General features: G+C 46.6%; 1 pseudogene; it reads right to left on the reverse strand.

Moving 5' to 3' along the window:
* Positions 1-39104: 39104 nt before the first annotated feature.
* LOC133085100 (golgin subfamily A member 7-like) lies at positions 39105-39839 on the reverse strand (annotated as a pseudogene).
* Between the last annotated feature and the right edge of the window lie 32250 nt (positions 39840-72089).

Here is a 72089-nt window from a genome sequence, read left to right on the forward strand (position 1 = left end):
CACAGCCAGAACTGTGGATTTTCCGAGACCAATTCACGGCATAGTTGACAAACATGGACTTTGGAGCCACACAGATGGATGTCTGAATCCCAGTTCAGCCCCTACTATCTGTGTGACCTTGAGTAAGTAGCTTAACATCTCTGAGCCTACACTGCTTATCTGTCAGATGGGGTTACAACAGAGGCTCCAAAGGTTGCTCTGAGGTATGTGCTACCACATAGTTAATGCTAGGTGTCAGTTTCCATTCTCCACTTCCCTACACCCACTGGGCCCTGCTTTGGGTCACAGGGTCAGATATCCCCTGCCTCTGCCCATGGTCACTCAGTAGTTCCAGAAACAAACCCTCACTGCGTTCACCTCTGACCATGCGTTGCCAGAGCGACTACACTTCACTCCAGCACTCGGGCAGTTGCAGTCTTGCCATGGATCTAGGCTGAGGACACGGCTAATGCCAGAGGAGAGAACTCAGTCCTTAGAGGGGGCAGGCAATGGGCTGGGAGAGGTCCCAGGAGGTAAAGCTCACTTTGGCAGTGGTGCTAGGGTTGGTTTCCAGGACGAGGTGACCCTTGAGTGAGCACTATAAGACTTAGACTCAGGACGGTGCTTCACGGGCACAGGGGCCACTCAGACAAAGACTCTTCGACCATCACCACCCTGATGACCTGCCTCCCCTGCTGCACTGTGAACTGCATGAGGAGAAGCGCTGTAAAGAATGCACTTTGGGGCTTCCCTGGTGGCGCAGTGGTTGAGAATCTGCCTGCCAATGCAGGGGACACGGGTTCAAGCCCTGGTCTGGGAAGATCCCACATGCCGCGGAGCAACTAGGCCCGTGAGCCACAACTATTGAGCCTGCGCGTCTGGAGCCTGTGCTCCGCAACGAGAGGCCACGACAGTGAGAGGCCCGCGCACCGCGATGAAGAGTGGCCCCCGCTTGCCGCAACTAGAGAAAGCCCTCGCACAGAAACAAAGACCCAACACAGCCATAAATAAATAAATAAATAAATAAATAAATAAATAAATAAATTTTTAAAAAAAAGAATGCACTTTGCACCCCCACAGCCGGCCACAGGGGAGCTGCCTCACAGCGTTGGAGAAGTGAACAAGGGGCCGCACGCAGAGCCCACACCCACGTATAAATCAGTGGTTCCCAACGGGGCAATGTTGCCCCCAGGGAAACCAGGCAATGTCTGGAGACGTTTTTGGTTGACACACCTGGGGTGGAGGGGTAAGAAGGGGCTGCTGGCCTCTGGAGGCCAAGGAGGCTGGTAAATATCCTCCAGTTCACAGGACAGCTCCCACACAAAGGTTTCTTCAGCCACAAATGTCGAGAGCATCAAGGCTGAGAAACCTTGGTGTGTGGAGACAGTGAGCACATAGGGACACGGTGCTTCCAGGGGATGCTGGGTGGTGGGGCACTGACAGCATTTACTAGAGAAACCGAGACCCGAAGCAGGTGAAGTGACTCTCTCTGGGTCACACCACAAGTTAGCAACAGCCTGAAACGAGAGGCCCGTCTTTGGAGGCATCATCTAGGGCCCTTTCTGTCACCACGCCCCTCACAGCCTCTTCATCCCTGTTGTCACGTCTCAGAATCATCCTTGCCCCACCTCCCTGACACAGTTTAATAAGAACACTTCAGTAGCAGTGTCTTGAAAAACACCAGATGGCTCAGATCTTTGAGACTTTGAACATGTCACTGACTGCAGGATTCTGAGCCCTTTTCCCAGGCCTGCGTTTGTGGAAGTATTCCCAAACAAGAATTAACTTCAGAAAAAATGTAAATGTTACCAAATAAGTAAAGGCAAGCAACAGTGAGCTAGTAATAAGATACCTTGGGATGTTCATGATGCTGGATTTCTGGACAGTTAAATGGTTAATTCATTTCTCTTTGCCCTGTGGATCAGTCTTGGCAACAGTCAGGGATACAGCGGCCACCCTGTTACACGTTACAGCTTACATGCCTCACTGACATCACTGAGGTCCCGCTCTCCAGGTAAGAGCCTGATTCATGGATGGCAGAGTGGAGGAGACAGATGACTCTGTGCCCACCATTCGAGCTGCCTGGCAGGCCTCACCCTCTCTTGCACCCTCTCATTTGCACGCAGAGCCCCCCAAACAAGCAGTTATACACATGCAAGTGAAAGTAATTTACTCAGTTAAATATCTCCTGTCACTAATTCATTAATTCCTGTAATCAATTATTTCCCGTAATTCGTGCGCATGGGGAAAATCCTCACGTCCTCTCTCCATGGGGAGTTTCATTTGAGAGGCCACAAGCGGTCGGCATGGCCCAAGGAGGAGTGCTCAGAGTGGGAAAGTGGGATGGTCACTGGGCAGAATGTGTGCAGCAGACATCTGAAGCAGGTGGTTTCCTCTCTCAGGGCCAGGGGTGAGGCTCAGAGCTCATGAGCATCATGAAAACCCCGCCTGGGCGGCACCTCTGTGAATGAGATCTAGCTCCCCTTTCAGTTTCCTCGTCTGTTAAATGGGGGCTAATAACCTTCCTTCCACCCATCGTCCCTTCCTCCCTGGCGTGTACAGACTCTGGGCTGGGCACAGGGAAGATAACTGCAGAAGAGGAAGAAAGAAGAGGAATGGAGAAGGGGCCCAGGACGGGGAGGCCCCAGAGAGAGGGTGCAAGCTGGGTGAGTCAGGTGGGAATACTATCCAGTTGGGACAAACCCTCAGGCCCAGGCCCCACCTGCGAATTCATGACCTTCCCCTCTGGCCCTCAACACCCATGACCTGCCACTCCCCCAACCAGGCAGTAACCAAGGCCAGGCTTTCCCCTGAGGTCCCTGCCTCCTGGGATGTCATGTCTTCCTGGATCTGCGGCAGCCTTCACACCTCACACGTTCCTCTTTCTACCATCTGCGTGTCCCCTGCCTTCTCCTTATGGTTGTTGATGTTTTCACTGTATTATCATTGGTTAATTTTCACACGCGCTCAAAAGCTAAGCTGTACCACTACACACTCATTAGGATGGCTATTATCAAACACAAAAACTGAAAATAAATGTTGATGAGGACGCTGGAGAGACTGGAACCTTTACATTGCTGTTGGGAACGTAAAATGGTACAGCCACTGTGGAAAACAGTGTGGCAGTTCTTCACAAAATTAAACATAGAATTATCACTTGATCTGGCAATTCTACCTCTGGCTATATACACAAAAGAAGTGAAAGCAGGGACACAAACAGATATTTGTACACCCACGTTCACTGCAGCGTTACTCACATTAGCCAAAAGATGGAAACAACCCAAATATCCACTGATGGATGGATGGAGAAACAAAATGTGGTATATACATACAACGGAATATTGTTCAGCCTTAAAAAGGAATGAAATTCTGATATATGCTACAACATGAATGAAACCTGAAGACGTAAGTGAAATCAGACAGACACAAAAAGACAAAGATTATATGATTCCACTTATTTGAGGTACACAGAATAGTCAAATACATAGAGACAAAAGTATAATGTAGGATACCAGGGGCTGGGAGGAGAGGGGGATGGGGAGTTATTGCTTAGTGGGTACAGAGTTTCAGTCTGGGAAGATGAAAAGAGTTCTGGAGATGGATGGCTGTTATGGCTGCACAGCAATGTGACTATATTTATGCCACTGAACTGTATACTTAAAAGTGGTTAAAATGATAAATTTTATGTTATGCATTTTTACCACAATTAAAAAAAACTGAAGAAAAAAAAATAAACCTAAGCTTTGAGCTCCTTGTGGGCAGGGCCTATATTTTTTACTTCTTTGGACTCTGTTCAGTGATACCAACAAAGGCAATGCCTGTGTGGACAGAAGGGGAGGAGAAAGGGAAGGGCACCTCTGGGTCAGCGGCCCACCAGATTAGGAGATGGGAGCTGCAGGGTCCATCCGCTTCTCTGCCACCACAGCACGCATCTCCCATGGGCCCTTCTTCCAGATCCGCGGTCCTGACTCCACCCTCTCCTGGCCTGAAGCAGGCACTGGAGCCACACATCCCAGGCCTCCATGTACCCTACCAGACCTTCCCTGCTCCATTCCTGCTGACCTGGAAGGCCACATTACTCACCACTCCCCTGTATCCCCCTGTGCTCAAATCACACCCAAAAACGTTGTTCCCAGTTGTGCCATATTCTCCCCACCTCCATGTGCCTTTGCAAGGACCATAACTTGCAAAGTTAAGTCTGGAGAGTCCTGCCTTACCTGCTACCTGGTAACACCCACCTCATCCTTCACAGTTCACACCGCACCTGCTCTCTGAGGCCTCCCCTGAACTCGTGTGCCCTCTTCTGTGCTCCCACAGCGCCCTACTCAGCATCTCAGCACCTAACACCCAGATCTGTAATTGGCTGGACGGCGGGATGGTGGAGCAGTCAGCGCCGATTGGATCCACCCCTCCTTTTTCTTCCATTCTTAGAGCCCAGGTTTTGTTCAGCTGACCCCTTTCTGCCTGGCCATGTCAGTGACTGCAGCCAGAACCACAGGGCAGCTCCAAGAAGATGAAGCCTGATTTGTTTACACCAATCACAGTAACCCATTCCCTCCCCAGGTGTTGGCTGGGGAAGGGGCATGTGATCTAATTCTGGCCAATGAAATGTGAGGGGAAATTTGCATGTTTCTCTGTGCTTAAAAAGACGTGGGACCGGGACAAGAGGAAAGAGGTCCTTTTCTGCCTCTGGGCCTGCTCGTCAGTATTTGTCAAGTGAAATTGCTGCAGCCACCCTGTAACCCTGAGGAGTGACATCACCTACACATTGGGGGTGGGAGGGCAGAAAGATGCGCTATCAGGCAGGGTTCAGGCAGGAGGTAGGAACCATACCAGTTATGTTAGGGAGAATTTATGGTGAACAAGTGTTTAACTAGAGAATGTTAAGCGACAGAGAGGATAAAAAGGGAGGTAGCAAGATACAACTTTTAGGGTTGGGAGAACAAAGGAAAGAGGCTGGAATCGTTAACACTTACTTAGAGGAGGGATGCGTGGAGCTGAAATGCAGACCTCTGGGAAGGGGCTGCTGCGTGCCTGGTGCTGGCATCTCTGAGCTCGAAGGACGAACCCACTGGGGCCTGGACCCAGGCTCTGAGGAGGGGATGCAACGACGCTGTATCTGTGAGAGTCAGAAGAACAGCAAATTCATTCAGCCTTCAGAGGAATGGCCTCTGCCGTGGTGAAGAGACCTTGCCGGAGCGATGCTGGCAGGAGTGGGAAGCCCTCGGGAAGGTAACAGGAAGTCCTTCCTCCAGCCTTGCGGGCTCCCTCCAGCGCCCACTATTGACCGACTCTGACAGGGAGCAGCTGGCAAAGCAAAAATGGGGTTGGTGGCGTTCCAGTGCCTGAGTCACAAAGCGGAGTGTAGGAGGGTGTGTCCAGAGCTGAGACAACAGCCTAAGAACCGATACAAACGGAGAGGGCCTGAATCCTGGAAGACAGCGCTAAGACACTGACGTAAAAAACCAGGGAGGGGCTTCCCTGGTGGCACAGTGGTTAAGAATCCACCTGCCGATGCAGGGGACACGGGTTCGAGCCCTGGTCCGGGAAGATCCCACATGCCGCGGAGCAACTAAGCCCAGACGCCACAACTACTGAGCCTGCGCTCTAGAGCCCACGAGCCACAACTACTGAGGCCATGAGCCACAACTACTGAAGCCCATGCGCCTAGAGCCCGTGCTCCGCAACGAGAAGCCATCACAATGAGAAGCCCGCGCACCACAACCAAAAGTAGCCCCCGCTCGCCGCAACTAGAGAAAGCCCGTGCACAGCAACGAAGACCCAACGCAGCCAGAAATAAATAATTTAAAAAAAAAAAAAAACCACCAGGGAGCTGCCCTACCTCAGATTTCCTGTCATGAGAGAAAATAACGTCCCTGGGCATAAGCTGCTCCTGTAACCGACCCAGCATGTGTACAGCCACAGAGGTCTTAGCTCTGTTCCCCCACAGGGCCTAGTGCGGGCCCTGCCGACTGAAAACACTGATGAGGTTGAACTGAAGCCCCGCGCAGCCGGTGCGGTGCCCAGGGGCCGGGACTCTGACTCCTGGGTTCCATCTCTGCTCCCCATATGCCATTTCAGGCCCGCTTTCACCGCTGCCAGCCTCCATTTCCTCGTCTACACGATGAGGGCATTAAAAGCAGGTGTCTCATTGGATCCCGGTGCAGACTTAGCCAGAGGGGCTGTGTCGGTGCTGATGCGCGCCCCCCTCACATACACTAAGCCCTCTGCTGGCTACCGTTATCAGTCATCAGCTCACATGCTGCTATTTTGACAAATGGGCTTCGAACTGGCTCCCGAAGAACCCAGTTCCACCCCGTGCCTCACAGGTAGAGCCGGGCTCCGTGCCGTACCTCCCTGGCCTCCCTCCGGTCACTGGCTCCATAACCTGCCTAGGGCCTGCCCCCAGGCCGCCTCCCTGTGTCTCCGGGTCAGAGAGACACCTTCTTGTTGCCACGGTTCTGTCACATGTGCTACATGACCTGCAGATGCCATGTCTGATGTCAGCCTGGACATCCTTTCCTTGCAGCCGCATACGGTCCTGCTCTGCATTCTACTGCCGTCCCAGCAGCTTGTCCTCTCCCCGTCCCTGGACCCTCCATGGCCTCCATGAGATGGATCAGGGTGCTTACTTCCATGGAGTTGCTCTTCAGCAGTGTATTGATTTCCTAGGGCTCTGGTGACAAATAACCACAAACCTGGTGGCTTAAAACACCAGACACGTATTCTCTCACAGTTCTGGAGGCCAGTCTGAGATCAAGGTGTCAGGAGGGCCACGCTCCCTCTGAAGGTCCTAGGGGAGAACCCTTGTCTCTTCTGGACCTGGTGGCCCCAGTCATTCCTTGGCTTGTGGCAGCACCCGTCCAATCTCCACTCTGTCTTCTCCTGGCCTTCGCCTCTGTGTGTCTGTTCTGTCTCTCATTGGATTTAGGGCCCACCTCAATCTCAGTCCTCACCTTAATCCCACTTCTACAAAGACCCTATTTCTGAATAGGTCACATTCTGAGGTACCAGGTGGATATGAATTTGGGGAGGACACTATTCAACCCACTACAAGTGGCAAGGTCCACATCCAGAGAGGAAAGCTGAAGATAGAGCAGCAGCTGCCCCGCCCAGACAAAAGGGCTCCTTCTGGAGACAACTGTCACCTGGGAGGCAACCCCAATATTTCAGCCCCTGTAACCACCCAGGCCCTGGTGGTCAGCGGCCACTGCTAGGCCCTCTCAGGAGGTTACATGATGCCCCCCTTGCATCTCACCTACAGGTTGCTGGTAAGGTCTGTCTGTCAAAGCACACACTGTAAATAAAGCCTTTTCCTTTTGGGGCCTGGTGGCAGAGCAAAGGGAAAAGGAAAAGAATTAAACAAGGGCAAAATCTTCATCATCCACAAAACAATACGCAAAAACCAGGGCATTCCTCCGGACCATCGACAAATAATCCAGACCACAAAAATAATACATTAGACAGCTTGTGTAATGGCAGCATGTGAAAGACTGTGGAACTTACTAAAATGAATTTTCTTCATTTTAGTTTATTAAAATTGCACTCATCTATCTCCCCTGTTAAATATTTTATTTTTTCATATTAATGGCTGCAATTTCAGCTTGTGCCTGTTTCTGTCATTAACACTGTACAAACTTAATATCATTAGTAGTTTTTCCCTTAATTATGTGACTAGAGAAGAAAAACATCAAAGTTTCCGTGAAATTGGAATAGTATATCTAAATTGCCTCATGTTTATTTTAACATTAACAGTAAATGAAGCTAATGGGCTTTTATATTATTAAAAGCACTCATTTGTGTCCTGCCTGTTCTAATATATAACAAAGCTTTAAAAGATGTTAAATAATTAGTTATTTAATAGGGACGGGTGGAATAGATCAAGCAAAAGGAAAAGTTGAGGGTAACCAATGCACACAGTTGAGGGGTCTGTCCCTTTTAGGCCTTTCAGATGGGATTCTCCCTCTCTGCAGGTTCCGTGCCCCACTGTTAATGTGAGAGCTCTAATTTATGTCGACCCTGGAGAGTTGAAGCAACAAAATCTATTGCTGCAGCCTCGCAGAGGACACACGTGTGGGAGGCGATAATGTTTGCAATTACTTCTGGGCAACTTGCATCCATAATTCAATACCTGCAAAGGTCCATGTTAGGCTGGGGCTTGGGAGGTCCTCTGCAGGTGGGAGCCATGTAGCTGCTGTTGGGCCACCTCCTCCCTTACAGCCTCCTCACTGCTTCCTGGTAGCAGGGTTTCCTCGGCTTTAGAGGATGCTGATGGATGGAGGCATTGCTCTGCATCAGGAGCCCAGTGAGACTTAGGGAAGGACTCTGGCTGGTGGGTCTAAATGGGGTGCCAAACTGTGGTCATTCTCCTGCTCAAAAACCTGCAAGGACTCCCTGTGGCCTGCTCAGTCCAGGCCAAGCTCCTTGCTTGGCACTTCAGGGCCCCCTTATCCGACCCTAGCTCTTGCTCTTTCCAACATCTGTACTCTGTACCATCCAGCTGTTTTCCCCACTGGGCCCAGAACATGCCAAGTTGTCCCATCTCCTTGCCTTCGCTCATGCTGTTGCCCTTACCTGAAACCACGTTCATCCTTTCTTCCGTCTATCCAAATTCTAATCATTCCTAAGCATTCAAATTCCAGTTCCTCCATTAGTCCTCTCCTGGCCCCTCTGTCTCCTGAACTCCTAGAGCAGGGGTTCTCAAACTTGAGCATGCATCAGAATAACCGAGGGGGCTTGTTACAACACAGATTGCTGGCCCTCACCCCTAGAGTTTTTGATTCCATAGGTCTGGGTGGGGTCTGAGAATCTGCATTTCTAACAAGTCCCCAGGTGATGCTGATGCTGATGATCTGGGGACCACACTTTGAGAACTACTAGAGCATATGCAGCCAATTAGGCACTGTGCTTGTACTGGCTTGAAAGGTTCTCTGATAGTAGCATGTAGCCAGGATTTGCCTCCTCAAATAGACAGCAGGTTCTTTGAAGGCAGGGACTCTGGGCTATTTCTTTATATCCCTCGAGAAATCACTAGCTCAAGGATGGGCTCATGGTGTTTGAGCCAATGACTCCTGATGAACAGATTGGCTAGTTACCATGAGTTTCATTCAATCCTTGATGAAATCTCCATTTTACAGGTGAGGAAGCTGAGGCTTAAGAGAGATGAAGTAAGTCACTGAAGGTCACATAGCTATTAAGTGACAGACAAGATTTGATCCCAGGTTCATTTCCAGAGCCCTGGCCAATGTTTCTTAGTTGAGTGATTTCAGACATGAGGACTTGGGAGGACAAAGCACCTGTGTTAGAAGGAAACTGACTTCTTTTATCACTGCTGTGCTAAGGATTTGGGACTTCCAACAGAGTTGTGTCTAGTAAGGGGGAAAAACTGAGGTGATTTCCCTTCTGTGGACTTAGTGCTCCTTTAGTCTAGGGCAGAATACACACGGTAAACTAGCTGCTACTCTCCTGCTCTCCTCCAGTTAACTAATGCACTTGGACACCCTAATGTAAGGCAAGTCTCAGAATCCTTCACACTGCACCAACTGATTGGCATTTCTATGGCAGGATGAAATATATTTGCCATTCATAATCTAGTCCAATTTCTCCACCATGCTAGTGAGAAAACTGAGACCCAGAAAGGAAATGCAACTTGGCTACACTGCAAATTAGTGATGTGTATTAGTTATCTCTTGCTGCGTAACAAATTATCCCCAAACTCAACAGCTTGAAACAGCAGATATTTATTGACTCATAGTTTCTGTGTGACATGAATTTGGGAACAGCTCAGCTGGTTGGTCTGACTCAGGGTCTCCCATGTGATTGCAATCAGATTGTTGGCAGGGGATGGAGTCATCTAAGTCTTGACTGGGGCTGGAAGATCTGCTTCCAAGGAAGTTCACTCACTTGGCTGTTGGCTGATGGCCCAAGTTCCTCATCACATGAACCTTTCCAGAGGCTGACTGAGTCTCCTCATGACATGGCTTCCCCCAGAAGAAGAGATCCAAGAGAAAACAAACAATGAGGAATTTACAGTACCTTTTATGGCCTGGTCACTGACGTCACATATCATCACATCCATTTTATTTGATTTGTAAGAAACAAGTCACTAAGTCCAGTTCATATTCAAGGGGAGAATTTGGTTCTATCTCTTGAAGGGAGGAATACCAAAGAATCCATGGACATCACATGATGGAACAGGGTCTAGAACTCAGACTGCCCAATTTTTTTCAATTGGGAAATAAATCATGCAAACATACATTAAATACACATATACAGTGTAAAGCAGTGTAATTATAAAATGAATACCTGAGCAATCACCACCCAGATTACTAGACCTAGAACTTCGTCAGCACCCCTGAACTCCTGTGTGCCCCTTTGTGATTACAACTGCTTTTCCCCCAAGATATAACCACTGTGCTGACTTCTATGCTTTTTATTTTCTTGCCTTTCTTTATCATTTTACCACCAATTGTGAGCCACTAAACAATATAGTTTAATGTTTTCTGTTTTTTGAGCTTCATGTAAATGGTATTGTACTGTAATGATTCTTTGATGTTTTCCTTCTTTCACTCATCATTACATGTGTGAGTTTCATACATGCTTTTGCATGTAGCTGTATTTTGTTCATTTTTTTTTTGCTTGTTCAAAGGCCCTCTTTATCTTTAATGATACTTTTTGCTTTAAAGACTATGCTGTTTGATATTAATATAGCTGTACCAGCTTTCTTTCAGTAAGCATTTGCATGATATGATTTTTTTCATCCATTTGGATGTATTCTTGCACTTTATATGTTTTTCTAGTATTCTTTAAGTAGCCTGATAATCTTCAGTTTTTTAACTGGAACATTTACTCCACCTACATTTAATGTAATTCCTGATATATTTGGATTTATTTCTACTACATTATTTTGTGCTTTCTATTTACTCCACTTTTTCTGTATTTCTTTTACTTTCTTACCTTTTTTGGATTAATGGAATATTTCTGACCATTCAGAATTGCTCTTTTAATTAGTTCAAAAGGTATATTCTGTTTCTATTCTTTCAATAATTAACCTAGAAATTACAACAACATGTGTTCAAAATTTATCAATAGCTACTATTACTCAATACCTTTACCCTCGTCCTAGACTCTACAAGCATCTTAGAACACTTTAAATCCATTTTACCTCTGATTTATGTGCTTTTATATTTTAAAGTCTGTATTTTAAAATCCCACACAACACTATTACTATAGCTTAAAGCAGTTGATGTTCACTGAGTCTTATCTACACAGTTACCAGTTTCTGTGCTCTTGATTTCTTTATACACTTTAGTTCCGCCTTCTGGGATCACTTTCTTTCTCCCCTCAGTACAACCTTTGGCTTTGCCTTTAGAGGCAGCACTGCTAATGGCAAGTTTTTTTCTTCTTTTTTATCTGAAAAGCCCTAATATTACTTTATCCTCGAAAGAAATTTTCACTGACTACAGAATTCTATGTCAGTGGTTGTTTAAAATCAACATATGCTAAGCTATTCTATTATTCTGGCTCCCACAGTTGCTGCTGAAAGTCAGCTGCTAATCTAGATATTTCTTTTGAATAGCTTGTAACCTGTTTTTTCCCTTCTCTGGCAGCTTTAGAAAGCATTTCTTTGTCCTTGGTGTTTTCCAGTTTCACTATGATTAATCTACACGTGAATTTCATTTATTTGACCTTCACGGTCTTTCTTCAGGTCTGGAAATTCTTAGCCATTATTTCCTGAATAATTGCCTCTTCCCCATTCTCTTACTCTTTTCCATTTGGAACTCTGATTTCATGTATATTAGATCTTTTCATTTTATCTCCCATATCTCTTAATTCCTCTTTCCTATTCCCCATCTCCTTTTCTCTCTGTTGCATTCATCTAGTTCACTGATTCTCTCTTCTGCTATGTCTAATCTGCTATTATACACACCCATTGAGTGTTTACTTCAATTATTATGATTTTATTTCTAAATATCATATTTCCTTCTTTTTAGAATCTAAGTTTCTCTCTCTTTCTCTTTTTTAACATTTTTCTGTTCCCTGAAGATATTATCTTTTTACTCCTTTCAAATAGTAAGCACCATTGTTTCATATTTCGTATCTGATTATTCCAATATCTGAAATCATGTAGATCTGTTTCTGCTGTTTCCTCAGGTTCTCATTTCTGGAGCCTTGCTTCCTTGTGTACTCGGTTATTTTTTTGTCTGAGTTGTTCATTTTCCTTGGAAAATTATTTTTGGTAATTTTTTGAGGTCTGGGATGAGAAGATCTGTATTTACTTCTGCCAGGTACCATAAAGACATTACCAATCCAAGACACTTTGTTTTGTTTGTTTCTTAATAGACAGATAGATAGATTTGTTTATTTATTTATTTATTTATGAATTTTATTTATTTATTTATTTATTTATGGCTGCATTGGGTCTTCGTTGCTGCGCGCAGGCTTTCTCTAGTTGTGGTGAGCGGGGGCTACTCTTCCTTGTGGTGCACCGGCTTCTCATTGCCGTGGCTTCTCTTGTTGGAGAACACGGGCTCTAGGCATGTGGGCTTCAGTAGTTGCGGCATGCAGGCTTCAGTAGTTGTAGCACAGGGGCTCAGTAGTTGTGGCACGTGTGCTCTAGAGCGCAGGCTCAGTAGCTGTGGCGCACAGGCTTAGTCGCTCTGTGGCATGTGGGATCTTCCCGGACCAGGGCTCAAACCCATGTCCCCTGCATTGGCAGGCAGATTCTTAACAACTGTGCCACCAGGGAAGCCCAGACACTTTGAATTAAGTTCATGGCTATAGTTATTCTGACCATTCAGGCGATACAGACTCGGGCTGCAAATCCACTTTTCAGGAATGGCTCTTTTCCCTCCTGCCCTGCTCAGAATTAAGGCAACCCTTCTTACAGTCCCTGGGTGTGCAAGGGGTAAGGCAGTCTTTCTTCTGATTCACACTTACCCTGAGGGTTTCCCTTTGGAGTCTCACCTTTATGAAGGAGGACATCCTATCAATATTAGATTCTGCATCTCTGGTGAGCCCTGAGTTTTATCTTCTCTCCCCAGATACCCTCAGCCACGTCAAGACTGAAACTGAAGTTTGTTGGTTGGGCAAATGCCCACAGGGTACAAGTATTATAGCTTCAGTGCTTTCGGAGTTCCCACTCTCACTTAGCTGTTGGCCTTGTAGCTTCTTATCATCTTGTCAGCTCTTTAATGCTTTTAAGAAAATATTTTTCATTTTATTCAGCATTTCTAGTTGTCTCTACCATGAGGGTTGATCTAAATAACCCAACCTGCCATTAGCAGGTGTTTTCTCAATCGAAGAAACCAAAACAAGAAATGGGATGGTCCAGTCCAGTGGGTGGGGGGGTGATAGGGTGGTGGCTGTTTGGCAAAAAGTCCTCCTGGGCTGGCCCTAGCTGCCCTGCCTGCAGGTGCCTGGCCTCACCGCTCGCTGGCCTGATCGCTCGGCCCCGGTTTCCTCAAGCACTCACCCTACCTCTTGCTACCATACTCCAGCTCTTTCTTATTTAAAACCCTTGCCCCTCAGGGTTCCCAGAGGCTACCTTCAGCACTGGCAGCTGGTCACAGGCAAGCAAGGAGCAGGAGGGAGCCTGGTCTTCAAGGCCAGAGCCAGGCCTGGGGGCTATGGCCCTGCCAGCCTTGACTCCAGCTTGGAGTGGCCAGGAGAACAGGACTCTGCCAAGGTCTGAGAAAGCACCTGCAAAAGGAGTCCTCCCCCTGGAGCCCCAACTCAGGAGATGAGCCCTCAGCCGGAAGTGGAGAGCCAGCACAGAGGCCCGAGGTTGGGCCCGAGGTGCCACCGTCGCTGAAGCAGGCAGCACAGGCTGGGTACCAGCGCGGTGTCAGCCTCCGGCTCTTACCACATCGATCATCCAGTCCTTAAGACATATTAAAATGGATTTAAAAAGACATTTTGCATTTTCTTTCCTTAACGCCCACATTATTGCCACACATTGGCTTTTGTTTTAATTAAAATCGGTTTTGAAATCCTCCATGAAACTTCAGTGGGATTGTTAAAGGCGGCAATTTCCTTATCGGCAGTGCATCCCCACAACATACTGTAATAGTTATTTTGCAACAAAGCACAAGTCTTATTAATTTAGCTCAATCAAATCAGCACCACGTTAATTTATGGGGCTGTAAAAATCTGGCAGTGCCGCTCTAGATCAAGGAACTTAGGGCAGGCAACACACCAAGTGGGATGTTTATTTTGTACAATGGTCCCTAACTGCATTTCTGTGATTTAAAAGCTTTCCAAGGCGTGCGATGATAATATTACATGCATATAGAATTGTGTGTTTGCTATGCCTCATTACTCCCCACAGAGACCCAAAATCATTTGGTATTCAACTCCTACCTAAAATATTTCCTTTTACATACAAATATTTTTTCTGCTTTAAATGGCTTCTCTATGTTAAATTTTTTTTTTTCCTGGGGCTGTGAAGCAAGATCGTTTCCTACGTGGGATTCTATTTTGGTCCAGTATTGATCTTTAGTGGTGGTTACTAAGTGAGGCTGGCTTTTCCTCCTTTCCCTCTGGCCAATCCCTCCAAATTCAAAGCAGGTGAAGGTTTCCCTGGGTTTGATTTTGCATTTTCTGCCCTTCCCCCATCTTGTTTCCTGATTCCTGCTTCCCGGTTTACTCTCACTGATGTCTACTTCAGCGACTAGGAATGCTTCTCTCTTGCTCACGTCTTAATAACAAAGCTTCACAGGGGCTTCCCTGGTGGCACAGTGGTTAAGAATCCACCTGCCAATGCAGGGGACCCAGGTTCGAGCCCTGGTCCGGGAAGATCCCACATGCCGCGGAGCAACTAAGCCTGTGTGCCACAACTACTGAGCCTGCGCTCTAGAGCCTGTGAGCCACAACTACTGAGCCCACGTGCCACAACTACTGAAGCCCGCGTGCCTAGAGCCCGTGCTACACAACAAGAGAAGCTACCGCAATGAGAAGCCCGTGCACAGCAACGAAGAGAAGCCCTCACTTGCCACAACTAGAGAAAGCCTGCGTGCAGCAACAAAGATCCAAAGCAGCCATAAATAAATTAATTAATTAAATAAAATAAAAAATAACAAAGCTTCACAGTAATAATTATAATGATTTGCCAGGAGATACAGCATAGCAGCCAGTGGAGGATTTGAAAGGCAGTGTGGGATGGAGAACTGCAGCACTTATGGGGTAGAAACGGGGAGATGGAGGCTCAGAGAGGGCAAGTAACATGAGCAAAGTCACACAGCAAGTTAGGAAGAGCACTGGACTCTGGGACTCAACCCGGATCCTCTGAGCCCCAATTTTTCCGTTAAGAGAATAAAGACCCTAAGAATTCAAGACGGTCACTCACATGAAGGGCCTAGCACAGGGCCTGGCACACAGGGGGTCCTCAGCAGTGTTAGATACGGGTATAATTGTACTGTCCTTCCTCCACCCCAGGTCCTGTCTTTCAAGTGCCTGCCTGTAAACTGCAGAGCTCGATGATGCTCAGGCATAAGCTAAGGGCAGCTGACATCTCACATGCTTATGCCTGCAGACCTTCTCCAGTGCACAAAGATGAGTCCACCTGCTCCAGGAAGGCACACACCTGCTCTGAGGATACAGACTAGGCACTGAAATACAGTGTTAACTGATGGACTCAAGACAACTTGTCAGGGCTTCCCTGGTGGCACGGTGGTTAAGAATCTGCCTGCCAATGCAGGGGACACGGGTTCGAGCCCTGGTCTGGGAAGGTCCCACATGTCGCGGAGCCACTAAGCCCGTGCGCCACAACTACTGAGCCTGCACTCTAGAGCCTGTGAGCCACAACTACTGAGCCCACGCGCCACAACTACTGAAGCCCGCGTGCCTAGAGCCCATGCTCCGCAACAAGAGAAGCCACTGCAACGAGAAGCCCGTGCACCACAACAAACAGTAGCCCCCGCTCGCTGCAACTAGAGAAAGCCCGCACGAGCAATGAAGACCCAACGCAGCCAAAAGTTAATTAATTAATTTTTAAAAAAGATTATTAAAAAAAAAGACAACCTGTCAAAAGGCAGGCGTGAAACCCCATTTAATAGAGAAAACCGAGACTGGTAGTAAGTTTGGATGACTGCTCTCAGGTCAGACAGCTGATGGCCGAGGAGAGATTCCAACCCAGGACTATGGACTCCAAGGTCAGTGCCCTTTCTAGCACACTGGCCGCCTCGAGCTTCCTGGCCGGTCCATAGGAGCCCAGGGAGATCGTGGCTGAGGCTTGGGCAGGACGCAGTTTTCCTGTTGGTGGTATAAACGGTTGCTGATGTGACAGCATTTAAGAGGCCCCAGAAAGCACCCCTGGTTCCCTTCCTGACTGTGGCCAAGCCTTAAAGAGAAGTGTCCTCTAGGTTAAGTCTGTCCTTTTTCCCACATATGTGTTTATTTTAATTATATAACCCACACCATTCACCAACGGTCCTTCTCTGTCCCATTAGTGAGCATGAGTTTCTGGTTAGTCTAGACAGCGGGAGAGCTCCCAGTGCCTGGCAGGGGTCTTTGTGTTGGGGGTGGAGACTCCAATGTGTGACTCCCAGATGCCATCGTATCTTTAGTGACGAGGACATGGAACTCACTAACTTCAGAGATAGTCCACACCATTTTTGGACAAAGCTCTGGTCTGAAATTGACCTTTCCTGGTGAAACCCAAACCAACACTGTCCGTAAAGCATTATCACTTCCTTATGAATGGCCAGACATGTGCTCTTGATCTGCCCAATGCCAAGAGCTTCCAGAGTCACCTGGAGAGGGAGACTGTGACAGCCAGGCCAAGCGCCAACCCACGAAAGTTAGCTGAGGCCAAGAGAGCTGTCTCTATGGACCTAGGCAAGCAAGGTCCCATGTCCTAGGAACGGGGAAAAGCAGAGGTGAAGTTACAGGAGAGAAGATGTGGGAGGGGGTTCCAGGCCCAGGGCAGACGCATGTGCTGCGTGCATGGCCCCGAGGCCTCCAGTGAAGAGTGGACTCAGAAAAGTCACAGCCAAGGGGCCGAGTTCTAGGCAAATCCAAACCCTCTGGTTAAGTTCCAGAAAAACACTATCAAGAAGGTAAGATGTGAGCCCGGATGAAGCTGCAGAGGAGGCTTCGTGACTGGGCAGTGACGTCAAGACTGAAAGCTTCACTGTTGGCTTAACTCAACAAGTACTTTGGAAAACCTGCTATGTGCCCAGCACCAGGCAGGCTCTGGAGAGAAGAGGAAGCAGCAGGTGTTCTCCATGCAGACGCGGTCCTCCCGGGGCAGCCACTGGCCACAAGTCTGCAAGCTCCGGGCCCACCCTTTGTCCTGCTGAGAGAGTCAGTCCCCATTTCCTGCCGAGTTTGGTTCCTCTGTCTGTGCTGGCTCTGGGGGCTGGGCCCAGGAGGAAATGGAAATGTTCGCAGAAGACGCTGCTCTTTGGACAATCCTAGCTCAGCCTCGGCAAACAAACGCTAAGCCCGTGCAGGGCCGGGTCCCAGGCTTGAACCAGTCTGGGAGGCATCAGTCACCACAGAATAGAGGCAGTAACTTGGTTGCTTTCAAAATGGCTTCTCTCAGATGAGGCCACAGTGAGGTCATAGAGTACCTTTGTGTGAATCCGAAGAAGGCACCCCCTTGGGGCAGACATGGCCCCGCAGGACCTCAGACTGGTGTATGGATCACCGGAGAGACTTCAGCCTTTATAGCCCCCTGGGCTGGGCACACTTGTGCAGTGAACAACTTGAACAACTGTAGTGGGTGGCTTTGCCCCCGACCCCAACCACATGGCCAAAACCCCCAGACCTTTGCAGTTATTGGTGAGAAGATCCAGGCCTCTGTTCCCCCTAGATCACCCCAGATCTAAGCCAGGACTCCCCCCAAAAGAGGAAGGAAGCTGTGCTCTAGCCCTTCCACCACCGACGACCAACTCACTCAGAAACTCAGCATCACTACACAACCTCTTCCATCATTCCTTCATTCCTTCATTCCTCCCAGGAAGGGACAGGTGGACACGGCCGGGAGGAGAGGAAAGACCCCCGAAGCCCCTTTCCGCAGTCAGGGCCAAGCCTTCCCCTTCTTCTTGCTGCTCTTTAAGAAGCTTTCTAAAGAAGAGGAACCTCCCGAGGTAGCAGATGGCGGATAAGTAGGAATGGTAAATAGTTTTAATTACTGCATAATGTAAGTGAGACAATAAAGGGGAGACGGTGGAAGCAAGCTGCTGCCGCTGAGGCCCTAAAACTGTTCTGGGGCCCAATTTGTCTGGCATGTGCTGTTCTCAGTCTTGAGAGGGCTTTAAAGAGAACGCCGAAAATATTAATTGCCTGCCTCACTGGCCCATCCATCTTCACAACTGAGTAACACGCTTTTTTAATTTCAGGGGAATCGTTTTCAAACGGGAATCATGCAAATGAGTATTTTAGCTATTCATTTGTTTTACTGCGAGCGCTTTGTGAGCAAATGGCCTACAGCTTGCAATGAATTAAAAGACATGGGCACTGGAGACCGATTTTTAATACAAAGTCTTGACTCGGAGACGACCCCGACCAGCAGCACAGAAAATGTTGGCATAGCAACTTTGGGCATTTTCATGCAAATTGGCTTCTATATAGATGATACGAACGCAATGTTTTCCTTCAACTAATCATCATAAAATTAGTTTCACTATATTTAAATGCCTCCACTTAATGCATTATATCCATATGCATGAAATTGCCTCTGCTAATGCAGTACATAAAATGCCAAAGATACAATGAATAGCCAAATTGCAAGCAGTTATGTTATCTCCCATAAAAACGACTCCCCTCCCCCCTTCTTTTTTTTGTGAGTGTGGGTGTTATTGAATGTGCGGGCGCCAATGGCATCTATCACAAATTGCTATTAACACACAGACTCACACTCACACACACACACACACACCCCAAAGTCCTCTACGGTTAAGTAACGTTAAGGTTGTAACACAATCTAACAAAAGCCAGACAAGGTCGGGGCTGGGCGGGTTGTGGTCACCTGGGTTGGGCAACCTCCCCTCACACAGAGCCGGTAGCCAGAGGAGATACTGGAGCAAAGAGCACGTGCCTTACCTTGGAATTAGGCCCCACAGGGGGCGGTGCCCCTCCCCACGCCCCAGTCAGTCATTGAATTGGTAGGCCTGAGAGGGATGTGTCTGAGCTAATCTGGAGAAGACCAGCTGGACCAAGAATTCAACTGGAAATAATCGAAGGGGGAGCCACTGGTGGTGAGAACAGCCCCCGAAGACTGGCCCTGGTAGCTTGGAGAAGTGAAAACTCTGGAGGAACATGAACAAAGTCAATAACTGAGAAAAGACTGGTGAGGAAGGAAGGAAGAAAAGTAACATCCATGGAACCCCTATGTTCTGGGGGCTGCACGTGGCACTCGACACCTGCCGTGTCATGTCATCTTTACAACGACAGTGAAAAAGTCGACATGATCATCGCTGGTCTTGTGCACTCTGAAATGAGTCTTGGTGAAATTGAGAAACACGTCTAAGGTAATATGACCAGTAAGCACCAGAGGAAGGATTCAAACTCAGGTCTCTCTGATTCCAAAGCTGGACTTTGTGCCAGGCTGCCCTCTGCAGGGGAATTGAGCAATGGCAGGAATGAGCTCGGGGTTTTTTTTTGTTCCCAGAGGATCTGTCCGCCTCACCAGCAAGGCAGGTGCTGTGAGGGCAGGAGATAATAGTTCTGTGAGTCTTTCCTTCAACACTAAGGCTTGATTTTCCTTCTGTTTCTGCTGAGTCCTCAGTATGGACCCCAAATTCCCCAGGGTCAAGAGGATTAGGCTTCATGTGGACAGAGGGCATCACCAACTACTTGGGCCCCTAACCCTTCCAATCCACCAAGAAAGTCAAGGTTCTTCTCCAAGCCAGCCTTGGTGGATTTGAAGTTTGGCTTAAATATATGGGTGCTGGTCATGTCCAAGGTGGGCGTTACAAGGGAGAGAAGCAAGAGGTGAATTTGGAAAAACATAAGCCCTTCCTTCCCACCTGGAGATGGAGTTCCACCTCAGGAATTCTCCAACTCTCATTCCTTGGGGGACTTTGTGTTTGGCTTGAGTAGGGTTGGCATTTCCTCACAAAAATGCATGAGGCTGTGGTGGAAACAGTAATGGTGGTTTCTCAAAAAGTTCAAAATAGAATTACCACATGATCCAGTGATTTAATTTCTGGGTATATACCTAAAAGAACTGAAAGCAGGGCCTCAAACAGATATTTGCAAACCCATGTTCATAGCAGCATTGCTTACAATAGCCAAATGGTGGAAACAACCCAAGTGTCCATCAAGGGATGAACGGATAAATAAAATGTGATATATCCATATAATGGAATGTTATTCAGCCTTAAAAAGGGAGGAAATTCTGACACAAATTATAACATAAATGAACCTTGGAGACATTGTGACTGTAAGTCAGTCACACACACACACACACAAAAACATTGTATGATTCCACTTATACGATGTACCTAGAATAGTCAAAATCATAGAGAGAAAGCAGAATGGTGGTCGTCAGGAGCAGGGAGGAGGGGGGAATGGGGAGTTAGTATTTAATAGTTACTGAGGTTCAGTTTGGGAAGATGAGTGGGGTTCTGAAGATGGATGGTGGTGATGGCTGCACAACAAGGTGAATGTACTTAAAATTACTGAACTGTGCACTTAAAAATGGTTAAGGTAGTAAATTTTACGTTATATGTATTTTACCCAATTAAAAAAAAATTTTTTTTAATGCATGAGGTAGGAAGACATCTTCCCCAAGACCCCAAGCATGTCACAGAATTCAGGGGCTAAACTCTCTGAGTAGCCTGAGGAAGAACTGCGGACAGCTCTTCCTGATGGCTCAGGACCGCCCACCTCTTGTGAAGCACTTCTGTGTTCAATACAGGCTTGTTGAATTAAATTAAGTTGAATTAAATTAAGTGGTAAAGTGAGGGAGACCCTTAAGAGTAACAGAATTAACTGAGGTCTAACACAGATCGGGAACTCCTCCAATCTCCTTAAGTTGGCCCATTTTCCTTTCCTTCTAAATTTCTCCCTCTTGGCTTCTGTCTTGTCTGGACAACCCCTTTACCCATCCCCAACACACAAAACACTCCTATTACATGTCTTTCCATTGGTCTTTTTTGTTTCCCCTCCACAAGTGGTTTTTCTCACCGCCTGGAATTGTTTATGGCTACTGTGACTTTACAAACACTAAAGCAAGTTGGCATGCTCGCTTGTAATTGGAATGTTTCATCCTTTGCATTGCTATCCTTACCAATGCTTATCTGTTAACACTGGTCCTGTGATTCCAACAGCAGCCACCAGGTGGTGTGTTTTGGAAAACCCAACCTCTATCAATTATGGCAAATACCGCCTCTGGCAGTTGTAGTGAGATTTGCAGGTAGGATGCCTAGGTGGCAATTAACCAGGACTTGAGGGGGCACAGCTGTATTCGAAAGCCAGCTCCTTTCAGTGACGGCAAGGGGAGCTGCTCCTGAAGACACCCCACAGCTCTGGCTGCTGTCATGTTCCCTCTGGTACCCTTAGATCCCAGAAGAACCAGTGCTGCATGATGTCTTCTTGTATATAACTTGCCTTTGGTGCAGGGCTGCACACCTCAGTCCTAGCAGTCCTGGATGGGCTGGATCCCGAGATGAGAGCAAATGTTCCAGCTCATTCTGTTTCTACTATCTTTTGCAGCTTCGGCTTTTAAATCGTGCTCTTGTGGAAAACCTCTTGTGGTTTTGTTCTTGGCACACTGTCCCTGACGTAGCTTCCTTTGCTAGTATCTACCATGTCTGTACTTCCTCCTGCTGCTCGTGGGGGAAGCTGGGTCTCCTGCTGCAATGGAATCATGTCATCCTTGGTCTGCAAAGTTGTTGCTTCCCTTTATAGAACTTCCTTTTGCAACTGATAATATTCCTCTAGTTTACAAGCAGTTAGAAAAACAGAATTGGAGACCACTAGGAATTAGTGGGGATTCACTAGGAAAAGCCATGCCAAGCTCACCTGATTTCCCTTCTGATGGGATGCTTTACACATAATGCATTTTGATTCCTGCATTTTGTCTTTCTTGTTAGCCTTTGAACAAAATGGAGAGATGGGGCAAGATGAGAGTTTACATATACAGATTCACAGCTGGTTAATCAACCCCACACAAAGAATATGGCACAATTGATTGGGAGGAGTCCTCTGGTGAAATGTTGTAGGGCCCATCCTTAACTCTGTTCTACTCTACATTTTACTGCCTTGAATGAAGACTCTTAAAAGCAGACTTTCCACATTTCCAGGCATGGCAGAAACACTTGAGTGACAAAATATAGGTTGGAAAAATATTTAACAGCCTATGAAAAATAGGCTGAATGCATTACGGTGACATTTAACAGACAAAAATGTAAAGTTTTCCATTTAAGTTCAGTCAATTGGCTAAGCATAGGATGGGAAATTCTTGGTTTGACAGCGGGTTTTTGTTGAAATTCTCCGTGGTTTTATTTTTATTTATTTTTCTTTTTAAATTACTTTATTTATTTATTTTTGGCTGCATTGGGTCTTCATTGCTGCGCACGGGCTTTTCTCTAGTTGTGGCGAGTGGGGGCTTCTTTGTTGTGATGCGCGGGCTTCTCGTTGCAGGGGCTTCTCTTGTTGCAGAGCATGGGCTCTAGGCACGCGGGCTTCAGGAGTTGTGGCACGTGGGCTCAGTAGTCGTGGCTCACCGGCTCTAGAGCGCAGGCTCCGTGGTGCACAGGCTTAGTTGCTCCGCAGCATGTGGGATCTTCCCGGACCAGGGCTCAAACCCGTGTCCCCTGCATTGGCAGGCAGATTCTTAACCACTGTGCTACCAGGGAAGTCCCTCTCTGTGGTTTTAATAATACATAAGCTGATTCCTTACTAAAGATGGTATATAGCTGCTAAAGGAACTAGTGCCAGCTTAGGTGGTATTAGTGCAAGTGTGGTAAAGATGGTGGTGCTGCTGGACCCACTAAGTACTCTGGGATGAGTGACCAAGATGGTCAGGATGCTGCAGTCATTTGCTATGAGTAACCTTCTAGCTTGAGCTACAGAAGGAAACTGGGACAGATCTAGTCCCTGGTGGACAACTTTGAGGGAAAGGACCACATCCTTTTCACTTTTCCATCCCCAATATTCACTAAAGCACCTGAGAGACGAGAAGGTGTGGTTATATTTGTCGAAAGAATGAATGCATGAATGATTGGAGGGGTCAGAAGGCTTTCTTTGCATACTGGAAGGACTTTCACAGGAAAGAGGAAGTCAGGGCCCAACTGTGATGGGGGCCCAGGGATACCAGGCCCCCCTTTCTTGTAAGCCCATCCACAAACCTATCCGTGACACTCCATTCCTAGGAATCCAATGATAAGTAATTTGCATATCTTATAGTGGAAGGAGACATCCACTCCTGGGTTTAAACTCTATCACTTCCTATGTAAGCCTGGGCAAATTAACTTCTCTGTACCTCTTTCCGTAACTCCCAAATGGAAGTAGAACTACTGCCTCCTTCATAGGGTTGTTGTGAGGATTAGAAGAAATGGATTATGTGAAGAACCTGGCACATAATAAAGGCTCCCCCACAACTGTGCAGAATGAATGAATTTCCTCTGAACACCTCTCATGCACCCACTGGTTTCCATAAATAACAAAGACCCCTCTGCCCATAAACTCTGCCCTTTCTTCACAGGCAGAGCCTCGCCTTATCCATGAGGAAATCTCCCTGACCACACGCAGCCATGATTCTCCTTGCCTCTTTTGGTTCCCCAACTCACTGTCTGTTCCACACCCTGTTCCCTGACTCCGCTGGGAACTGGGGGGCATCTGCAGGGATGACCGTCTGAGTCTGGGCAGAGTGGGGTCAGGAACAGGATCCCGACTGGGGACTCAGGACACCGGGAGTCTAGCCCTGGCTGCTAGAGAATTGGGCAATTCCAGTCTCCTCTCCAGGTCTCATGAAAGGTTCTCCAGGCTGCCCCTCACACATGGTGATTCCCTGGAATACGCTGGCTCCATGGTGTTCTCTGTAACTACAGGTAGAGACGGGTCCTTGGGAGAAGGGGGTACCTATGTGGGCGCCATTTTTACCTTCCAAAGAAGACTCAGGTACTTGGAGTCAGTGACACGCTGCCCACCCACCCCCCCCCGCCCATCATATTTGTCCACATATTTTCTTAACTAATGAGGAGATTCAGTTCTTTAAACCCCTTCAGCATGCACTGATGTCCCACGTCAGAAGGACGTCCTCTGAGGCTCCTTGAATCTCCCGCTGGTTTTCTCAGAAGTAGAAGCGCCCTGGCTTTGAGTCTCTAATTTCTGGGGACCTTGGGAGGCTCCTTTCCCTCTCCAGGCCTCATTTTCTCCACCTATAAAATGAAAGGATTCGGGTGGAGGCGCTCTGAGGTTCCTATCAGCAACAATGTCAAAGTTATTCTTTCAGTGCGGCCCTAGCCCAAGTAACTGAGGCAGAGATATCAAAACAGGATCTGGGGTTAGTAAACAAAGCTTATTAAATGGTACCCTCAATTATTCTTCCAATCTCAATCAAGAGACCCAAATAACCTGACATCTAAATTTGCTCTAGCAATTTCCTTGAATTTCTGCCGTTGATTAGTTCGGGTAGCCAGTTAATGGGGTCTGGCACACCAAACCCATTCATTTTGTTTTCTTCGAGGCAGGCTCCATCTTGGAAATCCGAACCAGGAGGTAATGGCTTTTGATGTACTGTCAACGGGAGAGCCAGAAATTCTCACGCAATGTCATCACTGCCTGGGATCCCACAAGGACAATGACATCGAGAATGAGGACGAAGAAGGATGGGGAAGAGGGTACCCAGCCATCACTGGGTACGGGCGGGGTGGTGTCCCGTAAGACACGGCTGGCAGTGGCGGAGCCCAGGGTCAAGATGGTTGGGATCTGGGGTGTCCAGGGGTGTCATGGCAGGGGAGCAGAGGGGTCGATAATGAGAATTCACATTGGTTCTGAGAGGCTGAGCCAGAGAGGAAGCGGAAATCCTAATTCCAGAGACCAAGTTGACTTGCCACCACCGAGAGCCGGCAGATGTCAGAGGCAAAGGCTCAGGGCCTGACTGGCTCAGAGTATGTCCATTCATTCAACAATATTGATTGAGGACCTACTACGTGCCAACCACTGTTCTAGGCACTGGGGATACAGCCATGACACAAGGCAGAAGAGCCTGGCCTGCACAGAACTAATTCCAGTTGGAGGAGGCAAAAAACAAAAACTTACATAATGTAATGTCAGGTAATGACTGATAAGGCTCATAAAAAATATCAGGGCAAAAGAACGGAGAGTGATGGGAGCTGCTGTGTTAGACAGGGTGGTCAGGGAAGGTTTCTCTGAGGAGGGGACAGGGAGCAAGGACCTAAAAGTAGCAGGGAGTGAGCCATGTGATTATCAAATGAATTTCACCAAAAGCTGCTCTTGTCACCATGGGTGATAGAATTGCTAGGATTGCATTCAAGCTGTGAGCATCAGAAAATCCAGCTAATTGTGGCTTGAGCAGAGAGCATTAATTTCAACTCACTGTAAAAGGGATGCAGTAGGCAGCCCAGGGCTGGAACAGAGGGTTAAAGGGGCCTCGGGACCCAGGCTCCTCTTCTCTTTCTGTTCTGCCATCCTTAGCGTCTGGCTATTGTCCTCAAGGTCACAGGGCAGCTGTTCACCTCCAGACACAGAGGGCCAGTTCAAGACATGAAGCGGGGAGAGGAACAGGCAAAAAAGGCCAAAGGGACATCAGCTGGGTCTGTCCCCATTAGCCCCACCGAATGACTTCCGTGTCTTAATTGCCAGAACTGGGTCACGTGGCCATCTCTGCACCAGTCACTGGGAGAGAGAAGGGGTTGTGTGTGGGGACTGGGTTAGCCAGTCAGCACCATCCACCCTGGGTCATGTTATTAGGACCTCCCAATGTGAAGGGTGGCTTGTGATGGCTTTCACCCTGGGTCATCTTAAAGGCTCTTCTCTCCTCTGATGAGTAGAAAAGCCCTGTAGGGAATCAGGAAACTGATTTCCAGCTCTACCACAAAGCTGCTGGGTGACCTCAGGCCAGTTGCTTCCGGTCTCTGGGTCTTGCTGGAGCAATCATGAGGCTGCACTTTGCTCTAATGGTCTAGGGTTCCAAGTGTCACCCCTGTCTCAGCCACCCATAAAGTCTGCAACTTAGAGGCCCTAAGAACCCAGCTGGGTCCTGGAGTGGCACACAGAATGGCCATTTTACCAGATAAGACACAAACTCTGAGGGACAACCCAGCTGGCAGGGCTGGGACTAGGGTTAGGAGACTGAGGCCCTCACCTCTGGGAACACAATTTAAGGAGGCCTTGAAAACCACAATAATCAAGATACACGATATTTTAATGTAATATTTTAAAAAATCAAAATCAATGCAAAAAAGTCCATAATGAACAAAACCTCAAACTTTTAAATAAAGACAGTATCAGTGTTACTGACTGTTCCCTTGGCTCCAGACTCTGATATGCCTCAGCATGGCATGGCATTGATACTAACCCCATCTTTATTTAAATTTTGTAATTTTATCATTTTTTTACATTCATTTTCATTTTTTAAAAATATGTTGCATTATACACAGAGGATTGGATAAAGAAATCAATACAAGGACTTGCCTGGTGGCGCAGTGGCTAAGAAACCACCTGCCAATGCAGGGGACACAGGTTCGAGCCCTGGTCTGGGAAGATCCCACATGCCACGGAGCAACTAAGCCTGTGCGCCACAACTACTGAGCCTGCGCTCTAGAGCCCTCGAGCCACAACTACTGAGCCCATGTGCCACAACTACTGAAGCCCGTGCGCCTAGAGCCCGTGCTCTGCAACAAGAGAAGCCACCACAATGAAAAGCCCGTGTGCCACAACAAAGACCCAACGCAGCCAAAAATAAATAAATAAAATAAATAAATTTATTTTTTAAAAAAATCAATACAATGTGATATTGTGTATCTTTGAAAAATGAAATGAGAGGCTACATAATTCCTTAAAAGATTTTTTAAAGATTTATAGCTAAATGAAAAGTAGATTTTAAACAGTAAATAATTTGATCTTATTTTTGTTTTATTTAAATGTATTTAGGGCTTCCCTGGTGGCCCAGTGGCTAAGAACCCGCCTGCCAATGCAGGGGACACGGGTTCGAGCCTTGGTCTGGGAAGATCCCACATGCCGCGGAGCAACTAAGCCCGCGCGCCACAACTACTGAGCCTGCACTCCACAGCCCACGTGCCACAACCACTGAGCCCACGCGCCTAGTGCCCGTGCTCCGCAACAAGAGAAGCCACGGCAAGAGTAGCCCCTGCTCACTGCAACTAGAGAAAGCCCGCACACAGCAACGAAGACCCAACACAGCCAAAAATGAATAAATAAATAAATATTTTAAAATAAAAATAAAATAATAAAATGAAACTGAAATACTGTATTAAAAATGTATTTAATAAGGAAAATGTAAACAATGGTTATCTCTGTGTGGTGTAATTACAGATGATTTTATCTTGTTCCTTACTCTTTGACAGTGACAAGCATTATTTTATATTGTTATATACAATAAAAAACCCCAAAACAAAAAAATAATAATAATAAAATAAATAAAATAAAATATGTTGCATTAAAATATTATTTCATGGCTGAGTATTTTGGCACCCATTTAAATTTTGTACCCAATGCAGAGGCCTCACCCGCCCTACCCTGGTCCCGACCCTGCCCCTGGAGGCCTTTAGGGAGCCCTTGCTGGACAGTGGCCAACCTGCTCAGCCAAGCGTTTACCACGTCTGGGGACTTCGGGGTCACACAGTGCACGTGTGTAATTTTTAGCCTTTTGCCATGAGGTGTTTGGATTAAAGGCCCTGGTATTTCTTTAGTATGAAAAACCAGCTGTAGCCATTAAAAATTTAGTCCCACAAATTAGTAGCTCCTCTCTGAGGTGCTGTATTTATTTAATCATAGTAGATTTGGGCCAAATCCTCTCCTGGGCCTTCCAGCACCTGCCTCCATACCCCTAAGGAGTTTGTCACTAGGACCATGCTATTCGCGCAAAAGCCCCCCTGCCTTTGGCTCCCCTGGCCCGCTGGCTCACAGGGAGATAAAACACCTTAGCCTCATTACTCAGATGGCTAATTGTGAACTGATTTAATTAAAGTATACAGATATTTCCCCAAGTTAGTTACATTTCATATCACTCCATTAGGGGTAATTGGCTGGAATGAGGAGCTGCAGAGACAGAGGCTGGCCAGGTGGATGGGGAGTCGGGAGCCCCCTCGGTTGGTGCGTGTCTTGCTGCCTGACTACTGGGGTCATCTGTGGGTGTTCCTGATGGTACAGGGTCACTGAGAAAGCCACCTTGACTCAACAGCTTACTGGGGATGTCCCTGGTTCATTTCAATCACATGCACTGAATTGCTCACAGCCAGGGCTGGGAACCTGGGTTTCAAGCCCACTCCAACCCTTACAAGCTCTGGGACCTGGAGCAGTCACCTCACTTACCTGAGCCTCAGCTTCTTCCTCTGTAAAATGGGAATAATAGTAATGCCCACCTCAAATGACTGGTAGCATTTGATTGAATGGAACATGCCTGGAAAGCCTTTAGCATAGTATCTGGCACATAGTTAATGCTTGATAAATAATAATAACCTTATTATTCGTGAACAGGTGTGGCTACAGAGTGAAGCAATGGAGACAGTGGAAGAAGCATCTGTCTCAGAGTCAGAAACTTTGGGGTCTGGTCTCAGGCATGGCCCTAGCTTTCTGTGTGGCCTTGGGCAACTTCCTTCCTTCCCTGGTCTTTACACAGATGGCAAATTAGGGGAAGGAGGCAGAGACTGAGGTTTAGCCACCCTATATCTATTCTCCCCTTCTTCTTTGCTAGCACAGTCCTGATTGGGGCAGCAATGTACTACATCCATATTTCCCAACTTCCCTTATAGGTAGGGCTAGCCCCGTGACCAATTCTGGTCAATGAGATGAAAGTCAAAGTTGTTCTCTTCTTGGATGGGGTTCCCAGGAAGTCTCCTTTAAAAGGGAGTTGACTCATCTGGCAAGCACCCCTTCCACCCTTCTCCTTTCCACCTAGAATGTGACCCTGATGGTTGGAGCTCCAGCAGCCATCTTGTGACCATGAAGTGACCTTAAGGGTGGAAGCCACTTGCAGAGTCACCTGGCCGAGCAGAAAGATAGAAGATGCCATCGTGGAGTTGTTGCTCCAGCCCTGACCACCCTGGATTTTGCAGCACATGAGAAAAAAAATAAGCCTTATCTTTTGTTTTGTTTTTGTTTTTGTTAAGCCTTAGCTTTTGGTGGTCTTGGTTACTTGATACCAAATGCTACTCCTCACTAATACAGCGTTTCCTTCTCTATCAGAATTGTAAAAGCTTGATCTCTGAGTGAATCAAAACTGCCTGCTCACTCCCTTTCTGCACCAGGAGAGACCCCTCAGACTGTGACAATGTCACATTACCCTCACCCTGACTCCAGCCCCAGTCGGCTCACTCAGCTCAGGATCTTCACTACAGAACCAACAACCCCATATTTCTAGCCTGTAAGTCTCAGAACCTGAGGAGATAAGCAGTAGCCCCTTCTCACAGAGAGAGAGGCCCCTGGTCTACATACTTTCCAAGTGCCTGTACAGGAGTCCATTTGCTGATTGTCCACGGTAGGAGGAGACAGACTGGGGAGGAGGTTTATTTATGACAGCTCTGGTATGGTGGAAAATTCAAGGATTTGCTGCTGAAATATCTGGTTGGAATCCCTATTCTGTTCCTTACTGATTGTTTGACTCTCTAGAATGAATGTTTGTGTCCCCGCAGAATTCACATGTTGAAACCTAAGGGCCAATGTTTTGGTATTAGGAGATGGGGCTTTTGGGAGGTGATTAGGTCATGAGGGCACAGCTCTCATAAATGGGATTAGTGCCCTCAGGAAAGAGGCCCCAGAGAACTCTCTAGCCTCTTCTGCCATGTGAGGTTACAGTGAAAAGACAGCCATCTATGAGGAGGTGAGCTCTTACCAAACGCCTAATCTGCCAGCACCTTGATCTTGACTTTCCAGCCCCTAGAACTTCGAGAAATGAATTATTTCCATTGTTTATAAGCCACCCAGTCTATGGCATTTTGTTATGGCAGCCCAAATAGACAAAGACAGTGACCTTTGGAAAGTGACCTTTGGACAATGACTCTCTAAGTCTCTCCGGACCTTGGTTTTCTCATCTGTAAAGTGAGCATAATAATAATAATAACAATACTGTACCCATCCTGTAGGGGATGGGGGAGGAAATGAGATAGATGTGAAATGTACTGTAAGTTGAAAGTGCAAATACACTCATCAAGAGTTGTGATTATTGTCAGAGATCATTTTTTTAGCCAATCTGCATGTCTTTCCTGAGCTCCTTCTCTGAGCCCAGCCCTAGTAGGTATGGTGAGGGGAATACCAAAAAAGCACAAGCCAGTGCCCTCCATTTTACAGAGGAGGAAATGGAGGCTCAGAGAGGGTAAGTCACTTGCCTAAGGTCACACAGCTAAAGAGTGGAGGTACTGGGATTTGAGCCTAGCTGTCTGAATCCAAAGACTGCCATGGCCTCACTACGCAGAGGTCAAGAGCTATGGCCAAATCCAGCCACCAGCTGATTTTATAAATAAAGTCTTACTGGACCACAGACACACTCATTGGTTTACACCTTGTCTATGGCTGCTTTTGCATTACAGGGACAGAGTTGGGTAGATGCAACAGAGGTTGTATGGCTTGCAAACCTTAAAATATTTACTACCTGGCCCTTTACAGAAAAAGTTTTCTGAAACCTGATCTATAGCGTCCAGTCTATTTGCCCATCATCTCGCCACCATTGAACACCTCCTGCATGCCTGACACTGCTGGGTGCTGGTGATTCGGAAACAAATTAGCTGTGGACCTGCCTGCTTCCCAGGTTAGCAGTGAGGCTGGCCCCATTTCACAGATGAGGAGACTGAGATCTGGAACCACCGCGCTTCCCTTGATCCCCAAGAGATATGTGGTTGAAATGGACCAAACTCCAGTCTGGCACCTGGCTCTGTCCCACTCCACCATCTGGGAACTCTGCAGGCTCCATGGGAAGGGCCCACACACCCACATCAGGACCCAACAGGGGGAAAGGGATGGGGATTATGGAGGGATTCGGTCTCCCTCTCCCTCTGTCTCTTTCAATCCCTTCCATCAATTCCCACTTATGGGAAAGCCAGGGTAGGTTACAGCGCCTTGTTTGAGAAGGAAAATAATGATACTAATGACCACTAATTCATGGACAGTTACCAAGTGCTACCATGTGCTAAGCATGGTAGATACTTTCTTCTTTTAATCTTACAGTGACACTGACAGGTGGGTGCTATAATTCCCCTCCCTGTTTCCTAGCTGGGGAAATGGAGACCACAGGGTTCGAATGACTTATTCAAGGTCACAGAGTTCACAGAACTAGGAAGAGGTAGAGCCAGAATTACAAGCCAGGTCTGTCTGCTTCTGACGTCCAGACAGGACACCCCTCCCATCTTTACGTTCAGGGTTCGGAGCTGGGGGACAATGAGAATGGCTTTGCTCACTTGGAAAAATTTATGCAGGGGGAAAAGTTTGTTCCTGGGTCTCTCAGTCATGCTGTTTGGGGGCTTTGACCCTCAACCATGAGCTCTCCTGCTTCCCTCAGTCTCTCACAGGTCACTTCGGCACCCTGGGGAGGCAAGGACCAAGAACAAGGCCCTTCCCAGGAGCATCTGCTCTTTAAAGGGGATTAAACTACAAAGGTAGCAGGTTTTAAGGGTGAAATTTGAGGCCTCTGCTGGCCAGGCACAGGGGGCAAAGCTTTCCTGGGTCCCTGAAGAAACACCCTAGAGGATACACTCTCTGAGCCTTCTTATAAGGCAGGCATCAGGCTTAAAGCCACAGGGAGGCGGTGGCGGTTTTCCCTCTGCCTCCAAGACCTCGGCTAAGTCCTTCCACTTCTCTGAACCTCAGATTCTTCTAAAACAAGAGGATGTTGGGTTAGTGAGCGTTTGCATCCCAGGTTGTGCGTCCTACTGGCAAGCCGGGGGATGGAAAGAGAAGCTAGGTTTCAAAGCTGTTACAGGTGAAAGTGTTAGGAGGGGAGCAGACTCCAGGTGGTCACTTGGCCTCTTGGGACCCATCGTCACTCACCTGGGTCTCCATCATCCTTGCCCAAGCATTGTCCCTCCCCACCCTTAGTCCGCACACTTGGGCCGTCCTTCTCACTCCTGCATCAAGACAATCAAGAGGGAGCCCAGGAGAATCCCTGGGAAAATGGCTCACAATCCTGGTCCTCTGCCTGTCCTCTCCCTCCTCCACTGACAGAAGTCACCTCCACTCGACAGCCAGGCTGGGCACCCGCCCTGTGCCCCTCACAGGTTGCCTGAACCCACATCCCCGCCCTGTCTCCATCCCTCGAGTATCAGATGCTCCACCTTGCTCACCACCCAAAACCCCAGAGCCTTTCCCAGCCCCTCTGCCCCCACTCACCTCGCTGGTGTGTTTACTTAAGGCTGAATTCTATATCTGGAAGTTCATTAATTATTTCGTGGGTGCCCAAATGCAGATCATTTGTGCTTATCCTCAACTAAATAAGTCAGGTCATAAGAGGTAATGCCATGGGTAGTGGAATGTAAACAAACACATTCTACCTCAATAAACATGCTAATTTCCAGCTATAATATTCACAAGTAAAAGATCCATCACGCCGACCCTATTTGGCAAAGGCAGCGGGCCTCATCCGTCAACGAGGGAGGCCCCCGCCAGTTCTCTGCGGGAGGGAAATAGTACAACTTAACTTGCTTGATGACGCCCTCGGGGGGAAACATGAGCCTCACAAATGAGTCTGGAAATGTGATAAAAGGATAATCTTGCATAAATGAGCCTGTATCATCATTACCTGCACCAACCAAGGCCAGGCGCAGGCTTTGAGTGATGGAGTCACATTTCATATAAATGAAGACCAAGGAGTCTGTGCACCAGGCCAGAGGGAGCTCCCTGCCCTCACCATGTCCCACTGGCCACCCTCGCCCGAGGCTGCCCCCCAGGATGCGGGTAGGGCCATGCGGAGGCTTCAGGCCTGGCTGGGGCTGGGGGTGTTGGAGTGGGAAGAGCAAGGACAGCCCAGGCCCTGCCTGAGCACGAGGGCACCCTTGGCAAATGCTGCCATCAGAAGGGGTCTTGGCCCTTTTCACGACCTCATAGGAAAATTAAGGCATCTGTTAGCCTATTTACTCAGTAATACTTACTGGCCACCTAGTAAGTGCCAAGGCACTGAGACAGGCACTTGGAAAATCAAAATAAGATGAAGGCTTTGCTTTTAAGAATTTGCTTTGCCTTAGGGAAGCAAAGCAAGTGCTCACAGCCTGCTTGGTCTGTGGTCAAGTGCGGAGGGTACTCAGAGGATGGAAGACGTGATGGGCCTGGGTATGGCGGGAAAGGTCAGGGCCACTGGTACATAAAGGACAGCGGGGCACTCGGTCAGGTGAATGGTGACAAGCCAGGACCCGCCCTCTCCTTGCTGCCCCTCTCAGTGCCCTCCCCATCCCCAAAGCTCTCAGGGACACGGGCCCTGCCCCCACCCATAGGTGTGCACCTCTGTCCTTGCCTGTGAGTCCTTTTAGCAAACGATGAGGATGGGGGACAAATGCACACAACTTGTACGCCATTTTGGAAAAGATGTGGTGGAGATCTTCATGCTCCTTCCTGACCCTCCCCTCCCTTCCCCCTCCCAGAACCATGCTGTGGGTGCCCCACCCATCCCCCCCTGCTAGGAGGGTTGGCAGCTACAGCTGACAGCCACCCTCTTCCACAGAGAATTGCCTTTGGCCAAAGAGGAGCCACTTCACCTGGGAGGTCACCTCCGCCTGCCCCTCTGACGTCAGACTAAGTGACTCAGGGGTACAGAGTCTTGCCCCATGGACTGAAGGGGTTGGGGGCCACGCTCTGGGGTGCAGTTCCCGCTGCAGAGCTCCCCGTGGACCAGGCTAAGGCTGGACTCCAGCTGCACCCGCATCCTTGCTGCCCCATCCTGCTTCCCTCTCTCATTTCTCTGGAGAACTTGCCCCTTAATAAGCTGTGTGTGTCCAAACAACCCAATCAGTAAAATGGGCAGAAGATCTAAACAGATGTTTCTCCAAAGAAGACATACAGATGAAAAGATGCTCAACATCACTAATTATCAGAGAAATGCAAATCAAAACTACAATGAGGTACCACCTCACACCGGTCAGAATGGCCATCATCAAAAAGTCTACAAACAATAAATGCTGGAGAGGGTGTGGAGAAAAGGGAACCCTCCTACACTGTTGGGGGGAATGTAAATTGGTGCAGCCACTGTGGAGAACAGTAGGAAGGTTCCTTAAAAAACTAAAAACAGAGCCACCATATGATCCAGCAATCCCACTCCTGGGCATATATCTAGAGAAAACCATAATTTGAAAAGATATATGTACCCCAATGTTCATTGTAGTACTATTTACAATAGCCAGGACATGGCAGCAACCTAAATGTCCATCGACAGAGGAATGGATAAAGAAGATGTGGTGCGTATATACAATGGAATACTGGCCATAAAAAATAATAATAATAATAATGCCACTTGCAGCAACATGAATGGACCTAGAGATTGTCATACTGAATGAAGTAAGTCAGACAAAGACAAATATCACATGATATCGCTTATATGTGGAATCTAAAAAAATTGTACAAATGAACCTACTGACAAAACAGAAATAGTCACAGAGGTAGAAAACAAACTTATGGTTACCAAAGGGGAAACACAGTGGGGAGGGATAAATCAGGAGCTTGGGATGAACATATACACAGTACTATATATAAAACAGATAACCAACAAGGACCTACTGTATAGCACAGGGAACTGTACTCAGTATTCTGTGATAACCTATATGAGAAAAGAAGCTAAAAAAGAATGAATATATGTATACGTATAACCAAACCACTTTGCTGTACACCTGAAACTAACACAACATTGTAAATCAACTATACTCCAATAAAATTAAAATTTAAAAAAAAAGATTGGAAATGATTGCCCTAAGTAGATAAAAATAGCTGCGTATTGTGGGCAATACATTTTCCTACAGCCACACAGATGTATACAACATACTTCCTTTAATCATTTGCCAACCTTTTTTCTAGTTATGAAAATAAGAATGATGACAAATAATAAATGCTTTTTCTTAAGAATGTAAAAAAAATAAGCCGTGTGTGTCCAAATCTCCATCTCAGGCTCTGCTTTTAGGGAGCCCAACCTAGGCACCCCATTTTCCCTTTCAGTACCTGGTGCTTGTGTGCTGTCTCCTCAAAGGCAGACTTGGAAACAGCCTATCACAACACAGTGCACAGGGGGCAGTACCCCTGTTATGACTAAAGTGCTGGAGGGCTCAGAGAGCGGACAGCTGAATGTGCCTCAGAGAGTCAGGAAGGGCTTCTCAGAGAAGGGGTGGGTGAGCTGGGAAGCGTGTTCTAGGCAGAGGGAACAGCAAGCCCTTGAATTTCCAAAGCACTTCCAAGTATCACGTCACAGCAAACAGAACCAGGGATGTAAAGTGGAAAGAGCTTGCTTTAGAAGCCCCCAGAATCACCACCAGGGGCAAGGGGTGGCCAGGCCCTCCTCCTGCAGTAAATGCCTGTTGCAGGAATGAGTGAATGTATGTAAACAAGTGAGCAAAATCATTGTGACTGTCTCTCCTGTGGACGTTTTATCCACCTGCCGTTTTCCCGTGGTGCCTGCTCCCTCACTAGACCAGAAATTCCTTTACAACAGGGACTTTGGCATCGGGGTGTCACCACAAGGGCTAGTTCTGCTCTTTGCACAGCACTGATGCTCAGGAAATACTTGTTCCATAGTTTTGCCTTGAGAGGAGAAGAAGGGGGGTGTTTAGGTGTATCAAGACGTTCATTCATTTACCAAACAACTCTGTGATGAGATTGTAGCATCAGTGACCAAGATATAAGGAAGAGAAGAAACTACTCTGTGCAGGAATTGTACTAGGTGATTTCCTGTGCTGCCATTTAAACCTCATGATAACCTGGAGGTGGGTATTACAATATTATTGCCATTTTACAGATGATGAAACCCAGTGGGAGGAGATGCCTAATTGACATGTAGGTGCACCCAGGTCCAGAGTCTGTGGTCTTTGCATCCTCTCTCCCTTCCTTCAACCCTATGAGAGGATATTTTAAAATCAAAGTTGCAGAGGCCTGGAATGGGTTAACCAGATCTCTCTAGAGGCAGAAGATCTGGAAGTCCTCTGGGGATCCGTTTCAGCAGAGAATCCTCTGATTCACGCTGCCTGGGCCCGAGGAGCCCTGCTGGGCAGGAGATCCCCGTCCCAGGCTGAGGCCAGCTCTCCTGAGGCCCATCCAAAACCATGCCTCTAACAGAGAGAGAGCCATGCTTCCAGGGATTGTATGATTCAGAACCTACTTTAGGGTTAATGTTCTGAAGGGTGGAAAAAAAAAAGTATAAATGCTGTTGAAAAACTGAGCTGACGAGCTCCTGGGAAACCTGAGCCGTAAACGTCTTAGTCAAAAGTGCTGGCTGAGAAATCGCTGGCCCCTGCCAAGCCCGGCGAATGGAAGCTTGCACATTCCCAGGCTGCGTGTTTCAAATACTTTCCGTGGTTTCGCCAGCGGAGGGCCAGGAGAGAAGAATCTGTCATTACCAACTTGGGTCTGCAAAACAGCTTGGCTGGCGGGGAGCTGTGAAATCGCAGGAGGCGGGAAACCTGACTCAGAGCTTCAGGGATGCGGGAAAGTGCAGGGGGGAGGGGGCAACCCGACCCCGACCTCAGACCTGTGGAGGGGGGCATGGTTGGTGGGAAGGGTGGGGGAGGGACGTGATCCTTTGACTCATGATGGTTCTTGCCGGCTCACCACCGTGACCACCCCTCCCTCTGGCGTGACAGCCGATGTGGTTTCCTGAATGTTCTTCAGCAGTCCAAATTGCTGTTGAGTACCTACTAGGTGCCATGCATCATGCTGAATATCTGATACAACAAGCCTAGGATGTTAGCACGCCCCTTGAACAGGACAACTCTGAAGGTGTGCGTTACACGGAGCCCCGGTCGCCTGCAGGGTCCTCTGCACATCAAGCACCCTGTGTTCTCTCCTTTCCTTCCCCCTCTCACATCCCCACTGGCGCTTCCTGAGATCACCTCCCAAATAAACTACTAGCACCCAAATCCGGTTTTGGGCTCCATTTCCTGGGGGGAGCCAAACTGAAATACTTTCCTTGTCTGTAAAGGAGGAATCCAGGCCAGAAGGGGCTTTAGCCATCATCTGTGACAACCCCCTTGCTGTACCTAGAGAGTGACTGAGGCCTGAAAAGGAGAAGCTGCTACCTCACTAGCTGTGACTTTCCCCACCTCTTCCCCAGGTCTCAGGAGAGCAGCCAGGAGCAGGCCTAGTAGGTAAGGCCCAGGGTACGGGGGCAGTCGGGCACTGATGTCGGGGTGCCCCTGGGTTATGAATCCCCTGTTGACCTCTACCCACAGCCTAAGTGGCCTCTCGGGATGCCCTGAGGACAGGGGCCCTGTGGAGGGAACTGCAGAGGGGAGTGGGCAGCACAAGGCCTGGGGGCCTCGGCCCCGTTCCTTGGCACCTTCACCTGGCGGCCGCCCATCTCCCCAGGCCCAACTCCTCCACTCTGCCTCACACGCGTAGGTGAAACCACACGAAACGCCCTCTGCTCTCCTGCCTCGAGCCCCCAAACGTGCCGCTCCCTCTAGCTAGACAGTGCTTCGGGGCCCCCCACCCCAGGCCAACTCCTCCTCCGCCTTCCAAGGGGCTCAGGCTTCTCCAGCTCCGCATAGCCTTCCCTGACGTCTGCCACGCTCTCACCGTCAGGAGTCACCCACTCCTCCTGCCCCTCCACGGGGTCTGGCACACCCTCCAGCACCGCACCCAGCATGTCGTCCCCGGGGAACCACCGTGATGAGTCTCTACTATGTCTTCCCATTAGCTCTCCAAGGGCCAGACTCGGGCTCAGGAACATTTCTTTGTTTGTTTAAGAAGAGTTTTACTAATGTGTTAATATTTCAGCAAAGTTATTGCAACGGGTTTAAAAGGCAGACAGACACACTATTATAGGCTATAAAGTAACAAGTTTCATACAATTAAAATATTACATAGAGCTATGGGATTTACTGAATAACTAACAGACCCATAAAAGAAATTAAATCTGAAAGGTTAAATCCAGTATTAGCACCTACAATATCTCTGAAAGTAAAACTTTTAACCGTTTCATTCTCTCCTAGTATATGTCCTAACTTTCTCCCAGATACAGTGCTCTCAAACCCCAAAGATGAAGGGCACAGGAAGTCCCAATACTAAGAACACACAGCCAAAAAGAAGAACTAGAAACAGTGACCCAGACTTGAGAGTTTTACTTGGAAATCACTTAACTTACTGAACTTGAACCAATCATAATATTTCTGTGCACTGAATACCGTATATGAGGAAAGTCGAGGAATCATAAGGTTTGCCAGTAGGGATAGTTAAATATCAGCAATATATAGTATTATTCCTATCAAATTTTTTTCTCTTAAGTTATATTTATAACAAAACGATAATTAAAATATTTATTAACACTTGCTCATTCAGGGACACAGCAGGGACATTTGTGTTTGACGGTTTAGCATCCACTTTACTGTGCTTACTTATTTCTATAAGGAACAAGCAACACATGCCACATCTTCCCAATGTTCAAGGTAATGCAGTTAATAACAGAATTCTCAAAAAAAAAACCCAAAAAACAAAAACCTGGAAATTGCATTAAATACTGCTTTCATCAGGAATTGCTATAATAAAACAAGTAACATTATACATTATTTTTCCAATGAGCTTCAGTTTGAGAAACTGAACGGCAGAACTTGATCTTTAAGCTTTGAGTCATGGCAAAACTGGTAATTCTCTGAAACCTGGGAGATGCATTAGCAAAACCAGACACAGCCCACCCTTCACCAAAATCCTGGAGAAAAGCGTTTTATGAATTTGGGGGGGTAAGACTGAGCACTGGCTAGTTTACGACTTGCTGAAGCCCAAGGAATGACGAGAACCACTGACACTGGTGGCTGGTAAGAAATAAACTGTGTTGGGCTCACCAACTACATATTTTATTAATGGCTTTGAATAAAAAAAGTGAAATGCTTCATTGCGTTTTCTCAAAAACTAATCAAAAGATTACAGAGTCCTCCACAATTTGGCGACACAAAGCGGATGCTGAGCGACTAGAGGTCACTCCAGGTGTGGAATTCTAGAAAGTCAGTCCTTGGAGCGAATGGCACCGTGGCTCTGGCAGCAGATACGAAGGAATGATGCTCTGGAGAGGAGGTGGGGGACACTCTGCAGTCGGCCGGTGCACAGATGAGGGTCCCAGCTGGAGGTGGGCCTTTAATTCTACGGTTTATCTTCCACTGCTCATGCCTCTGTCTCCATAAATAGTAATTTCAATAACTCGAAGTCCTCTCTCGATGGGATCTGTCAGGAGGAGGCCTTGGGGAGCATAGATCTTCTCATTCTGCTCTTGAATGTATTTGGAGACTTTCTTCAGAACCTTCTAGTAGCGAGTTTCCATGCACAAGAAGATGGTCAGACAAGCCAGGCAGCCTTCAAGATAGGACTGGCCCTTGAGCTTCTCTGCTTCAGCATAAAGGTTATTTAGAGTTCGAACTGTTTCTTCAAATTGTTGCCTGTCAATCCGGTTCTCCAGCTCCGCAGGGAACTTGGTCTGGAACTGGCAGCGGATGCCACTGCTGTAGTCTCGCTGAATGAAAACCTTCCCGGACACTGGTGCCTGCTGCGGCCTCATGGCGAGGACAGGACGGGCCGCGCCACTTCCGCTGCCCTCCAGCGGCTGTTGCATCGCCTTCAGGGACATTTTTATCCTCAGATGCTGGCTCTTACAGCTCTAGAAATGTTTGCTGAGTGAAGAAGTGTAGGAAAATCATTCAAAACTTGTGGAGACCCCAGAATCGTTGTCCTTTCCCCATCTTTGTTGTCTTTTTCCTTGGTTGGTCATGGAAACAACGGAGCCAAGGAGAAGCTCTTACAGAGCAGTGAGAAGGCTGCTGGTGGGGCAGGGGAGCAGCAGGCCAGCCAGGCTCGGTGGGAGAAGGAGGGAGCCGGAGGCGCTGGGCAGGCAGCGGGTACCGGGCTTAACCTGCAGGAAGCCTGATGGGGAGACCAAGGCCAAGGGATCTGGGACCCCAGACCAGAGCCTCAGAAGGCCAATTCTGCCACATTACACAGCTCCACGGGCCTCCATTCACTGTCAGAGATGAGCAAGGAAGTGGCCCTGTGACAGGTCCCTTCCTGGGACAATTTTCTAAAAGTGCAGTGATTTTAAAAGCTTTTCTAACTGTGGAATCCAAACAAAATCCCACCTAGACGTCCAACATGTAAATAATTGCCCTGGTTGAAGTGGGGGACACATGGGGTGGAGTTGCCAGTCCTCTCGACGATCCCCTATCCTGAGGCAAACCACTCTGAGAGTCCCCTAGGGCTCCACAGAGCTGTTTAGAAACCACTGGCCAAGTGGCAAGAGCTGGATTGTGTCGGAGGACCCAGGTTCTAGTTCCACTCTGCTATTTCAGGCTGTGTGACTCTGGACAAGTTACCTCACCTCTCTGGGCATAGGTTTCTTCAACCCCACAATGGAAAAGTTAACATCTGCCTCACAGGGTTGCTGAGAGGCTCAAAGGGGTGATAACAGGGACGTTTGGCACCTTACTGTGGCCACACATACAATTTGTCCTCAGGAGGCCCAGAAGGACATGAGAAATTTTGTGTCATCTTGAAAGAAGAGCTCTTGGAGGCACTAGGCCCTGGGCTGCAGAACAGACAAATGGCTGTGAGACTCACGGTTGCCTTTCTTCCTGGGGTTTCAGGACTGAAGTGTTCACGAGGTGCCCCTTCGCCCCAGACCTCATTACCCAGCCAGCTGGGGCCCTCGCACAGTCACTGCTTCTCTTCCCTGGGTGTGGGGCTAGGACACGTGAGCATGGAAAATTCTTCCCCTCACTGCTCCACCAGCCAAACCCCAGCAAACCTCAGTCCCAGCCCAGGACCGTGGACCCCTAAAGGGAAATGGAATCAGAGTGCTCTGGCTCCAGGAATCCACTAATGGAACCTTGTTAATTACTATGTAAATTACTTTAATAGCCTGGATCCCCCTCAGACATTGTTTAGGGGTCTCCTGGAGGGGAAGGAGCAGCCTTTCCTTGGCCCAAGACTCCCATGTATGGTTTCCCATAGGGCAGGAATAGACGCACAGATGGGGAACTAGAGGAAAAGATGGATTCACAGCTGCCCCTGGTCCATGGGATCTCGAATGTGACACTGAGATGCAGGAACAGATTCCATCCTTGAAGGCTGGAACTGAAAAGGACCTCGGATGATCTCTAGGCCACCCTCATGCCCTTGCTGCATCCAGGAGAAACAAAAGCCCAGGACAGGTGAGTGACTTGTCCAAAGTCACACAGCAAGGTGATTGGTCAGGCAGGGACTAGTCTCCCACCTCCAGCCCAGGGGTTCTCAAACTGGCACTTGTGGGATGAGCTGGACCCAGGTGTCCTGCCTAAAACATCATATAGTGAGACTTTCCCAGTGTACAGAGAAAAAAAAATTAATTTAAAGAAAGGTATTTTCTTGATTTTAGGTTCAATGTATACTTAAAAAAACAAGATACACTATCCTACAGACATGATACATAGTTATATTTTCTTCCATAAATGTGCTTTTGTATTATGGAATTATGTATGTTTGAATGTCATAGTGGTCTATGAAGAACACCATGACCTTACGATCCTCTGACCTGAAGGAAAACCTCAGTCCCGAGGCACTTATTTTTATCTCAATTTTCCAGATGGGGGAAGAGACACAGAGAGATGCTAACAGACTTGCCTCAGGACTTCTGACTGATCTGTGCTCTTTCCACCACACCGCTTATTAGAAGTACGTATAAACAAAGAGTAAATAGGTTCTGGGAAAGGAGGTGGGGAATCATGAGGATAGTAATACTATGGGGGGGGGGGGGCTTCCCTGGTGGTGCAGTGGTTAAGAATCCACCTGCCAATGCAGGGGACACGGGTTCCAGCCCTGGTCCGGGAAGATCCCACATGCCGCGGAGCAACTAAGCCCATGCGCCACAACTACTGAGCCTGCACTCTAGAGCCCGCGAGCCACAACTACTGAGCCCACGAGCCACAACTACTGAAGCCCGCGTGCCTAGAGCCCGTGCTCCGCAACAAGAGAAGCCACCGCAATGAGAAGGCCGCGCACCGCAACGAAGGGCAGCCCCCGCTCACCGCAACTAGAGAAAGCCCGCGCGCACCAACAAAGACCCAACGCGACCAAAAATAAAATTAAAATTAAAATTAATAAATAATAATAATAATAATAATAATACTATGGGGCTGTTGCCTGGATGATGAGCTCGTGAGGAAGGCATGTGAGTATTTAACAGGCTTCTCCTGGCTGCTCAGGGCGCATGCTCCTCTCTGCAGCACAGGCTGCGTTTCAGCAGGTCTGCTGACAAGATGAGGGCAGGACGGCAGTGGTTTTACCATAACTTTGACACCCAGTTCCCTTACTGAGTTTATGATTAACCTCTCCATCCAAAACTTTATTCCCTTTCTTGTCCCGCCCCTGTTCCCCTCAGGATTGAGGAGTATCAAAGAAAAGGGGGGATTGAAACCAAGCAGGACCCTTCGGGGCCCTCCTGGGTACAAAAGCCCCTCCACGTCCCCCGTTTCTTGTTTGTAGAAAAAGGCTTTAGTCTCCTAGGCTTCCCTCAGTTCCAAAGAGCAGACTCAAGCAGTTAACTATTAGGACAACAGAGTCACAGGCTTCCTAATGCCTCCTCAGGGCATATAGATAACAATCTGATGCATATCTTTGAGTTGTTCTATAGAAACTAAGACTCCCACCCAGGTGGAGGGAGGATGGTGACTACATGCTGACCACAAGCACTAGACCCCAGACTGGTTGGAACCAGAAGGTTGTGATTCCTTAAACATCACCCTGTTACCTCACCACCAACCAATCAGGAGAAGGTCCACGAGCTGATCAGCTTCCTACGACCCTCTCCCCTCACACTGTCTTTAAAAACCCTTGCCTGAAAGCCATGGGGGAGATCGGGTCGTTGGAGCATGAGCTTCCCGTTCTCCTGGCTTGGCTCCCTGCAAATAAACCCTCACTTTGCTGCAAACCCTGCTGTCAGAGTTTGGCTTTCTGCACCTCAGGCACATGAGCCCTTGCTCGGCAACAACGTGGCAGCGCTGTGGCCACTTGTGTGACCTTGGCATGTAGCATCACCTCTCTGAGTCTTGGTTCCTTCATCTGAAAATTGAGAATAAGAATACTTGCCTCACAGGACGGCTGAAACAATGAAATGAGATGATGCTAGGCACCTGGTGCACGAAGTAATTACTCGCCTTCTCCCTCTCTCTGTCTCCAAGATGTAGACATAAATATTTTTCAATTAGGTTCAGGTGTGCCAACTTGGGGTGTGTCACTGGGGACAAGCAGTAGGCCATCAAATCTCCCCCAGGCCCTTCCTTGCGCTGCCTCTGACCAGAGGCCCTCAGTGCCCAGAAAGGCTTCCCCAGAGCCTCCCTAACATGCCCTGCAGTCCCAGCTCCTTCTGCCAGCCTCCAATCCTCCCCTCAGCCCTGCCACCCCCCCGCCCCCCCCGCTCCCCCCAACCCCGCTCAGGAAGCCTTCTGTTGCCTCCTGAACTGGGTCCCCTTGTCCCCATTGCCTCTACCGAGGACACAGGCACCTCGTCCTCCCCTTCTCTCCACAGCCTCAGATGGCTGCTGCAGCACCACCCCAGCCTGGGGTTCTAGGTTCTGAGTATCTCCAGGAATCTACTGGAAGAAAAGGTAGGGCTGTCTGAACCTGGAGCTCTGCCCCTAGAAATGGGAGAATAACACTGTTTCCACCACGACCACAGGAGGCGAGAGGTACTGGGGGCGGTGAAGCCGCAGGGATTGTTAATGTTTGTGATCCGGATAAAGACATAGATATGGATGTTCTGTATAAACCGTGCCAGGCTCCCTTCCGGGTGTCTGATGAGCTGTGCCCCCTGCTGTGGCTGCCCTCTCCTCCCCCCTTCCTCACCTCAGAGGACACTTCCGTGGAGAAACCCCTTCCCCCACCACCACCCCGGCAAGCGTGGCTCCGAGTCCCTTCCCCGTCCCAGCACTCCCCCAACGGTGGTCGTTTCCTGTTCGCCTCCTATCTCTGCACTGGGCTGAGCTCTGGGAAGGGAGGAGCCACATCTCGCTCACCCGGCCTTGGCCTGGTTTTGGCTGCACATAACAGAATCCAACTAAAGCTACTTAATGAGAAAGGGGAATTTGCTGGAAGGCCATGAATGTGGTTTAGGAGGGGCCCAAGGAGCGGCAGCTGGCCTCAGGGAGGTTGAAACCAGAAACGGGTCCCCCTCTGGTCTTCCCCTTCATCTCTCAGCCCTGCTTCTTTCCCCTCTCTCTGCAGGATTTTATAACGGAAGTTTATGCTCACCCCCCTAACAGGATAGATCTACCATTTCCAAAGTGAGAAACCAACAGTCCACTGTGCTCAGTTTAAAAGTAAGTGGTCAAAAGCTGCTTAGAGAACCACAGGCCCTCCCGTTAAGCCCTTCCCCACGCAGAGGTTATAAAAGGGTAGGAGTCAGAGATTAAGGAGTTTGAGAAGGAAGATGTCTGTGGTGCTGGTCTGTGTGGTGTACATCCTCACCATCATAACAGAAATGCTAACAGCTACTACTGATGGCGGGCTTATCATTTGGGAGGCCGCCATGCTTAGCACTGTACATGGACGATCTCATTCGACCCTTGCAACAGACATCTGAGGGAGGTTCTATTATTATCCCCATTTTACAGATGAGAAAACTGAAGCTTGGGAAGATTAATAACTCCCTAGTAAATTGCAGATCTGACTCTGAAGCCCTGAGTTATGCTGTGTCCTGTCAGCCTGTGGGTGTGGCACACGGCGTTCTTGTGTGTGCTATACACTACGAATCTGTCTGACAGTGTTGATAGGTGTGCACTTACATATGGGCCCTCGGGGGTGCTATGCACAAACGCATGTGTGCAGGCCAGTGTACGCCTGCAGTGGGAGACTTTGGAGGGAGTCACCCCCACGCTTCTGGGTCTGCCTGATTCACATCCCAAGCAGTGCTGATGAAACTTTCCCCAGCCGCTGCTGTTTGGTGACCAGTTTTCTTACTGAAAAATTCAGCGAACAGGACTGGTTGTCAAGCACTGGGGAGGCCTGCTAGCTTGGTGGCTTTGGCAGATGAAGCCCCAGGGAGAGGAGCAGTGCCCGCAGTGCTCACTGCTCCTATCCTCATCAGGGGGCTCCCGGGAGCCACCACACAGGGAGAAATATGAGGCTTCGAAAGACCCAGGAGACCTCAGCAGCTGCCTTCTCTCAGTCTTTCCCACCCACCAGGCAGGCTGCCCCCAGCCTTGTTTGCAGCCCCCCTCCTCAAAGCTGCCTTCAGAATACCGGCTTCATCCCGACCACAGGCCTGCTCCGCAAACCTCCATGGCTCCCTACTACCCTAAACATAAAATGCACCTATACCCTGCTTCCCTCCACCACCTGGCCTCAACCAGCCTTTCTAGAAAACCCGTCCAGGTAGCTGCCAGGGCCGGCACCAGTTTGAGGGGAGAGATGTCCAGAGCGCAAAATTTAAGGAGGCCCTTGCTCTCAGGGTCCAGCCCACAGCACTTACCCTGGGTATCCTCCACCATCCCTGGCCCAGGAGCAGGCATACCCATGGGCTGCTCAGGCTGAACTAAAGGAGCTGCAGAAAATTCAAGTCTGGTCCAACAAAGCCTCTGAGTGCCAGCTCGGTGCTGGGCTTCCCCGGACATCCTGTCACTTGGCCTCAGAGCACCCCCGTTTTGAAAGCAGGTACCTCCCCGCCCTGAGTCTGATGCATTAAAGCCACAGAACCAGCTAGCAGCAAACAACAAGCTATAAGACTCCCTGGGTTGAGGACCCACCATGGGGAAGCTGCTGAAGGCCTCTATTACCTTGTTAACACTCGAGACGATCCAGGGAAGTTGGTGCTGCCCTCCATCTTCATTGTTCACGGATCCCAGATTTGCCAACGCGCCTGCTCAATGAAATGTGTTTTAACCCCCAATCAATACTCACTGTGCCTTCAGGGTCGCTGGCGGACATGCGCAGAGTGGCCCCCCGTGCATGTTCCCAGCTGAAGTCCAGCAAGCCGATCGATGCTCCGCCTTCCTGTTTCAGCTCGCACTGTTAACGTGTCCTTTCCGTGGTCCGTTTACTGCTGAGCTCTTCACAATTTTGTGCTTTTTGTTGGTGATTTCGTTTTTTTGGTTTTTTTTTGGCCACATGGTGTGGCATGAGGGATCTTAGTTCTCCCGCCAGGGATCCAACCCATGCCCCCTGAAGTGGAAGCGTGTCTTAACCACTAGACCGCCAGAGAAGTCCCAATCTGCTATTTTAAATGGCCCCAAGCATAGTGCTGAGTGCTTTCTAGTATTCCTAACTGAATGAAGGCTGTGATGTGCCTTACAGAGAAAACAGGTATGTTCATTTTCAACAATATATATTAAATAAGGTATCTGAACAGAAATACACATAAAACAAGGTTAGGTATTGATCAATTGAAAAAATGTGACCAGAGGCTCAAAGAAACCTAATCCTGTATTTTCCCTAGGAATAATGGCTCAGTATTCAGTGTTCCCAACTGCTTTACAGACCATGACTACCACGAATAATGAGAATCAGCTGTGTTTTCATTCTTTGCTAGTGAAGAAACTGTGGCTCAGAGAGGCTAAGTCACCCATCTGGGCTTGCACAGCTAGTGAGTTGCAGGTCATTCTGAGAGGAGTCAGAAACGAGCCCTCTGCTTTTTCATGAGTTGGGGGTAAATGCTGGTGGCCTGGGACATAAGTGAGAGGGGCAGACGCAGACTTGGCATTAAATGGCATTATCTAAAGTTCTTTTTCATTTATCTTTCGATCCTTACGATCAGATACAAATGAAAGCCTGGGCGTGGTGCAAGTCAGTCCTTAACACCTCTCAAATCCTTCTGCTAATTGCCCTTTTTTTTTTTTTAAGAATTCTTCTTTAAAATTTATTTATTCATTTATGGCTGTGTTGGGTCTTAGTTGCGGCACTCGGGATCTTTCGTTGCGGCATGTGGGCTCTCTAGCTGCCCCATGGCATGTGGGATCTTAGTTCCCCAGCCAGGGATGGATCCGGTGTCCCCTGCATTGCAAGATGTATTCTTAAACACTGGATCACCAGGGAAGTCCCTAGCTGCCCTTTTAAATAAAGAGCAGCCCTCAGGTCCAGAGCCTCCAGCAGGTAGGAGGGTCTAGCTGGAATTAAGTAACAATTATTTTTATACTTGCCTTCAAATAGAATACTTACCATAAATAATGGGTCATTGTAATGGTTTTTAACTTTCAACAAAGTGATAGAAAGTTTCTTTTCAAATAGATCCGGTTAAGTAGAGGTGTAAATATTTAAAGAAAAATGTTAAGTAAATAATTGTAAGAAAAATGCCAAAGGTGGCATGTAGTGGTACTTGGACGAGGCAGAAATCAGGAAGGTGATCTGTGAATGGCTGATGTTTTGGGGGTGCTGGCAACATTCTGTTTCTCGATCTGGATGCTGAATATAAAAGGTGTACTAAAACATTTAGTGGTTTAAATCATAGTGGCTTAAACCAACAACAAATTAATTATTCTACAGTTCTAGAGGTCAAAAGTCCAAAATGGGTTGGTAGGGCTGTGTCCTTCTGGAGACTCTAGAGGAGAATCTGTTCCTTGTCTTTTCCAGTTTCCAGAGGCTGCTTGCACTCCTTACCTTGTGGCCTCTTCCTCCATCTCCAAAGCCAACAGAAAATCTCTCTCTCTCCTGCCTCCTTCTTTCCTTTGTAAAGAACCCTGGAACATTAGGTCCACCTGGATAATCCAGGATCATCTCCCCATCTCAAGTTCCCTAATCACATCTGCAAAGTCCCTTTTTGCCAAGTAAGGTAACATACTCACAGGTTCTGCAATTAGGATGTAGACATCTTTGCACCATAATTCTTTGGGGGCCATAATTCTTCCCACCTCACGTGGAAGTGCATGTGTGGGTGTGTGCAGAGCCTGCAGAACTGGGCGCTTGGTAACTAAGGCGTCTCCATGCACACAGCATTCCAGCACAGTCAAGCGTGCAGCTGCCATCTGCCGCTGTCCCTTCAAAGCCTCCCTTTGCAGCCTAGCTGCAGCCAGTGAGGTCACCTTTCCCTCCCAGCTGGGATCAGGGCGGAGGGGAGGGCTGGGGAGCCCCGTGCTGGGAGGCCGGGCAGTGCCGGCAGTGGATGGCCTGGGTGGGAAGGCGGCCCCAGCCCACCCTCAGCAGTCACTCCGTTCAATTGCTCTTCATGAGATCCCCCAGCAAACCTGCAGCAGGTTCATCACCTGAAGTCACAGAGAACCATTTGGTCACAATTCTGGGCACTACCAGCCTCCTCCATCGTAGTTTGGCTGGGTTTGGGGGTTTTACAAACTGCTAATCCATCTGTCTTCATGATCACAGCATTTACTTTCAAAACTGAGGTGCCCCTTGGAATGCATTTATTAGTAATAATAAAACATGCAGTAACAACAAACTATTGTTTATGTGCCACTTACCTTCCACGTCAGGATCCTAAACCCTTTACACACGTTAGGGCCTTTAACCCTCTTGCCGACCCCACGAGGGAGGTATTAATACTACCTGTACTTGCAGATAAGGGGTCTGAAGCTCAGAAAGGTGAAGTGACTTGCCCAAGGTCTTAAAGTAAGTGAATGGGGGAGGTAGGATTGGGGTGCAGGCCCTAACGGTAACCCACACTGCCCAGTTCCTGGGAAGGGAGTGCCTGGGTGAGGCTGTGACTGGAGATCCACTCCAAGGAAACCTAGGCCTGGCTCTCCTGGGATTTCTCCTCTAAAATGCCCCTTGCCCTGGGGAGGGGAGGAAAAGAGGCCCAGGTTTGGAGCCCTGCCTCTGTCAGTTTCAGTGTGAGTTTCATGGTGTAATGCATGGCTTGGGGAAGGCCTGGCCTGGACCCTGTGACCCTGAGGAAGCAGCTTGCTCCCTCTGGGCCTCAGCCCCTCATCTCTAGATCTGGGGAGCTGGACTCAATGACCTCCCAGGGCTTTCCAGGGCTGGCCCTGCAGGACTCCCACAGGGACTGTGGCCAGCCAGAGGGCTGCTGGGGGCTTGCTGAACCCTTGGGGTAGTCCCAGAACCTTGGTGACATCCATGTATCATCCTCCTCAGGCCATGGGCCCCAGGCCCTGGAGAGGGCACTACCCGGTGGGATTGGTCTCCAGCCACTTTCAAGGATAAGGATAAAATCTTAGACTGGATTACACTTAATTTTCCTTCCTTAAAAATCAATCAGTATATAAAATATAATTGCCAAGTTGTCTAAAATGCTACAATCCAGATGCTCCCACGAAAACCACACAAGGACTATATCAGAAAGACACAGGAGCCAACCAAAAGAATGGCCAGAGCTGGAACAAGGTAAGCAACCAAATAAATAAAGAAGTACTGCATTATAACCCAAAGCATAAAACATATATCCATGAGTCCATAGTGCTATAAATTAATGATTGAATAAATAAATAAACAAGGAAGACAAGACAAATCTCTGGTGGAAAAAAAATTCCAAATAATTTAGGTAGATACTCCCCCCTCTAGGAAGGAGAACATAAGCCCCCAACCCTTAAGTGTGGGCTGTGCATAGTGACTTCCTTCCAAAGAGTGCAGGATGGGAAGGGGAAAAGAGTAACTTTACAGGGGAGTCACCTGACAGACACTATGTCAGCCAGGTGATCAAGGACAACATCAACCATGATAAATTATGTTGATAGTATGTACCTTTAATCCTGGAACAGAAAAAAAGACGGTAGGTAAAAACTGAGGAAATCTGAATAAAGTATGGACTTTAGTTCATAAGAATGTATCAATATTGGTTGATTAATTATAACAAGTGTAGCATATTAATGTAAGATGTTAATAACAGGAGAAGCTGGGTGTAGAACACATGGAATCTCTCTGTACCATCTTTGTAATTTTTTTCTGTAATTATAAAGCTATTCTAAAATATAAAGTTTATTTTTAAAATCATGTATTAAATTGTTACTTAATATGTACATTAAATTTTTTAAAACTTTTGTGTTTATTATCTGAGCATTAAAAGTAACATAAAAAGAAGAACTTTGGTTATACATTCATGTACTTTAATCAATTTCTTAGCCATATCTGTTTCTAATATTCTGTCACTGGTATTTTTCTAAAGAATATGTGTTTTTAAGAAATATGGTCTAAACTAACACAACATTGTAAAGCAATTATACTCCAAAAAGATGTTAAAAAATAAAATAAAATAAACAAAAAATAGAAAGAAATATGGTCTCTTTTTTCCCCCTCAAAGAATTGCATGCAATTATCTTCAAAGTTACTATGATTAATAAAATGGAAATTGTTGACACCCTTCATGGACTCTTCTCTATAGATTACAATATTCTTAATAGGAATATAGTTTTTCTGCAGAGGTACCTGATAAGCTCAGAGGAGATTCTGCTAAATGGAGGACATTCTCAATTCTAATTTCTTTAGGTAGGAATGGTTAACTATTTCAGCCCCAATATTTTCACACGCAGTGTATTTCCATTTAGAATACCTTTCTTTAACAAATATTATGAGAAGATAAAATTCTCATATAAGTTGACTTTATAATTCTTTTTAATATTTTGCCAGTTGTAAATGCGGCAAAACCATAAGCCTCTGTCTTCCCTTCGATCCAAGTACAAAATATAAATTTTCCCAATTTATGATAGGAACTCCATCAAAATATTCTTCCCCAAAATCCAGGCATTCCAAAGAAAAATTCGAGAATCTCTAAATTAAATCTTGGCCACCGTTTGCGTTCTCATTACTTAATTTGTTCAGCAACTCCCTTGCTTTTGAGGGATATATGAAAATGTTTCCTCGTGTGAAATAACTGAAATTTGATGAAAGCTTTGTTTATAGTACCTTAAGTTGATAAAAGTTAAAGTTTATTTTGGCACCCTTGTTGAACACTCTGATTAAAGGTTTTCTATTGCTTTTGAACAGAATTTAGAGGATTCATTTACAAAATGTCCAATTCCATTGTAAACACTTAAAATAATTTACAAAGTTCTTCCAAGGATCAAACACTTAAAAATTGTGACTGATGACAGACAGCAAAAAGAGAAAACATACTGTTGTGCAGGGCTCTGCCAGGTCATGCTGGAGCCTGAGGCAGAAAGAAAATTGATAATACTGATCCTCTGTTTATTTAGAATTTGGATATTTTGTTCATCATGGTTTTTGCATTTATTTTTGATTTTTAAAATACATATAGCATTAAAATACTATTTGTCTTGATTATTGAGTTTTTTGCTGCCCCTTAAACTTTGCCCCTGAGGCAGGTGCCTTGTTCCCCTCTCCTAGTCCTGGCCCTGTGGCCATAATGAAATATGTCTTATATTAAACACCTTTGCCACGAAAATATTGTAGTGTAATCACTATGTAAGTGTGTGTGTACATACAGATAACTACAGTTTCCGTTTCAATTGATATAGCATCACAGCTTGTTTTATCCCAATTTTCAATTATATTTGCACCACACCGATTCCAAGTTCATTTCTGCTCCATGAATTTCCTAATTGGATACGAATATTGTTTTTACCATGCTGCTGCGTTCTACTAAAATTTATATTTATACTTGCAAGCACAAAGAATTCTATCTTCGATGCTGAACTTTTTAAATGAATTTGCAAGAATATTTACAACAATGTCAGATGTTTCACCCTCCCCAGGAAGAACTCCCAAAAGCTTGACTTTGATTCCATTATTCAAATCTCCTGAATTTCTACAGGAAGCACTTGATGACCTTGATTTAAAACTGCTGAGGGCTGCTGTGTTTGGTTGCAAGCAGCAGAGACCCTCTAGCTCAGTTGGAGGGAGTTGGTGGTGGGGATGACTGCACCGGGAGCTGGGAGGGAAGCTCATGGAGATCTGAGCTGGAGCACCATGGGCCAGGCTGCTGAGAGACCACAAGGAATCCAGGACAAGACCAGGCCCCCAGTAGCAGAACGTTGCCCCAGTGTCTACATCCTTTTGTTCTGCTCCCACCTGCAAGTTCTTTCTATACAGTCAGGTCAAGTTCCTGAACCAGGCAATCTGACTGGCTAGATAATTTTTTGAGCAAGGGTGTGGGTGGCTGGCCCTCCTGTGGACTGGCTGCTCACGGGTTAGGTGCCAGGCTTTAGTCCAATCAGCTGAGACCAAGGGGCAAAGGGTGGCACAGGGTCACTCAGGACAGAACGAGGTTACCTGGAGCACATGACGTTTTCCTTAGGAGGGGCTCTGGCTATGGCCTCAGTGGGCACTGACTGGTGGCCCTGGCCCAGTTAGCACACATACTGCTGCCAGGCCTCAGTGACTCCTCCTCCAGGCAGCTCTTCTCTCTCCTGATTGCTCATCTGACGTTCACGCCCTCAGCTGTTAACTGGAAGCTGCTCTCCTTGTCCATTCAGCCAGACATCTTGGAAAGGAAAAACTGTCCTCCATAGTGATCCACTCTTATCCACTCTGAGACAGACAATATTCCCAAAATTACCCAGAGGAAGCTGCCAGTCTCTGCTTACGTGGTCTTGGAACCACCTCAGGACCATAACAGTGAAAATTTATGCAGAGCATTTCCCAGCTTCCCTTGCACCCTTCCCATGGGTGCCCATGTGACACAGTCAATGAGATGTGACGGCAGATTGTTGCATGAGACTTCCAGGAAAGCCCCTTGAAAGGGGGCAGTCTCAGCACGGATCTTGCAAGTCTTTTGTAAGATTTATAACTAATTATTTCATTTTTTGGTGCTATTGTAAATAACAATTTTCAAACTTCAGTTTCCAATTGTTCATTGCTAGTATGTAGAAATATGATTGATTTTTGTGGGCTGATCTTGTATCCTGCAGCATTGTTAAAATCTCTTATAAGCTCTAGATTTTTTTGTAGATTCCTTGGGATTTTCTATATAGAATCACGTCATCTGCAGACATGGGTAGTTTTATTTCTTCCTTTCCAACCTGTATGCCTTCTATTTATTTGTCTTGCCTTAATGTACTGACTAGGAGTTTCAGGACAAGGTTGAATAGGAATGATGAGAATGAACATCCCTGTCTTGTTCCTGATCCTAGGGCGTAAGTATTCAGTCTTTACCATTGGGTACAATATAGGTTTTTTGTATATGCCTTTTATCAGTTTAAGGAAGTCCCCTGTTCCTAGTTTATGAGAGTTTTTGTGGATATTATAGAAGTATTTTATGGATGTCCATGAATGGATGTTGAATTTAGTTAAATGCTTTTTCTGCATTGATATACTCATGTGGTTTTTCATCTTTGGACTGTTAATATAGTGGATTACATTGATTGATCTTCAATGCCTTGTATTCCTGAGATAAGACCCACTTATTTTTTACATATTGCTGGATTCAATTTGTTAACATGTTGTTGGGGATTTTTGTATCTATGTTCATGAGGGGTATTGATAGGTAGCTTTCTTCTTCTTGTATTATCTTTGTCTGGCTTTGGCATCAAGATAAAGGTAGCTTCAAAAAATGAGTTGAAGAATTCCCTGGTGGCGCAGTGGTTAAGAATCCGCCTGCCAATGCAGGGGACACGGGTTCGAGCCCTGGTCCGGGAAGATCCCACATGCCGCGGAGCAACTAAGCCTGTGCACAACTACTGAAGCCCATGTGCCTAGACCCCGTGCTCCGTAACAAGAGAAGCCACCACAATAAGAAGCCTGCACACCGCAATGAAGAGTAGCCCCTGCTCACCCCAACTAGAGAAAGCCCATGCGCAGCAACAAAGACCCAAAGCAGCCAAAGATAAAAAATAAAATAAAATAAAATAAATGAGTTGAGAAGTATTCCCTTCTCTTATATTTTCTGGAAGATAGCATATGTGAAAAGATCAGTTTGATTTCTTCCTTAAACACTTGGTAGAATTTGCCAGTGGAATCTTCTGGGTCTGGAGTTTTCTTTTTCAGATGGTTTGCAACTATAAATTGAGTTTCTTTAATAAATATAGGACAATTTAAGTTATCTATTTCTTCTTGGATGAGTTTTTGGTAGTTTGTGGCTTTCAAGGACTTCATTCATTTCATCTAAGTTGTCAATTTATTTTGTAGAATTGTTTGTATTATTATTCTCTTATTAGCATTTTAATGCATGTGAGGTCTATTGTGATAACTCATCTTTCATTCCTGGTGTTGGTAATATGTGTTTTCTCTCTTTTTTTTCCTAGTCAGTCTACCTAGAAGTTTATCAATTTTATTCATCTTTTCAAAGGGCAAGTTTTTGTTACATCGATTTTTCTCTGTTGTTTTCTTGTTTTCTATGTCACTGAATTCTGCTCTTTATTATTTCCTTGCTTTAGGTTTATATTTCTCTTCTTTTTTTAGTTTCTGAAGGTGAAAGCTTAGATGTTTGATTTGAGATCTTTTTTCTTTTCTAATATAGTCATTTAATACTATCAATTTTTCTCTAAGCAATGCTTAAGATGCATCTCACAAATTTTGGTATGTTTTATTTTTTGATTCAGTTCAGAATATTTTCTAGTTTCCCATGAGACTTTCTTTTTGAGCCATTAATTATTTATACATGTGTTAAGTTCCAAGTTTTAGAGATTTTCCAATTATTGTTCTGCTATAAATTTCTAGTTTGATTTCATTTTAATCAAATGATATACTTTGTATGATTTCAGTATAAATTTGTTAAGACTTGTTTTATCACCCAAGATAAGGTCTTCCTTGCTGAAGGTTCTTTGCACACTTGGAAAGAATTTGTTATCTACTGCAAATCTCAATTAATCCAGCTGGTTTATGGCTCAGTTCTTCTATATCCTTGCTATTTTCTATTTACCTGTTCTATGAATTACTGAGAGAGGAATGTTGAAGTCTCCAAATTTAACTGTGGAGTTTTCCATTTCTCCTTTCAGTTTGATTAATTTTTGCTTCATGCATTTTGAAGTCCTGTTTCCATTTCTCCTTTCAGTTTGATTAATTTTTGCTTCATGCATTTTGAAGTCCATTTTGAAGCAAAGTAATTTTCTTTGCTCTGAAGTCTACTTTGATATTAATATAGCCACTCCAGCTTTCTTTTGATTGGTGTTGCCATGGTGTATCTTAATCTTTTTTTTAACAGTTTTATTGAGATACAATTCACATATCATAAATTCACCAATTTAAAGAGTATTGTTCAGGGACTTCCCTGGTGGTGCAGTGGTTAAGAATCCGCCTGCCAATGCAGGGGACATAGGTTCGAGCCCTGGTCCGGGAAGATCCCACATGCCACAGAGCAACTAGGCCCGTGCGCCACAACTACTGAGCCTGTGCTCTAGAGCCCGCGAGCCACCACTATTGAAGCCCGTGCACCTAGAGCCCGTGCTCTGCAAGAAGAGAAGCCACCACAATGAGAAGCCTGCGCACAGCAACAAAGATCCAACGTAGCCAAAAATAAATAAATAAAATAAATAAATAAAGTAAAATAAAGAATATTGTTCAATTATTTTTAGTACATGTATGTTAGTCTTTTAACCTATCTATATCATTATATCGATATAATTCTATGCAGCATATGGTTATATCTTTTTTCAAAAATCCATTTTGATCATTTCTGTCTTTTAGTTGGTGTGTGTAGTCTGTTTAGATTTAATGTAATTATTGATATGTTTAGACCTAGTTCTGTCATTTCATTATTTATTTTCTGTTTGCTCTGTTTTTTTGTTCCTCTGTCTCCCCTTTCCTTCTTTCTTCAGGTTAAATTTTTTTTTTATTAATTTATTTATGTTATTTATTTTTGGCTGCTTTGTTGCTGCGTGTGGGCTTTCTCTAGTTGCAGGGAGCAGGGGCTACTCTTCGTTGCGGTGTGCATGCTTCTTGCTTTGGTGGCTTCTCTTGTTGTGGAGCGTGGGCTTTAGGTGTGCGGGCTTCAGTAGTTGTGGCATGAGGGCTCAGTAGTTGTGGCTCGCAGGCTCTAGAGCACAGGCTCAGTAGTTGTGGCGCACGGGCTTAGTTGCTCCACAGCATGTGGGATCTTCCCGGACCAGGAATCGAACCCATGTCCCCTGAATAGGCAGGTGGATTCTTAACTACTGCACCACCAGGGAAGTCCCTGGGTTAAACATTTTTTAGTATTCCATTTTGGTTTATCTGTTGTATTTTTTACTGTATTCTTAATTTTTTTGTGATTGCAATATACATACTTAACTTTTCACTGTCTACTTAGGAGAAATACTTTACCACCTTAACTGGAATGTAGAAATCTCACCACTATGTAAGTCCCTTTACCCTCCTTCCTTTATATTATAGCTGTCATATATTAGATCTACATTGAAAACTTCATCTACCAATGCCATAATTTTTGCTTTCAACTGTCAATCATATTTCAGATGACTCAAGAGAAGGCGAACAGTCTGTTTACCCAGCTATTTACCATTTCTGTTGTTCATCCTTTATTCCTGATGTTCCAAGTTTCCCTATAGTATCACCTCCGTTCCATCTGAAGAACTTCCTTTAGGGTTTATTTTAGAACAGGTGTGCTGGCAACAAAGTCTCTTAATTTTCCTTCACCTGAGGATATTTTTATTTTACCTTCATTCATAAAGGATATTTTCACCAGATATAAAACTCTGGGTTGGTGGTTCATTTCTTTCAGCACTTCAAAAATGATACAAATGAACTTATTTACAAAATAGAAATAGACTCACAGACATAGAAAACAAACTTACGGTTACCAAAGGGGATAACAGGGGTGGGGGGGGGGACAGATAAATTAGGAGTTTGGGATTAACATAAACATACCACTATATATAAAACAGGTAAACAACAAGGACCCACTGTATAGCACAGGGAACTATACTCAATATCTTGTAATAACCTATAATGGAAAAGAATCTGAAAAAGAATATATATATATATATACATTATATGTTATATATTATATATATTAGTTTCTAGTGTATACCAAAGCGAAACTAATACAACATTGTAAATTAACTATACCTCAATTTTAAAAAAAGTTGTTTCACTTCCTTTTAGCCTCTGGTTTCTGATGAGATATCAACAGTCATTCAAAGATATGTTCTGCTGTAGATATGTGCTTTTTTTCTCTGACTACTTGCAAGATTTTTTTCTTTGTCTTTAGTTTAAAGAAGTTTGATTCTAATGTATCTGGGAGGTGATTTCTTTGAGTTTATCCTGTTTGAAATTTGCTGAGTTTCTTTTTTTTTTTATTTATATTTGTCTGTGTTGGGTCTTCATTGCTGCGCATGGGTTTTCTCCAGTTGTGGTGAGCGGAGGCTACTCTTCATTGTGGTGCGTGGGCTTCTCATCGCGGTGTCTTCTCTTGTTGCAGAGCACAGGCTCCAGTAGTTGTGGCATGCAGGCTCAGTAGCTGTGGCTCGCGGGCTCTAGAGCACAGGCTCAGTAGTTGTGGCCCACAGGCTTAGTTGCTCCGCAGCATGTGGGATCTTCCTGGACCAGGGCTCAAACCCATGTCCCCTGCATTGGCAGGCGGATTCTTAACCACTGTGCCATCGGGGAAATCCCCAGATAGTTTAAAGTCTTTGATAATTTCAACATCTGTGTGTTCTCAGGGTTGACATCTATTGATTGCCTTTTTACTGTGAGTTGAGATTTTTCTAGCTCTTTGTAGCCCAAGTCATTTTAGATTGTATCCTAGACATTTTGTATATCATGTTATGTGACTCTGGGTCTTGCTTACTAAGGAGAATGTTGATTTATACATATATTGACCTAGGCTAGGTTCAGGCCATACGTTTCAACCCACTTTCTGTGGGCTCCAGCTCCAATATCAGTTAAGTTTTCAAAGCCTTTTGCAGTGCTGTTCAAACGTATCCTACATGTGCAACATCGGTGGCCAGTCTGGGACCTGGGTGGTGCTCTGCCCCATAGTTCAGTTCTCAAAACCTTTGGTATTCTGTTTAGGATCAGATCCATGCAGCCACAGTTTGGAGGTGATCCCGGAAGTTCATACACAAAGTTATGGGATTACTCTCTTGTGCTCTCTCCTTTTCACAATCACCCCAACACTTTTTGGATCCCTGAGGCCTCCATTCCCAGTGCCCCAGCCAGAAATCTGGGGCTTTAGTTTCTCAGTTCTGCTATGCACTTCTTATGACTGCATCTGTGTCTGGGGCTAAGCAGTGGGAGGACAGAGAGTGGGGGGAAAAGCAAAGAGAATTTGCCCAGGCTCTTGCAGTCACAGCTCTTCTGGTAGAGAGAAGGTTTTCTTTCTCTTGGAATTTTAGGTACCTTCTTGGTTGATGGTGTCATCACCATTGCCACTACCACCACTGCAAGATTGCCTGAAGGCTGGAATGGGAGATCTTGGAAGAAAAGAAAAAATAAACAGGAAAGCTCTCCCTCTGATCCTTAGGAGCCCCTTTCCTACTCTTCAGACCAAAAGCTCTATCTTGAAGCTCTTTCTGCCCGTACCTGGTACACCCTTCCAAGTTTCAGGCTGCTTTTGAGTCTAGGTCAGGCAATACTGGAGGGAAAAAAAAAAAAAAAAAAATGAAATACTCACCCCAGTTCACTTGTACTGCAAATTCTTGTTTCCTTCTCTCATCTATTGGATACCATTTACTTTCCAAGTCCTCAAATAGCTGGTCCATACATTCTATCCAGGGTTTATAATTGCATTCAGTAGGAGACAGAGTGTGTTTACTCCATCTTTCCCAGAACTAGTCTGTCATCCATTGGGTTTTTTTTTTTTAATTTATTTTATTCAGTTATAGTTGATTTACATTGTTGTGTTAACCATTGGGTTTTAATAATATCAATTATATTTGTCATTTCTAGAAGTTCTATTTGGTTCTTTTTCAAATTCAACTGATCAGTTTTGATACTGTCATTCTTTTGTTGTATATCCTATCACCTCTTTAATTTCTTTAAGCAAACCACACATAATTATTTCATATTTTATAATAGATAATTCCAATATCTTCAATCGTTGTTGGTCTGATTCAGCAGCGTTGTTTCTGCTGACACTCATTTCATGTAGTTTCTGTTTAATGATTTTTTTTTTTCACTATGACTTCCTGTTCCTTGGAAGTTTATCTGTGAGAATTCTTTGAAGCCTAGATTTAAAGTGTGTTTCTCCAGGGAGCATTTGCAATTGCTTCATCAGGCATCTGGGGAACACTTTAGATTGCATTTTTAGTTAATTTTTTTGGAGGAGGGGAACACGGGGAACAATATAGGCAGTGTGATCCTGGCAGCATACCCACTTGAAATTGGGCTTGTCCAGAGATTCTCAGGGAAGACCCTTCTTTCCTCTGCTCCAACCCCAGTGAAGACAGAGACAGACAAATCTCTGTAGACACTTTTTTTTCCTAGTTTACTAGCCCTTTGTGATCCTAGCTTTATGCAGGAGTCCTATTTCTCACGTTGATTGGGCCCCAGGAATTATCTTCTGTTCCATGAGCTGTGTAGCCTGTTAAAGCCAGACTTTGAGTCACCAGAGATAGGCAGATACCCTCTGGGCAAATGCTGGCTCCAAAACACGTTTACCTCTGTGGACTCAAGATTCCTGATGCTTCCGAACCTTGACACTTCCCTTATTTTCTGTCATCTAAGCTATGATATAAATTATCTAGCATTTTAGATGTTCTGTCCCAGTGGATTTTTCTCTATATATCTATTGGAAATGACATCTTTGACTTCCGATAGGGGAATTCATCCAGATCACAGTTATTGTGATAGCTAATGAACTTAGTTTTTTTTTTTTTTTTTTTTTTATTTATTTATTTATGGCTGTGTTGGGTCTTCGTTTCTGTGCAAGGGCTTTCTCTAGTTGCGGCAAGCCGGGGGCCACTCTTCATCGTGGTGCGCGGGCCTCTCACTATCACGGCCTCTCCTGTTGCGGAGCACAGGCTCCAGACACGCAGGCTCAGTAATTGTGGCTCACGGGCCCAGTTGCTCCGCGGCATGTGGGATCTTCCCAGACCAGGGCTTGAACCCATGTCCCCTGCATTGGCAGGCAGATTCTCAACCACTGCGCCACCAGGGAAGCCCATGAACTTAGTTTTATTTCTCCCGCCTAATTTCATATTTACCACTGATTATATTTTGCTCCCTCTTTCTCCTTTGCCTCTTCTGGCTTGGTCAAGTTTCTCTTTCTTCCTTATGTCAAATCCCATCACCACCACCATCACCACTTGCTTATTTAGAACTTCGACTCTGCTTTTCAGTTTTGCTGCTGGTTTTGCCTGTTTACTTCTCCCCTATCCTTTTAAAAGATCTTTAGAATACTTTTATTCTCTACTCTCCAAAACATCCTTTCCCCTCCATGGATTTGTTATATTATTTGGATAATTTAGACCAGCGATGTCCAAAAGAATTTTCTGCAATAATAGAAATGTTCTATGTCCAATGGCCAATACAGTAACCACTACCCATGTGTGGCCATTAAACACGTGAAAAGTGGCTAGTGCATCTGAAGAACTGAATATTGGATTGTATTTAATTTTAATTAATTTAAACGTAAAGATCCACCTGTGACTAGTGGCTGCCCCACTGGATACCGCGGACTTCGATCATTTCATTTCTGACTCTTAATAAGTTTTCCCTTACAGAATGGCTTTGTTTCAAGAATCTATACTTTAAAAAATCACAAATTATTAATCACATCATCATTCATTTAGATTTAACTATATGTAGCCATTTCTTCCTATTATTTCCTATACGCTTTTTCATCCCATATCTTGAAATCTCTCTTGTAACCCAGTTTCATTTGGTTTGAGTATTTCTTTGAGTATTTTGTTCAGTCTTCATGAGCCCCAAAAATGCCCTGACAGAATTAATGGTATCTTGACTGGGACAAAGAATTGGATCACAAATCTTTTCCCTAATAATCTGTGGAAGTTTTGTTGTCCGGCATTACAGATGTAAAGACTAATGTTAGTTTGATTATCTTTGAAAGCCACCTCTTCTCACCTGTATGAACCTGTGTCACGTCCTCTTTATCCCTGGGTGGCAGGTACAAATCTCAGACTACAAACCAAGGTACATGAGAAGTAGAACTTTCTTATCTAGCTGATTGTATTTCTATTTTGAGCCCTCATTTCACTTGGATGGAGCACTCTTCATCTTAGTCAAGACTACATCTCAGTTCTTGGGTTGGGGTGGCGATTATGTGGTGCTGAGGCAGGGGAGGGGGAACACGAGGAAGATGCAGTTCTTGGGCATCTGCCTTGCTGTCCTCCCACAAGATGTCTGGACATCAGACATTGGTGCCCACTGAGCACAAAAGGCCTCCCTCTGGGCTCCACCTCAGCCTCTCTGGATCCTCCCACCCTCTGTGCCTTGTCTGTGCCACTCTTGGGCATATCAGACACACACTGCTGAATCCAGACCTCTCCAGGCTGTGGGAAACCCTCTTGGGCACACAGGAGCCTCGTGCTGCTCCTGGGAGCTCTGTGAGGCTACATCAGGCCCATCTGCCTAGGCGTGCCCACCAGATGACTTCCGCTTCTACTCCAGTACCTGTCATGGCACAAGGAGGTCCAGGCTCCTCCCACCTCCTCGGCTGCCCCAGAGGCCCAAGGCCTCTCCATGCTTGGATCCCCAGACCCAACGGGGAGATCCATCCTCTCCTCTCACTTCCTGTATGAGCCTCCTCCCTCCCCAACTCATGGAATCTTTGTTTAGTTTGGGGGGCCACACAGGGATTGAGTAGCAAAGACTGGAATGATGTCCAGATGTCCAGACATCCAAGACAGGCTCTTCTCAAGCCTGCAGTGAGTGTTCACACAGAAGGACACAGCCTGCCCTGTGCAGAAGTGCCCGGGAACCACTCAGGGCCAGGACTTACCTGCCAGGCAGGGAGTACTCCATAAACTCTGAATGGATGATGTGGCAGCCACCCGGGCAGGAGCTCTGCAGTACATTCCCACTCTTCCTGCATGGTTGAGTCCCTACTGTGGGCCTGACACCGATCACTGCTTGACTCATTAGCCAGGGAGCTGTGAGGGCTGGGGTCCGGGAAGAGGAGAGGATAAGAAATGAGTGAGTGTACCCCCAGCTGGTGCAGAGCACATTACCTTTGGAAGAACAAAAGAGAGATTCTTCATTCCCATTTTATAAATGGGAAAATTGAGGTTTCTAGAGAGTGATTAATTTGCCCTAGGTCACAAAGCAAGTAACTGGATAAGCTGAATTCAAATTGGCTTGAACACTGAGCCCCAAACCTCCACACCACACAGCCTCTTCTCCACAAGCTCAGTGTGATGATACCCATTTCGCAGATGAGGGAACTGAGGCCAGAGGAGAGAAGGAACTTGCTCAAGTTAGTAGAAGAGCCAGACCCAAACCCAAGACTACAGCCTGGGCTGTTTAATCGCAGTGCTCCCTGCCTACCTGGGGCTTCCAGGCTAATGGGAAGACAGATCCTGAAGTTCCTTCCCTGGGGTGGCGGCCATCAGGTAGGCACAGTGCCTGTCCCGGCCAGCAGAGGTCAGCCATTCAGGGTGGGCAATAGCGGGTCAGGCCAGCCCACACCCTCCTGGGGGGAGGCAGAGCATAGGCCCCAGCACCACGACAAACAAAAGTCCAGCTCCTGGGGCTTCCCTGGTGGTGCAGTGGTTAAGAATCCGCCTGCCAATGCAGGGGACACGGGTTCGAGCCCTGGTCCGGGAGGATCCCACGTGCCGCGGAGCAACTAGGCCTGTGTGCCACAACTACTGAGCCTGTGCTCTAGAGCTCGCGAGCCACAACTACTGAGCCCGCGTGCCACAACTACTGAAGCCTGCGTGCCTGGAGCCCGTGCTCCACAACAAGAGAAGCCACTGCAGTAAGAAGCCCGCGCACTGCAACAAAGATAAGATTGGCCCCCGCTCACTGCAACTAGGGAGAGCCCGCGCGCAGCAATGTGGAATCCAACGCAACCTAAAATAAATAAATTAAAAAAAAAAAAAAAAGTCCAGCTCCTGGCGTCATGGAGCCACCAGGTGTGTCACACTGACACATTCAGCAAGAGAATGCCACCAACACCTTGCACTGCCTCACCTGCCCTGCCAGTGTCCTTGCCCCATGAATGACACCTGCACTTCAGAGAGCAGCCTCCCGAGGCCCTACAGAATGGGCAGCCTGGCAAGTGGCTCCACCCGCTGGCCATAGCTGATTGGACCAGAGCCAGACCCCTGACGCAGTCTGGGCCAATCAGCTTCTCTCCTGGGTTTCCAGGGGCCCAAATTCCCCTTCCCTCCAGCTGTGGGCACCTGTGGCTGTTCTCCAGGCCAGGCTGGTGACAGGAGGACCCGGGAGGCCAGTGCGGCGGCCGTGAGAAAGCCCCTCTCAGATCTCTACCTGGGGAACGTAACTGACCAATGGCTTCAGCAGCTGCCCTCTAGGCCTTAATGACCATTTTACATGTGGGAAGCCGAGACTCATAGCAGAGGATGACGTGGTCAAGGGGAGGGAGGGCCACCTCAACAGTTGGACGTGAACAGATTGCTCTTAAACTTCAGTTTGAAAGTCAGTAGTATTAAGGCTGAGAGAGAGGAACCCCCAGGCCAGCACACACAGCATTCATACCAGCACCACTCCAGAAAGGGTTTTCTCACCATCACTTATGATGCCTGCCTTTCCACCACTAGGCACATCATGAGTCGTGCCTGCGGAGGCTGTGCTTCCCACACACCAGTGACTGCGCGTGGCAGGAATACAAAGGAGACCCATTTTGAGGAGAGGTGGGACCCCTCTGACAGGCGTCTTGGCTAGAAGACTCCCATTGGCCTTGAGAACTTTCTTAGAATCCTCTACAGTCAAAAATGCTTCCTTTCAGCCTTCTTCCCTTCCCTTCCTCCTTCACATCGGGGTCAGATCCGCATCAAGGTCGGATGCTTTCCCAGGCTCCCCTGGCTCCCTCCCCGTTTCCCCTTACACATATGTCCCCTAATAAATCTCTTGCACATCTCGTCTGTCTTGGTATCTGCTCCTCAGGGAATTTGGATTAATTCCAGGTCCTTACCCTGTAGGCCAGTCCTGGCCACAGCACCATTCTGTGGCTTCTGAAGTTATGCAACATCCATGGGCCATACACCAGCTGGGCCAGTGGGCCAGCAGGTGCCAGTCCTCGCCATGCCCAAGACCTACTACCCCTAAAACCCAGACGCAGGGAATTCACCCCTCCTGGGATCCAGGTACCACCACCCCTTCAGCCCCCTGGAGCCATTCCCCTCTCGGACAATCCCAGTTCTGGGACTCTTCCCACACACAAAGGTGAACATGTGGACCTGAGGCAGCCTGGAAGACTAGCAGAAAGGGATAGCTATATGTTCATTATGTCCGTGCTTTGTTATCCAGGAATTCATTAATCACCTACTCTGTGCAAGACACAGTGACAGCAAAGTATTCCAGGAACTGCACAGGATTTGGAGATGCTTGGAAAGCAGAGACTGAGTTTGAGCATTCACACTCAGAGCTGTGTGACCTTGAGCAAGTTACTTAGCCTCTCTGATCCTGTTTCCTCATCTACAAATGGGTTGTATGAGAATTTCATGTTAGAGAGTACAACAAACTGACAATAGCAGACTTCTACAAATAACCAAGAGTATTATTGCCAGGGCTGCAGTTACGACTTCTGTCCTTGAAGGAAAGAGCTGGGCAGTGACTGGATCTGACCCTTCGTTCACCCAGAGACCAGCCTCCCACACACAGCTCAGCAGCTGGAGGCTGTGTGCTGGGCAGCCATTTGCCTTCTGAACGGCAGTGTCCAATAGGAGTCTGGCCCAAGGTTCATGTCTTTCTCCTCTACCACCAGACCTCCTTCCACGAAAGCTGCCCCTTCTGGCTAAAGCCAAGGGCTCAGAGGAGGTGGAGGAGAGGATGGGAGTCAGGGCTCTGCAGAGGCCAGCCTGGATACCAATGTTTGGAAGGACGCAGACATGGAGCAGACATGGAGTCTGCGCCATATCTGAGGGTCTACTGAACTGGATATCTTCAACCCGAGTTACCTGGGTAAGCCTTAGTTCTCTGTATACCAGGAGACAGATGTATTTACTGGGAGGTTCAGAGGAGGGAGAGCTCAGACCCAAGTGGAAAAATCCAAGAGGTCTTCCTAGAGGAGGTTGCATTTAGCCAAGTCTTGAAAGATGCTATGGGGACTAAAGGAGAGGGTAGGACACTCTGGGAAAAAGAACCAGCATGAGCAGAGACTAGGAGATGGGAATGGGTCAGGTAGCTTGCCTGGAGTGGGACAGGAAAGAAAGACGAGTGAAAAATGGGGCCACAGGGGCCACTGGTAACAAGCAGGGGTCAGCTTCTGAAGGACCCTAAATGCCCTGGCCAGGAGTTTGATATTTACCCTGCTCATCAGAGGGACAAGGATGACATTTTTTTTTAAGGATGAGATTTTGAGCAGAGGAGTAATGTTCTCAATGTGTACTAGTGAGATGGGTGCCCCAGGGAATTTTGCAACCCTGGGTGTCCCTGGCAGGCCCCAGAAAATTTTTGCCATTAGAGAGTTAGAAAAGCTCTGAATTTTATGTATCATGAGTCTGTCACATACCCCCTGTGTACCATTCCAACACACAGGCACACTCACACGCACATGCACACTTAAACCCACTCAGAGGGCCAGGCAGGTTGCCAAGCCCATTTCTGGGTTGCATGGCCAATATTGGCCACCAGAGGGCACCTCCAGCATCCCAGCAAAGAGAGAGCCCAGAGTGGGCTTAAGCACCCACCCCAGGCAGAAGGGAGGGTAGAAACCAACAAATCTACCTGCCTTGTTTTACTTGTGAGGAAACCCAGGCTCAGAGAGCAGAGTGATGTGGTCAAGGGGAAGGAGGAGGAAGTGGCCACCTCAACAGCTGGATGTAAGCAGAGGGCTCATAAACTTCAACTTGAAAATCAACAGGATTAAGCCTGAGAAAGAGGTACCCCCTGGGCCAGCACACCCAGCATTCACACCACCGCTACTCCAGAAAGGAGTAAAATGGGGACAAGAATTGTGGCCAAACCAAGCACATCAGAGCTCCCATGCTCTTTCAAGCTTCTGAGCCTTTACCAATGCTGTTCCCCTGCTAGGACTGCCCTGTCCCCAGGCTTCCAGTGGCAAATGCCTGCTGTCCTAACTTTCAGCCAAGGGGTCTCCCCAGCAAGCCTTGCTCACACTCTGTCACCGGGGTGCTTAGTTTGGAGGTGGGAGTCCCAGGAGCAGAGAGGTTCATTACGGTGTTACCTGCAATAGAATAAAATTAGAATTTAAATGCCCACAATTAGCAAATGATAGTAATAATAATAATGGCATTGTCTAACACCCCCTGAGTGCTTACCATGAATAGAATCACAATTAACCCTCACAAGGAACTTACGAGGAAGCACCTATTATCTCCATTTTATAGATGAGGAAACTGAGACACAGAGAGGTTAAGTAATGGTGATAGGATATGATACATTCATTTCAAGGCATATTATACGATCATTTAAAATCATGATGATGTGCTGAAGGTTAATGCCATGAGGACATATGTACGTTATACTGTTAAGGGGTATTGTGTGTCTGTGCATGTATATATAAATATAAAATATGTAAAAAACATAATATGTAAAATATGTAAATACAGAGATGTAAAAATAAAATATGTAAAAAAAGAAAGTTTAATGAAATGTCCACAGTCGTTTACTCTGGGTAATGGGTGATTTCTATTTTCTCTGTTGTACCTCTCTGTATTTTCCACATTTTCTACAATAAGCAGACATGTTTTTAAATCATGAAATGCAGCAGTATTATATATTGGCTGAGAGCAATTTGAGAGTAGCAATTCTGACCTGAATTAGGTCTGAAGAGAATGTGAGGGCTTAAGAAACCTTGACCCTAAAGGTGCTTTTCCAAGCTCCCCTCTGACTTGGCTTCCTGGGCTGAGAGGCTGTTTCATCCTCCTAAGAGTCATTCATTCACTGATTTGCTCTTTTTCACTCCCTCACTCATCAGGTGCCAGGCATGTTGGGGGAGATAGAGAGATACTCAGTTCCCTTTCTGGCCCCCACTGAGCACAGACTACGAGGTGCTGAGGGCCTGAGCAGGGCAGGACTCAGGATGGGCGGTCACTGGGCGGCAGGAGAGGGGTCAGGGGGCAGAAAGGACAGCACGGGGAGGGGCAGGGGCAGGGACTGTCCAGGATCAGTCCAAGGGTCTGGCTTGGGCATCACATGGCAGTGGAGTCCCTCAGGACCACCCTGTTCACAGCTGCTGCATCCCCAGCATCAGGTGGCTTGAGATTGGTGAATGAATGAATGAATGAACAAATAAGACCAATGATGAAGTGGGGAAAATACCTGAACCTTTATCATAGACAAGGGATTAATGTCTCTAATTTATAAACAGCTTCTAAAAGTAGAGAAGGAGGGCTTTCCTGGTGGCGCAGTGGTTAAGAATCCGCCTGACAATGCAGGGGACATGGGTTCGAGCCCTGGTCCGGGAAGATCCTACATGCCGCGGAGCAACTAAGCCCATGAGCCACAACTACTGAGCCTGTGCTCTAGAGCCCGCGAGCCACAACTATAGAAGCCCGTGAGCCTAGAGCCCGTGCTCCGCAGCAAGAGAAGCCACGGCGATGAGAAGCCTGCGCACCGCAACGAAGAGTAGCCCCCGCTCGCCGCAACTAGAGAAAGCCCGCGCGCACCAACGAAGACCCAACGCAGCCAAAAATAAAATAAATAAATTTATATTAAAAAAAGGTACAGGAATTAGAAGATATAAACAAATATATAAACAAATAAATAAAAGTAGAGAAGGAATAAACCAACAACCTTCTAGAAAAAATGAGCTAAAAATATTACCAGACAGTTCACAGAAAAAGAAATGCAAATGGCCCTTAGCCATATGAAAAGATGATCAACCTCAATCAAATAAAAGAAATGCAAATTGAAACTACTCTGAGATACCATTTCCCACTTATCAGATGGGCAAAAATCCAAAAGTTTGGCAACACATTCTGCTGGGGAGGCCATGGGGAAACGAGCCCTGTGCAGCTAACGGGAATGCAAAATGGTGTGATCCCTTTGCAGAGGAATTGGGCAAAAGCTAGCAAAATCACTATGTGTGTTCAAGCTGGGACTCGGGAATCCCACTGCTGGGAATCGACTCCAACCGGTACGCCGAAAGATGGAAGCGTGAGGCTTTTTACTGCAACTCTATTTGTAACAGCAAAGGACTGGAAAGGAGGAAAATGTCCACCAGCAGGGGACTGTGGTTTTCAGCACAAAGGAAGATTCTGGCGGCAAAGACCAGGGGAGATCTCAACAGACCACTGTGGGTGAGATCGCAGGGCGAGATGTACAATGAATCAAACAAGGTGGAGGAAAGTGTACCTGTATGGTCACACTTAACTAAGAAAAGGAGGGAGGGATACGAATATATGTGTAGACATCTGTGTATGTTATATGTACATACACACACATGTGTGTGTATATATATATATATAAATCAATGTAAGGAACACACATATATGTGTGTGTATATATGAAAATCAATGTAAGGATAAAGCATAATTTTTTAAAATTAACAGTTCTAGGAAGGGGGGATTGAATGAGGAGGGCACAAATAAAAGTTAGACCTTTGTAAATATATTCTGTATGATAGACTTTGGAACCATAAATAAAATTTAAAATTTTTAAACAAATTCATAAAAACTGGAAGTAAAATGAAGCAAACAAGTCTATACATTGAGTTAGTGATATAACCACAAAGAGAAGAACTATTCCAAATGACTTCCAAGCAAAGTAACTTAAAGACACATGAACCAATCACAATGTCCGAACCTTATTTGCATACTGATTCAAACACCCAAGTTGTAAAAAAAAAAAGAAAAATGATGACATTCAGGAGACAATCAGGAAAATGGGAGACCTGACTAGACATATGATGATATTAACTGGGATAACGGCACACATTTTAGGTGTGGTAACGGTACCATAGAAAGATAATATTTTTTTAAATAAATAAATACATTTATTTAAAAAAATGATTGGCTAGGTGGGACATCATTAATGTGTTTTTTTTTTAACATCTTTATTGGAGTATAATTGCTTTACAATGGTGTGTTAGTTTCTGCTTTATAACAAAGTGAATCAGCTATACATATACATATATCCCCATATCTCCTCCCTCTTGCGTCTCCCTCCCACCCTCCCTATCCTACCCCTCTAGGTGATCACAAAGCACCGAGCTGACCTCCCTGTGCTATGTGGCTGCTTCCCACTAGCTATCAATTTTACATTTGGGGGGCTTCCCTGGTGGCACAGTGGTTGAGAATCTGCCTGCCAATGCAGGGGACACGGGTTCGAGCCCTGGTCTGGGAAGATCCCACAGGCCGCGGAGCAACTAGGCCCGTGAGCCACAACTACTGAGCCTGCGCGTCTGGAGCCTGTGCTCCGCAACAGGAGAGGCCGCGACAGTGAGAGGCCCGCGCACCGTGATGAAGAGTGGCCCCTGCTTGCCGCAACTAGAGAAAGCCCTTGCACAGAAAAGAAGACCCAACACAGCCAAAAATAAATAAATAAATACATTAAAAAAATTTTTTTTTACATTTGGTAGTATTTATAAGTCCATGCCACGCTCTCACTTCGTCCCAGCTTACCCTTCCCCCTCCCCGTGTCCTCAAGTCCATTCTCTATGTCTGTGTCTTTATTCCTGTCCTGCCCTTAGGTTCTTCAGAACCTTTTTTTTTTTTTTTTTTTAGATTCCATATATATGTGTTAGCATACAGTATTTGTTTTTCTCTTTTTGACTTACTTCACTCTGTATGACAGACTCTAGGTCCATCCACCTCACTACAAATAACTCAATTTCATTTCTTTTTATGGCTGAGTAATATTCCATTGTAGATATGTGCCACATCTTCTTTATCCATTCATCTGTCGATGGACACTTAGGTTGCTTCCATGTCCTGGCTACTGTAAATAGTGCTGCAATGAACATTGTGGTACATGACTCTTTTTGAATTATGGTTTTCTCAGGGTATACGCCCAGTAGTGGGATTGCTGGGACGTATGGTAGTTCTATTTTTAGTTTTTTAAGGAACCTGCATACTGTTCTCCATAGGGGCTGTATCAATTTACATTCCCACCAAAAGTGCGAGAGGGTTCCCTTTTCTCCAGGGAAGATAATATTGAATATTTATGAATAAAATGAAATGACATCTGGGATTTGCTTCAAAAATAATTTGGTCATTGTTGGGGAGGGGTGAGGAAACAAGATCTAAGGCTGATGAGGAGGTAGCGGAAGGCTGCTGGTGAGTAAGTGGAGGGTCATTAAAGTACTATTCTTTGTACTTTCTTAGATGTTAGAAATTTTCATGATAAAATGTTTAAAAAAAACCAAACCTGGCACTTGGTAAGGAAGCGGAAAAATTGAAACTCATACATTACTGTTGGTAACGCAGAATGATGCAGGCATCTTGGAAAGCTGTCTGGCAGTGTCTTATGATACGCTTTACCTACGATCCAGCAACCCCACTCTTGGATATTTACCTGGAGAAATGAAAACTAACATTTGCCCCAAAAGGGATGCTTCCAGTTAGGAATAGAATTCCTCCTGGCATTTGTCAGTCTTGACAACTCAAGTTAGAGTTTAGACTTTAAAAGTTTATTATTACTTTGAAACTAGTACAGCCATTCCAGATAACAGTTGGGCGGATTCCTCTGAAGTTAAAACATACACTTACATATGACTCAGCAATCCTACTTCTAGGTAGCTTCCCCCCCAAAATGAAAATTCATGTCTGCACAAAAACCTACACATGGAGTGTCTACAGTGGCATTATTCATAATTGCCAAACACTGGAAACAATCCAAATGTTCATCAATGGGTGAACAGATAAATACACCGCGTACATCTATACAATGGAAATACAACTCACTGGGCAATAAAAAAGGAACCAACTACGAATACACAGAACAACACAAATGACTCTTGAAAGCATTTATGCTGAGTACAAGAAGCCAGATTCAAAAGGTTACCTGCTGTGTGATTCCATTTACGTGGCATTCTGGAAAAGGCAAAACTATAGGGACAGAAAATAGATCAGAGGCTGTCAGGGACTAGGAGTGGGAGGGTGTTGATAACAAAGGAGCAGGAAGGAAATATTGGTGGATATATTCAACAGCTTAATTATGGTGGTGTTTACATTACTGTTAAACATTTGCCAAGCCTCATATACTAAAAAGGGGTGAATATACAATATGTGGATTATACCTCAATAAACTCTCCCCCAAACAGACAAAAGCCGGGCACTTGGTAGATGATGGATTAAATGCTGATTGAATGTCGGATGAATGAGCGAACAAAGAGAACCCAGAAAGAGCAGTAGGTGAGAGTGGGAATGGGCCTGTTTGAGATGGAGGTTGGGGGACCTATGGGAGCCCGGAGTTGGGGGTGACCAAGGGCAGCAGGACATTCAGGGTAGAGTCCCCGAGACCACGGGCCTTTGACATCAGCTGACCTTTTCCCTCCTCCCCTCTCCTGACCCTGCCCTTTCCCCACAGTGAATGCCCAGTCCCTGGCTGCCACCTCCAGGAACAATAGCTTCAATCCAAACCTGCTCACTCGTGGAAGGATTCAGTCCCACTGCTGCCCAAGTTCAAGTTCCTCTGAGTTCTGAGACAGGCGGGTGCTCAGAGAGGGGCCAAAAGTGGCTCCCTCCCCAGGTCTTTCCTGCCCTTCCTATGTCCTGCCTGAGCCTCAGGAAACACAGGGCTCCCACCCTTCTGCTTTGGGCATGGAGTGCCACCCACGTGCTTGGTGGTGGGCAGAGCCCAGAGACACCTCTCTCCACCCACAGCCAGACTCATTGCTCTGCAGGGCCTCGACCCAGGGCATGGGGACCCTGCGGGAGACACCGTCCCGTCCCTGGAAGACAAGTAGTCTAACCTGATGGGAGAACACAGATCTCACCCCAAAGAGCTCTCGGGTAGGTGGAAACACAGATTCACTTTTGTGATTCTCA

The sequence above is a fragment of the Eubalaena glacialis genome, chromosome 2 (genome assembly GCF_028564815.1).
Source record: "Eubalaena glacialis isolate mEubGla1 chromosome 2, mEubGla1.1.hap2.+ XY, whole genome shotgun sequence".
NCBI lineage: Eukaryota > Metazoa > Chordata > Mammalia > Artiodactyla > Balaenidae > Eubalaena > Eubalaena glacialis.